Below are 72,089 nucleotides of genomic sequence, written 5' to 3'. Positions count from 1 at the left end.
TGATGGCAGGGTTACAAAGTTAAGGATGACAGCATTGGTGCTCTGGGGAGGCTGAGGGGCTGGGGAGGAGGTAGGCATGGAGAATGTGGCCAGTGCCTTGGTAGGGAGAGAAGATGCCAAATCCCATGGGAGCTTGAAGGAAACAGAAGGCTTCAGAGAGACTGTGACTGTGTTTTGTTTTCACTAGACTTTATTTTTTTTAGAATAGTTTTAGGCTGATAAAAAAATTAAGAAGACAGTACAGAGAATTCTCCCATACCTTCTTACCCAGGTTCCCCTATTACTAACATCTTAATGTGAATATGATACGTTTGTCACAATTAATGAACCAATATTAATACATTATTATTAACTAAAGTCAATGTTTCGTTCAGATTTCTTTAGTTTCTACCTGATGTTTTTTTCTGTTCTGGGATTCCATCCAGAATGCTGCAGTATATTTAGTTGTCGTGTCTCCTAAGGCTCCTCTTAGCTGTCACAGTTTCTCAGAACTTCTCTTGTTTTTGATGACTTTGACGGTTTTGAGGAGTACTGGTCAACTATTTTGTAGAATGTCCTTTTATCAGAATTTTTAAAATATTTTTCTCATGATTAGAGTGGAGTTGTCGGTTTTTAGGAGGAAGACCACAACAGGGAGTGCCTTTTTAATTATATTATATCAAGTGTACCATCAACATGGTTTATCACTGTTGATACTGACCTTAGTCACCTGTCTGAGGTAGTGTTTGTTAGGCTTCTCCAAGGTAAAGTTAATCTCCTTCCCCTTTTCAGACTGCATTCTTCAGAAGGAACTCAGTATGTACAGCCCACGTTTAAAAAGTGGAGAGTTATTTTTCCTCTTCTTGAGAGCTGAGTATGTATCTATGTGAATTATTTTGAATTCTTCTGCAAGAGGGATTTGTCTCTTCTCCATCATTTACTTATTTATTCAATCATTTATATTGGTATGGGTTCATGGATATTTACTTTATAGTTGGGTTACAATCTAATACTGCTTCATTTTATTGCTTTTATCACTCCAGCTTTGGTCATTAGAAGCTCTTTCAGTTGGCTTCTGTCTCTTTGACATACCCACTTCGATATATATTTTTAACTTCCTCACTTTTTTTTGGCATTTGACACTCATCTTGGACATTTCCTACCCCAATTTCTTTAAGGAGCTCTGGTTCCCTTGTTGGAGAATGGTATTAGAAACCAAGATCTGGGCACCAGGTGTGCTCGTTGCTACTGGGGTGTCATTGATTCTGGGCCTTTCAGCTAACAGAGCTAGAAAATGTATGTATGCATACTAACCCATGCATATACCATATTTGTAACTATTTCTATGGGTAACCATTTGTATCTACCTTAAACAAAGAATGGGTTCATAGGGATCTGTTATTCAGGTGGGTCATTCTGGCCTTCTCCCTTTGCTTATATGTAAATTTCCACACTAACAGTGAGAACCTTAGCTCCTAACACCCAACATATACTTAGGTGTTTGATTCCAGTATATGTTCATAGTGGTGTCTGAATTATTAACCTACAGTATCCGTATAGGAAATGGCTTTATCAAGTAGAGCACAGGTCTTATGTGAAGTTCTTCTTGCCTTTGGTCTTACAGACACCACTCATTTCCGAAGTTACTTAGGTCCCTGCTCTTCTCTGAGGTTGTTCCATACATTTGTAATACATGTAGACTCTCTTGTCACAATCTATATTCCTTCCTGTGATTCCCCCAACCTCCTAATTTTTAAAATTGTATACATTAAAGTTTACTCTTTGTGCTGTTCCCTTTTATGAGTTTTAACAAATGCATAATGCCATGTATCCACTGTTAAAGTATCATACAGAATACTTCCACTGCTCTAAAAATTCCCTGTGTTTTATATATTCATCCCTTTCCTCTACCCTCCCCCAACCCCTGGGAAAACACTGACCTTTATACTGTCTCTATAGTTCTGTCTTTTATAGAATATTGTATAAGTGCAACAATATAGCATGTAGCTTTCTCAACTGGCTTCTTTCACTTAGCAGTATGTATTTAAGGTTCCATGTCTTTTCATGCTTGACAGCTCATTTATTTCTATTGATGAATAATATTCCACTGTATGAATGTAGCAGTTTGTTTATTCATTCACCTATTGAAGAGCATCTTGGTTGCTTGTAGCTTTTGGAAATTATGAATAAAGATTCCATAAACATTGGCATGTGGGTTTTTGTGTGGACATACATTTTCAAATACTTAGGTATACCAAGTAGGACAATTGCTGGATCATATGGTAAGATCATGTTTGGTTTTGTCAGAAATTGCCAAGCTATCCTTCCAAAGTGGCTGCACCGCTTTGCATTTCTACTAGCAATGGATGAGAGTTCCTGTTGCTCTGCATCATGATGAGCATTTGGTATTGTTAATTTTTGTGGAGTTTAACCATTCTAATAGTTGTGTAATGGTACCCAATTATTGTTTAATATATAATTCAGTAATGGCAAATGAAGTTGATCAGTTTTTAATATGCTTATTGTCCATTTGTATGTTTTCTTTAGTGAGATATATGTTTAGATCATTTGCCTTTTTTAAAATTGGGCTATTCACTGCATTATTTTTGGGTTTGTAAGTTCTTTGTATATTTTGTATATTTTGGATGTCCTTTATTAGGTATGTGTTTTGAAAATATTTTCTTCTGATCCATGGCTTGTCTTTTTATTCTGCTCACAGTGTCTTCAGAAGAGAATAAGCTCTAAATTTTAATAAAGTCTAACATCAATTTTTTCTCACATGGGTTGTTCTTTGGGAGCTGTATTTAAAAACTTACCACCAAACCCATAGTCACTTAGGATTTCTCCCCATCAATTTTTAAAAGAAGTTTTACAGTTTTGCACTTTATATTTAGGTCTATGATCTATTTTTGGGTAGTTTTTGGAAAGGGTGCAAGGTCTCTATCTAGATCATATTTTCGCATCTGGGTGTCCAATTGTCCCAGGATTATTTGTTGAAAAGATGATTCTTTGTTGACTTGCCTTTGCTCCTTTGTCAAAGATTGATTTACTATATTTGTGTGGGTCTATTTTTGGGCTCTTTATTCTGTTCTACTAATCTATGTGTCCATTCTTTCAACAATACCACCTTGTCTTCATTATTTCAGCTTTATAGTAAGTCTTAAAGTTGGGTAGTGTCAGTTCTCCAACTTTGTTCTTCTTGTCAGTATTGTGTTGGCTGTTATGTGTCTTTTGCCTGTCCATATAGACTTTAGAAACATTTTGTCAATATCTACAAAATAGCTTGCTGAGATTGCATTGAATCTACAGATCAAGTTGGGAAGAATTAACATCTTAACAATACTGAGTGTTACAATCTATTTACATGGAATATTCCTTCGTGTATTTAGATTTTCTTGCTGTAATTAGTTTTGTAGTTTAATGCATATAAATACTATTCATATTTTTAGATGTATAGCTAAGTATATTTTTGAGTATTTTAAGTGGAATTGTGTTTTTAGAAATTTTTTTATTTTTATTTTTTTCAGAATTTTTAATTTAATTTTTTAAAAATTTACATCCAAATTAGTTAGCATATAGTGCAACAATGATTTCAGGAGTAGATTCCTTAATGCCCCTTACCCATTTAGCCCATCCCCCCTCCCACAACCCCTCCAGTAACCCTCAGTTTGTTCTCCATATTTAAGAGTCTCTTATGTTTTGTCCCCCTCCCTGGTTTTATATTATTTTTGTTTCCCTTCCCTTATGTTCATCTGTTTTGTCTCTTAAAGTCCTCATATGAATGAAGTCAGATGATATTTGTCTTTCTCTGACTGATTAATTCAGGTAAAGGGTTAGTATCCAAAATCTATAAAGAACTTATCAAACTCAACACCCCAAAACCAAATAATCCAGTGAAGAAATGGGCAAAAGACATGAATAAACACTTCTCCAAAGAAGACATCCAGATGGCCAACTGACACATGAAAAAATGCTCAACATCACTCATTATCAGGGAAATACAAATCAAAGCCACAATGAGATACCACCTTACACCTGTCAGAATGGCTAACATTAACAACTCAGGCAACAACAGATGTTGGCGAGGATGTGGAGAAAGAGGATCTCTTTTGCATTGCTAGTGGGAATGCAAGCTGGTGCAGCCACTCAGGAAAACAGTATGGAGGGTCCTCAAAAATTAAAAATAGAACTACCCTACAACCCAGCAATTGCACTACTAAGTATTTATCCAAGGGATACAGGTGTGCTGTTTCAAAGGGAAATATGCACCCCAAAGTTTATAGCCGCACTGTCAACAATAGCCAAAGTATGGAAAGAGCCCAAATGTCCATTGATGGATCAATGGATGAATGGATAAAGAAGATGTGATTATATCTTCTAAGCAGAATTGTGTTTTTAATTTTAAATTCCAATTGTTCATTGCTAGCATATAGAAAAGCAATTGATTTTTGAATATTAGTCTTGTAACCTGAAACTTTGCTCATGAGTTCCAAGAGTTTTTCTATTGATTCTTTGAAATTTCCTACATAAAAAATGATGTCATCTGCAAACAAAGACTGTCTTATTTCCTTTTTTCCAATCTGCAAAAATTTATTTCCTGTTCTTGTTTTATTTAATTAGCTAATACTTCCAACACAATGTTGAATAAGAGTAATGCAAAGATAATATAAAAACAGGAAGGGGGACAAAACATAAGAGACTCATAAATATGGAGAAAAAACAGAGGGTTACTGGAGGAGGTGGGGAATGGGGGATGGGCTAAATGAGTAGGGGGCACTAAGGAATCTACTCCTGAAATCATTGCTGCACTATATGTTAACTAATTTGGATGTAAATTTGAATAAATAAATAAATAAATAAATAAATAAATAAATAAATAAAGAGAGAGAGTGGTGAGAAGAAATATCCTTGCCTTGTTCCCAATCTTAGGGGGAAAGCATCCAGTTCTTTTACCACTGTGTATAATTTCAGCTGTAGGAGTTTTGTAAATGTCCTTTATCAAATTGAGAAAGTTCTCCTCTATTCCTAGATGTTGAGAGTTTTTATCCTGAATGGGTAATGGATTTTTTCAAATGCCTTTTCTTGATCAATTGGCATAATCATATGATTTTTTTTCTTCTTTAATCTATTGATGTGGCTCATAGAGAGGCTTGGGGATTCTAAAAATGAGAGGGATTATTTTGATTGATTTTTGAATGTTGATCAAAGCTTGCATACCTGGAATAAATGCCATTTGATTGTGGTCCATAAGTTTTTAATACATTGTTGGATTCAGTTTGCTAATATTTTATTGAGAATATTTATATCTATGCTCATGAGAGATATTGGTCTGTGGTCTTTCTTGTAATGTCCTTGTAGGGTTTTCATATTAGAATAATGCTGTTCTCATGGAGTGAGCTAAGAAGTGTTTTTCCTCTCCTTTTGTTTTCTGGAAGAGATTGTAGAGAATTGAAATTACTTTTTTTTCCCTCAAACATTTGGTAGAATTCACCAGTGGAACTATTTGGGCCTGGTGCTTTCTTTTGGAAAGGTTATTAATTATTTATCAAATTTCTTTGTTAGATGCAGATTATCTATTTAGATGATCTATTTGTCCTTGGGTGAGTTTTGATAGCTTGTGTCTTTCAAGGAGTTGGTCCGTTTCATCTAAGTTATCAAATTTATGGGCATACCTATTCTTCATGATTCTCCGTGATGTCCATGGAATCAGTAGTGATGGTCCCTTTTTATTTGTATTAGTAGTTTGTGTCTTCTCTCTTATTTCTTGGTAAGCCTGACTAGAGATTTATCAATTTGGTCAATCTTTTCAAAGAACCATATTTTGGTTTTGTTGATTTTTTCTATTGTTTCTTTTTTATTTACTTCTAATCTAATTTTTGTTATTTTTATGCTGCTTTCTTTGGTCTTAAATTGCTTTCTTTCTATAGTTTCCTAATGTGGAAGCTTAGATTATTGATTTTAGATATTTCTTCTTTTCTAATATATTCTACAATTTATTAAACTATAATGTTTTAAATTTCTCTCTAAATACTACTTTTGGTGCATTTCACACATTTTGATAAGTTGTATTTATACTTTAATTTAATTCAAAATGTATTTGAATTTCTCCTGAGACTAGTTTAGCCTATGTGTTATTTAGATGTGTGTTACTTCATGTCTAAATATTTTGGGATTTTTAAATTATCTGTTATTGACTTATAGCTTAATTTTATTGTTGTCTGAGGACATATTTTGTTTGATTTCTTTTTTCTTTGAAGTATAGTTGGCACACAATGTTACGTTAGTTTCAGGTGTACAATAGAATGATTCAATAAGTCTATATGTTATGCTTTGCTCACCACAAGTGTAGCCACCGTCTGTCACTATACAACACTATTTCAATACCAATGACTATATTCTCAATGCTGTACCTTTCATCCCTGTGACTTATTCTTTCCATAACTGGAAACCTGTACCTCTTGCTCCCATTTACTCATTTTGTCCAATCCCCCACCACCCTCCCCTCTGGCAACTACCAGCTTGTTTTCTGTATTTATGGGTCTGTGTCTGATTTTTGTTTGTTTTCTTCTTTAGAGTCCAGTGTAAGTGAAATCATATCGTATTTGTCTTTCTCTGGCTAATTAGCTCACTTAGCATAATATCTTTAGGTCCATCCATATTGTTGTAAGTGGCAAGATCTCATCTTTTTCATGTCTTAGGAATATTCCAGTGTGTGTATGTGTTGTGTGTGTGACATCTTTATCTACTCTTCTATCAATGGACACTGAGGTGGCTTCCATTTCTTGACTATTATAAGTAATGCTGCAATAAACATAGGGGTGCATATATCTTTCTGACTTAGTGTTTTCATTTTCTTTGTGTAGATACCCAGTAGTAGAATTACTGGATCATTATGGTAGCTTTATTTCTAATTTTTTTGAGGAACATTCTATTTTGCTTGATTTCTATTTTTAAAGTTTGTTAAGGAGTGTTTTATGGCCCAGAATATGGTGTATTTGGTGAATATTCCATGTGAACTTGAGAAGAATGTATAGTCTGCTGTTGGATAAAGTTCTATGAGGACAAACTGTCCCATCAAAGGCCAATCTCCTACTTCCATTTGCCCTGTAGGCCATGAGATGAAGTCCTGCTGGCTCAGTGCAGAAAAAGATGATGCTTAACCTATTTGCTTAATAGCATTTTCAACATTAGAACTTCTCTTGATCATTATTTGACTAAGACTACTATAATCCATTCAGAATGAAGAGAAATCACTGAGAATGGCTAAAAAGTGGTGTCATGGACGGAATTGTGTCCCCTCAAAATTCATATATCAAAGCCTTAACCCCCAAAGTGATTATGTTTGGAGACAGGGCCTTTAGAGAGCTAATTAAAGCTAAATGAGGTCATAAATGTAGGGCTCTAATCCAGTACGAGTGACGTCCTTATAAGAGGAGAGACGCTAGAGATGTATGCACACAGGGAAGACCACAGGAGGGTAGAGTGAGAAGGTGATCATCTGCAAGCCAAGGAGAGAGGCTACAGGAGATACCAAACCCACCAACACTTGATCTTGGATATCCAGCCTCCAGAACTGGGAGCAAATAAAGCTCTGTTGTTAAGCCACCAGTGTATGGTGTTTTGTTATGGTTCTGGTTGACTCCCTCAAAGGAAAAGCTGAAGGAGTAAGCTTAACCTCACATTAAATGGAGATCTGTGTCTGAAGAGGCTAAGGATATAAAATGATAGGGAAAGGCAGACTCATCTTCAAGGAAATACCTCAGCTGTCTCAAAATCCCATGCAGGAATGAATAGAATCCTGGGGAAACTGCCCAGTAAACTCTGCGTAAAGAGCAAATTAACAAAGAGATGAAAAGAATCCCAACATATGATACTTCAGCAAACAACTACTCACTCCAGTACCACAAAATAGGGAACAGTCACCCTGGGTGTGAGCATGTATTTGGCAGAACTTGAATTGTATCTCCCCTTATGACGTCTGAAATCCTCATAAAAGATGAAAAGGTCATCTCTTTAGGTAAGGCATTATTCTCTAGTATTAATATAGTTGATTGACTGTAGGTTTCTATATCACTTAAGACTTTGGTCGGCAACAAAAGTAAACCCAACCCACATGGCTTAAGCAAAAAAAAGGAAATCATGTAACCAAAAGATCCTGTAAGTGAAAAGTTTATAAACCTAAGCATTCTCAGGCACAGCTGGAAGAAAAAGCTTTAACAATATCATTAGGACAAGGTTTTCCTGTTTGCTCACATCTATCTTCCTCTATGTTAGTGTGGTTGTCATGAAGCTCCTCCCTTTTGATCCCATAATGCCTGCTCATAGCTACAACAATATATTTCCTTTCATATCCCATCGGCTCCAGGGGGATCACAGGAACAAATCACTATGTCCCAGGAAACTTATGACTCTGATCAGCCAGTTAAGAGTCACATGCCTGGAGGAAGTAGAGGAATCGGCTTTTCCCAAAGCACACATATTACTGCTGGAGGAAGGGGAGGGAAAAGATACACCTTTAACTGAGAAATGAGTGCTGTTACAAAAGACAGAGTGAATGGATGGTTGGGTGGTCAAAACACAATCAATGTACATTCTGACATGACTTCCTTTTGTAGGTAAATTTCTGGTGTTAAAAAAGGAGGAAAGGTAGAGGCATTGCCCAAAGAAGACAAATCTGGATGAGTCCATGTGCTCTCAGTTGCATGTAACCAATCACCTTGACTATTGGGGAAATAGTCCTTCAGGGTGCATATGAAAAGTCACCTGTTGGATCTCTGGTCTTAGTTATGCCATATAAGGAGCTTAGATGTCATCTTTCCCATCCTTACAACAAGAAAAATGCTAAACAAACTGAAAAATCAATATATTTTTTGAACCCATTAGAGATTTGGGATTATAGGGCAAACTGATGTCCTGAAATGTGGAGAGACAGTTAACTACAGAAAAACACAGCCAAAATCAGCTTACTTGGAGCAGAAGCTACTGGAGTCTTAATTCAATATGACAAATAAATGCAAATTTTGGTGAATTTCTGGAGGATGAATGTGGATGAATGTGGACTAGCTTGAGAGTGAGAAAATCATGGGGGCCACAGTCTTACATTTATCCTCACACTTTCATGGGTTTTAACTCCAGAAACCCCACCAGATCCCCATGGTGAACAGCCAGGACAAATCCCTCATATTTCTGACTAAGGGGGTGGGGGGAGTAACATTTTGAAATATGCCCAGTGCATTCTCCATAACAAAGGCTTATTCTCCAGTTAAAAGAATTTTACCAGAGCCTTATCTCAAATAAGCACAAAGTCACTTACCCAACAGCAGCCCCCTCTAGACTCCCTATCTCATCTAAAGAAAGGGAGAGAGAGAGAAAAGTAAGAAACTCTTGTGAAGGTCACAGCCTAGGGAAACTAAAACACTGGGATTGCATCATAAAATTATAGAATGCCTACACCTGCTCCACACCTTACACCACAATAACAGGTTTCTGATGTAATAATAGTGAATTTTAGCTGAAATAGATGCAAGTCCCAGATTCCACTTAAGAAGATTTTTGGAAAAACCATAGACAACAGGAAAGACAGAAACAAGGACACTAGAAGAATCTGAAGCCCATGACACTTATGCAAACATTAAACAAAAACCAACACCTAGATAGACTGAGATAGAACTTCACAGTAAAAGCCCATATACCTCAGTTCCTATTACCTAACATATCATGTCTGGCTTTCAAAAGATTACAAGACATCATGAAAGGAAAAATACAGTCTGAAGAGACAAAGCTAGCATCCTTACCAGACTCAGATGTGACACAGATTTGGGAGTCATTAGATTGGAAATTTAAAATGACTATAATTAATATGTTAAGCTCTCTAATGGAAAAAGTAAACAACATGCAAGAACAAGTGTGTAATATAAATAGTAAGATGGGAACTCTAAGAAAGAATCAAGAGGGGATGCTAGAAACCAGTGAAGAATGCCTTTGATGGGCTGATCAGTAGATTGGCCACAGATGAGGAAAAAAATGAGTGAACCTGAAGATATGTCAATAGAAACTTCCCAAACTATAATATAAAGAGGGAAAAAAAGAATGAAAAAAAATAAAAATCCATCTAACAGAATATCCAAGAACTGTGGGACAATTTCAAAAAATATAACATACATGTAATTTGAATACTAGAAGGTGCAAAAAGAGAGAATAGAGCAGAAAAATGCTTAAAGTAAAAATGGCTGAGAACTTTCCAAAATTAATGATAGGCATCAAAGTATAATCTGGCAAGCTCAGGGGCACACTAAGCATGATAAATACTCAAAAACTCTATGCCTCTGAGTATCATATTCAACCTTCAGAACACCAAACACAGAATCCTGAAAGAAACCAAAAAGGAATAAACATCTTACCTACAGAGAAGCAAGAATAAGAATTACAGTGGACTTCTCATCAGAAACCATGCAGGCAACAAAAGAGTGGAGTAAAATGTTTACTATGTTGGGGAAAAAAAATCTCACCAACTTAGAATTCTGTATCCTTCATCATCCCCTAAAAGGTAGTGGAAATGAAGACTTTCTCAGACAAACAAAAACTGAGAAAATTCATCACCAGCACATCTGCTCTGCAAAAAGTATTAAAAAAATTTATTCAGGAAAGCAGGAAAATAATATAGATTAGAAACTCAGATCCACATGATAACAGGAGAAGCACTGGAGAATGAATAAAGATAAAATCTTTTATTTTTCATATTCTTAATTGACCTAATGAATAAATGTTTTGGAAATAATACCAACAATGTAGTGTATGTTTATAGCATTTGGGTAAATAAAATCAATAATGGCACTTTTATAAGTGATTAGTGGGCAGAAGTTGGAATATTCTGCCAAAAGGTAACTGCACTACCTGGGAAGTGGTGTACAGTTGACCCTTGAACAACATGGTTTTCAACTGTAAGGGTCTATTTAGATGTGGTTTTTTTTCCAACAAATACAGTACAGTACTGTAAGTGCATTTTCTCTTCCTTATGATTTTCTTTCTTTTTTTCAATTTTTTATTTAAATTCTAGTTACTTAACATGTAATGTGATATTAGTTTCAGGAGTAGATTTGTCTAGTGATTCATCACTTACATGTAACACCCAGTGTTCATCACAAGTGTTCTCCTTAATACTCATCACCCATCTAGCTCATCCTCCACCCACCTCCCTCCATCAAACCCCAAAATTCTCTATCATTAAAAGTCTCTTATGGTTTGACTCCCTCTTTTTTTTTCCCTTCCCCTATGTTCATCTATTTTGTTTCTTAAATTCCATATATGAGTGAAATTATATGGTATATGTCTTTCTCTGACTGGCTTATTTCACTTAGCATAAGACAGACTAGCTCCATCCACATCATTGCAAATGACAAGATATATCTTACATCTTCTTTATCCATTCTCATCTTCCTTATGATTTTCTTAATAACATTTTCTTTTCCTAGCTTAGTTTATTATAAGAATACAGTATATAATCCATATAACATACAGAACGTTTGACTGTTGTAGTTGAGTTTTGGGAGACTCAAAAGTTACAGATTTTCAAGTCATGGGGGATTGACACCCTTAAGCCCCATGTTGTCAAAAGTCACAATGGTGTTATTTAACAGAAGACCATGGGGGAGGGGAAGGAAAAAGAAAAAGAGGTTAGAGAGAGAGGGAGCCAAAACATAAGAGACTCTTAAAAACTGAGAACAAAGAGGGTTGATTGGGGGTGGGAGGGAGGGGAGGGTGGGTGATGGGTATTGAGGAGGGCACCTGTTGGGATGAGCACTGGATGTTGTATGGAAACCAATTTGACAATAAATTTCATATTTAAAATAAATAAATGAATAAATAAATAAATAGATAGATAAATAAATAAATAAAATTTAAAAAATAAAAGTAGATCAATTGTAAATGTATATTGCAAACTCTAAGGAAACCACTAAAATTTTTTAAAAGAAGGATAACTGGGGTGGCTGGGTAGCTGGGTGTGTCAGTTGGTTAATAGGCCAACTTCAGCTCGGGTCATGATCTCATGATTTGTGGGTTCGATTGCCTCATCAGGCTCTGTGCTGAGAGCTGAGAGCCTCAAGCCTGCTTCAGATTCTGTGTCTCCCTGTCTCTCTGTCTTTCTGCTCATTCTTATCTCTCAAAAATAAATAAATATGCAAAAAATTAAAAAAATAAAAGTATAATTGATATGCAAAAAAGATGAGAAAATAAAATCATAAAAAATTCTCAAAACTCGAGAAGGCAGGTGTACCTGGATGGCTCAGTCAGTTAAGCGCCCCACTCTAGATTTTGGCTCAGGTCACCATCTCATGGTTCATGAGTTCGAGCCCTGCATCTCTGCACTGGCAGTGTGGAGCCTGCCTGAGATTCTCTCTCTCTCTCTCTCTCTCTCTCTCTCTCTCTCTCTCTCTCTCCCTCTCTGCCCCTTCCCAGCTCTCTCTCTCTCTCAAAGTAAATAAATAAGCTTTAAAAAAAAACTAGAGAAGTCAGGAAAAGAGAGGGGAGGGAAGACAAGTACAATGAATAGAAAACAGTTACACACAAGATAGATTGGTATCAAATACTTAAAGTGTGAGTGGTGTAAGTATACCAATTAAACAACAGGAGTGTCAGAGTGAATTAAAAAACAAGATCTGACTATATGTTGTCTAAAAAAAATTCACTCTAAAAATTTTTTTAATGTTTATTTATGAGAGACAAAGAGACAGAGCATGAGCAGGGGAAGGACATAGAGAGAGGGAGACACAGAATCTGAAGCAGGATCCAGGCTCTGAGCTGTCAGAACAGAGCCCCACACGGGGCTTGAACTCACAAACTGTGAAATCATAACCGGAGCCGAAGTTAGACAGTTAACCGACTGAGCCACCAGATGCCCCCAAAACTCACTCTAAATATAAAGACATAGATGGGTTAGTAGTAAAAGGGTTAAAAAGAGATATACCACACTAACACTCATCAAAAGAAAAGATAATGCACAATCCAGAACAAGAAAAATTACCAGAGATAAATAAGGGGATTATGTAATTATAAGGGGGTTATTTCTCCCAAATGATATGATCTTTAATGTTATGCACCTAACAACAGAGCATCAAAATACATGATGCTAAAATGGATAAAACTCCAAAGGGAAATAGATATATTCACTCTAATAGGAGAAGACTTTGACAATGCTCTTCAGTAATTGATAGATCACATTGGCAGAAACTCAGTAAGGATATAGTTGACCAGACAGTGTTATCAAGGAACTTGATCTAATTGACATTTTCTTCTTTTCTTTCAAGACCATCCACTCCTGTTTTCCTGTGACCATTTAATATCCCCCATCCAGGGTTCCTGCCCCCAGAAAATGCCCCCATGTTCTCAACTGATGCACACCTGTCACTTGAGCCTGCCCTTAACTATTTCTCCCTGGGAAAAGTGATCCTGTAAATTAGTCCACACAGAAAGGCTGGTGATGGATAACTGCTTAGGGAACTACCTCTCCCAGGGGCTCATATCAGGAGCCAAATGAACAAAACCCCAGTGGTGGAGTTGGAAGCATTGTAGAGAAGCTGGTCCAAGATCTTTTCATTGTCCTTCTTATTATACCAAGAAAGGTCACTCTTACTCACAGATTCTGGAAGGGGTAGCCACAGGACAGGTAGAGACAGCTGAATAAAAGGTCACCAATAAAGGCATAGGTTTTAATTTGGACATTGGCCCTGATGTGCTCTAAAATTTTGGGAAACCCTTTTTCCCTTTCCCAGCCTCAACTTCTCCACCTTCACAATGGAAAAAAAAAAATCCTGTCTGGCTCAACTCTCTCAGGACACCAAGAATGAATGCCATAACAGACAGAAAAGTGTTTTAGATGGAAAATGCCATAAAATAAATTCAAGGTGTTATTATTTTAAGGTGCAAAATCAGAACTTATAAAACGAGGCATAAAAATGTCTTGGTAGATATATTTTCATTCTGGAGAAAATTAATGGCTACATCTTGGGCTTGAATTTTCTATAGAACCAGTCCCAGAATATTGGACATGGAAACACTCTTAGCGATATTTAGTTTCTCTTCTTCAGATGAAGAGTCTAAAGCCTAGAGAGGGAAGGGACTTGCTCAGGGTCACATAGCAGGTTAGGGACACATTTGGGAGTGGGAACCTGTAGTTGTGACACCTTTCCTTGGTTTTATTCTTCATTTTCATGGGGAGGGCAGAGAGTGGCAGGGCTAAAACATATGAGCCATCTCTGGACAATACGTGAGAGTTTTAAGGCCTATTTCAGCATCTAAGTGTATTGTCTCTAATGGAGATCTCTGACTTCCAGGCCCAGTGGATGCTCAAGATGAAATTCCTGCCATAATTGCTGACTTCAGCTCCTCAGAGCTATAGACTGGCTTGACCCGGAAACTCTACTGTGGGTCACATCTTCTCCACTGGTCTGGCTCCTGTACAGTGTGGCTTGGTCTGGTTTGAGTGCAGAGGTAATTGCAATATATTGAGGTTTGGTATTGTAATAAAAATAGGGGCCATTACAGCTAGCATTTATGTCATTAGTATTTAGTGGTGGTGTGTTGCAGCTTTTTTAGTGCTCATAAAACTGTCGCTGCTTGCAGATATGTCACGGCGCTGATATAAATTTAAAGGGTTGGAAATCCATAAGTCATAAAAACTAGATAGTAAATAGCAACAGAACAGGGTGGACAAGAACTGTTGCATTAGGCATGCAAATGCTTATGGATTTGCATGTCTAGTGCTTGCATTAGCATAATGAGAAGCACATTTACATTACAGATGGACTTGATTAACTAGGCCCTTGTAAATAAAGTCCACTCAGACTAAATAGAGGATGTTTAGGCTCCAGAGAAGAGATGGTTATAGGAGCCAAAGGGCAAGCAGAGCCATTTCTTGCCCTCTTCTCTTCTGGCATTGACCATTGAAAAGTTTTCAGAATCACTGATAATGCCCAGATGGGAATGCTTTTGTACTTATTTGATGTAATAATAACAGCAAACATGCACTGAGTGCTTACTATGTATTGGCCACTATTTAAACATTTTATGCATAGTAGCTCACTTAATCCTCATAATAACCCTATGATTATAATAATACCCATTTTGCAGATGAAGAAGCTGAGATACAGAAAAGATAAGGGAATTTATCAGAGTCCAACTATTAGTAAGTGGCAGAACAAGGATACAAACCCAGGCAGTCTAGCTCAAAGCCTGTCTCTTAACCACTACACTAGCTGCCTCGTATCCACTGAATTCATACAGGTATGCAGCTAATGCTATTGAAACATCTGTTACATACCAGACTCCAGGATACTGCTAAAGATAACAGCAATAAGATAAATGCTTGCTATCTTCCTAAAAAGTTCATGTAGTCTAGAGAAATTTAGAAGAAAGCAAAAATTCTGACATTGTGCTCAAGGAGCTCATAGAAGGACACAGCCTCCAGGAAAGGTGGGTCAAAAAAGGCTGCAGAGAGGATACCTCTTGGACTGAGACTTGAAGTATGTGTAGGAGTCCAAAAGGTGAGGAGTGGAGGATTAGAGCACTTGCTTAGGGAACGGCAAGCGCGGAGCCACGGAAGTGGGCATATTCTCAGACCCTAAGTCAGTTCACATGAGAATGTAGGGAACATATGAACACAAGCCAAAAAAAGAAAAAAAAAAGCAGGGACTGGTCATGAGGACTTATGGGACATGATAAAACTTGGAGGGTCAATCAATCATCTGGGCCTATAGTGCTCTCCAAGTAGAAACCTGGCTCCAGGTTAGGCACTAGGATTTACAATTCAAATACGAACTCCCTATTTGGCTCCCCAATTCATGAAGTAAACCTTATTCCAAAGTCCTGTGTCTTTTCCATCATGTCATGGATTCATAAACTCACAGAGTTCGTTAGGACAACATGGCCATTCAGACCAGACTTTTCATGGTACATGAATCCTGCCACAAGCTCTTCATTTGCTTGTGAACATTTGCTTCATTTGCTTCTACCTGAACAGTTCCATCTGCAGTTGGACAGGTGAGGAATTTGAACCGGCTTATTTTGGGTAGCCCAGTTAAGTGAGAAGTCCAAGGGAGTACCTAATATTTTAGAGTGTTATCTATTAAAATTTAACTGTTCTATGAGCTCTTCTTATGGTAACAGCTCCTAAAAGTAAATATACTATTCATTCCAGGTACATTTGAATGGAAGCCTCCCATAAATGATTTTTATGATGGCAGCCAACTTGAGGAATTTTTGAGAGCTGAGAATGTTCTTTGAGTCATTCTGGGGAATCGTGATGGGATGCATTCTATCTTGTACCTCCAGGTAACGTGCAAAGTAGATTATTTTAGACTGAGTTTTCCAGTGGTCATTTTCTCCATGACCTGAAACCTTTTATTTGTCTTGATGGTGACTCTAGGGCCTTCATGAGCAGGTGGGAATTGCCATCTTGAAGTAGGCCATAGGTGTCCTGTGAGGATGCTGGTCACGGGTCTGTAACCTGTAAGTGAGGGGCGGAAAGAAGGCATGTGGGAACAGGAAGCCATGAGTGTTTTAGAATCAACAAAACCTCATGGAGAATTGTGGCAGAAATGCTCTAGGCAGAACCTCCTCAAAGGAGCAGTAGAGGCTATGTTGGAGATTCCATAGCATCATGACTCTCCCCAGTCATCTTTCACCCCTGCCCCTGACTCTGGTGAACTCTGGTGAACTCTGGCTAATGCCCATCTAGGTTTCCTCTTCTTCCAGCGAATCTGATCAGGCTGAAGTTACTCTTAGCTCGTTCTACTTTTGGTTGGCCAGGAGCTCCTCAGAAATTCCTTTTCATAGCTGGTGGGAAATCTGGGGTTGGGGCCCACAGGTCTAAGAAACAGAGTGCTCTTGCTTACTTTCTGACCAGGAGAGCCTGGTGTTCACTTCCATGGGTTCTCAGGGCTGGCAAATTTCTGAAAGCTGGACCTTCCTAGAGTCTGTGGGACAGTCTCCTCTGACCTGCCTCCGTCCTCCACTCTGAGTCCCTAGCACACCTACAAAGTTGGGTCTATGTAGTGTTGACTGAACTAGAACTGAGGGCTGAAGGCATGGTTTCCTAGGTTCTCTTTTCCTTAAAGTTGCTGGACACGTGGTCCAGTTCATGGATATACTCTTTGTGACAGTATAACCATGTGCCAAGTGACATTGTACCAGTATAGATACATATATCAATATTTTTCCTCTTGTGGGTGTATTTACATCAGTACATGTCTCTATGTGTACGTACATATATTATTCTGTGTGAGTGTATATATGTGCATGTTTATATGTATATTTCTCTCTGCAGATGTGTGTATAGGTGCTTATGTCTATGAACATGTATATGTGTACTTACACAAACCTGTGTGTACAGGTGCATCTGTGTATGTATACATCTGAAAATGCTAAAGAGTGTTAGACAGGTGCTTGGGGGCAAAGCTAAGAGATGACACTGTAATTTCTTCCCTGGAATTTTAGAGCCTCTAAGGACAAAATCCCCCTAGAGGAGGCAGCAGCCTGAGTTGCCAGCTGGGCTGTAAATCCCTTTTATGTTGCCCAAGGCCATTGTCTGAGGCACTATTCTTGGCCTGACACTCTAAGAGATGACAGGATCTCTAAGAAAGTATGGTAAGAACTAAGGGGGCTATTATCCACAGAACAGGGGAATAAAGTTTCCTCTCTCTGAACCTCCCATCCTCACTCACCATGAAATAGAAACACAGGGGCAGAGGGAAAATAATCGCAAACCTCACTGAGCCAAATTTTACATATATGGACTCATTTGACTCATGATGGCTCTATGAGGGCTATTGGTCCCAATTTCCAGATGAAGACATGAAAGCACAGTGAGTTTAAGAAACTCATCAGGATTGGATGTCAAGGCAATATGGCTCCAAATGTACAGGATGGCTTTTATACACCAAGTTCTGGGATGAACACAGAGCTGAGATTACTTGTTACCAGTGACCAGAGACCATTCTTGGCCAAAAGGACAACATAGTGAAGTTTTTATTTGTTTGAAATTTTTCCCTTCCTTCTTCATTCTTCTCTTTGCTTTGAAATGTCCACACCTTATGCTTCAATAGCCAGAGCTTATCACTGAAGTGCCATGCTAGAACCTGTTCTCCTAGAGCCACCTCATTCCCCAATTGCTTGACTTCAGCAAGATTGCCTGTCTTGGCAGTCACACTCTCACTGACCTGCTCTCTGCTTTTCAAGGTGTTTCCATATTGAGCAAACTAATCAGTGCTAAGGTGATTATGGCTACTAATGAAATTAAATGTCTTACTTCCCCCAGACAGAATGCACTGAAATGTGCTGAAAGTGCATTTCAAGTTCGTGAAATCCAATGTCCTTTCTTAGGCTCAGAGAAGCGACCTACCTAAGGGAACAACAGCTAGTAAGATTATGTCTTGGCCTTGAATTCAATTATTCTAGTTTTAAACCCAACACTTCTTTCACTTTACCAAATTCAGGGTTTACAGTTAATCCCAAGGAAATGTGGTGATGGTGGTGCTGCAGGCACTGAGATTAGTCAGTGATGGAGATGGTCTGGTTATAATATAGGTCTCTATCTCCATTCACTATAGGTGAATAAGCTGGCTTTCTCAAGGTGTTGAAATGGGACACTTCCATGACAACTTGCTTATACCTCTCCTGGGTACTTCTCTAAGATCATGAAAATCTCAACCTGAAATGTGACCTTTTGCACAAATTCAAGGTGATAACCAGTGTCAGTCATCCAAGCATCAACATTCTTTCAAGAATAAGATACAGGAAAAGAGGATAAAGAATAACTTTTATTGTGATATTTGGTCTAAATATTGGTACAGGACTCCTGTCTGGAAAAGTCAAGCGAGAGGGCAAGTCTGATAGAGAGAACATAAACAGCAGATAAGATTTCTATTGTATACAGGATATAACTATTATATATGATTATTGTGGCAGTTCCCACCTGCCACTGTGAAGCTCTTTAGTAGCTATCCTTGTAATGTTTTATGTAAACATGGGTGTCCAAATCACCTGGTTATAGTATCCTTGATTCATTTTCTGGGTGGAGCATCTCAAAATTCATGGCAGAAGTGTCAAGAATCTACAAATCCCAATCTCTTGGGGAGAGGAAGCTGGGGGCATCTCCCAATGGTGGGTTCTCTGCTTCTCCTGAACTAAGGGCCCAGGGTCCCTACCAGGGTTTAAGGGACTCAAGGATACCAGATATCCCACTGTACAACTGGCTTTAATTGGAGAGGGTTTTCCCCTCTCCAAGAAACTCATGAGCTGCTTAAAATGACTTTCCAAATGTGTGTTGAGGCTGGATTTACGTCTGGGTTGCTGCATATTAAATGCTGATTATTAAAAACATTTGCATGGTGCTTTAACAACGATAGATTATGTATCTGTTACCTAAGTCTCAGTGAAAGCTTTATTAATTCATTATTATTTTATCAACATACAATAAACTGTTCTATTAAATCTAAACTAGACAGATATTTGGGGAGGGATCATCTAAAAGGACCTCAGCTGAGACTATCCCCAGGGAAGGACTTAATGAAGTTTCAAACAGTTAATAACCCTCAGTTCATAAATAAACCATGGGTATTTAAAGACCTGCAAAATACTGAAATAAGATGTTGAGACTCAACAAAGGAGATATGAGAGAGCACCCTTGGAATTCCCCTTCCTTAAAACTCACAGATATAGCCTCTACCTCTTGACAATATTTATTGGGCGCCTGGGAATATTTGGCACCCCTGAGGATGTTCAGATTAACTCTGCTCTTGGTCCCAAATTTACTAAGAAAATGGGCAGAGGCAGCTTTGAAACAATATTCTCCTTCTCTCAAATAATCCACTTTTGGCTTTAAAAATATTTTGGTCTGAGAGGCGAGAGAGGAGAAAGAGATTCTGTCTTAATATGAGACATGATAGTTCCTTGACAATCCTGTATGGTAAATCAAAAGTCAAATCTCATGCCTGCATGCTCTGGAGAAAGGACCAGCCACACCATTTTCAGGGCCCAGCGCAAAGTGAAATGAAGATCTCCTTGTTCAAAAGATAATTAAGAATTTTAAGATGACAAGAGCAGAACATTAACTCAAGCACAGGGGCCCTTCTAAACGTGGGGCCCAGTGTGATGACACAAGCTGAATGACATAAGCTGGTCCTCTGTGGATGGCTTCTTGAACAGGGTAGATGGAGGTATAAGAAACAAAGTATCCAAGGTGGTGAAGTCTGGTGTTCCACTGGAACATAGGGAGTGCAGAGGTTTGAAACAACCATTGTAAGCAGAACAGTGAGCCTATAGCAATAAGTTGGAGGAATATTAAGAGGTTTAGGTGTTGGGTAAAAGGGGCAGGAAGCTATGAAAAGTTTTAGAGTGGAGGAAGATGACCTCAGAAGTTCAAGGTTACTGACGGTCAAAAGGCCAAGGACTGACTCAGTTGGGAAGGTTTCTTCACATTGCAGTGGTCTCTGCTTCCAAACTTTTCATTTTGGGGGCACTACTCAGAGCCAATACTTGGCTTTTTTTCTTTCAGTTTGTAGTTCCTTGAGTGGTGAACACTAAAGTAGGACTTAGCCCTTCTTAAAGTTGGTTTCCCTGAAAGAAGAGCCTGAGGCACAGAGTTGTGTGTAAGTAGTTGTTTAGTTGTGGGGTGATCCAAGTAAGTAGAGTGAGAAAGCAGGAAGAGAGAGAAGAAAAGCCGGTAGAAGATGTATTACTGAGTGACTTACCACAGTGGGTAATGGGGGTTCAATTTCACTTGGGGACTCTCTGAGGAATGGTGCAGAATGCACTGCAGAATTGTCACTCTGACAAATAGGAAGCTGAGGCATTTGTCCAGACTCTTATGCCACATAGGTTGAGGATGTCCTTTGGAGTTATTATCTAGCATATACTTCGGGGCTACACGTGTCAGTCGCTGAGGGATCTTCATGGATTTAGATAATATTTGAGGATAGAAAGAAATAGAGATTTGCTGAGACACAGTTGAGATAGGATGCTGGCTGTGTGCTCAGAGATGCTCCCACAGCTGCATGGAACTCAGGTGGGCCTAAGGCATTTGTCTGGGATACATAAAATATTTTTAATAAGTTCCTTAGCCACTGAAAAGTTTCTGAATGTCTTCATGGCCCCATCTACTCAGAACTCAGTCTCTGGGGACCCATAAATGAGTTTTTGGGGAGCAGTCGGTTGTCCTTTCTTATGCCAATTACATAGGCAGAGTCTGTGTCCTAGATGGTCACAACTTAAAACATAGGTAGACCAGAAAGCTTCCCTGGATGGTACATGGGCCTCTCCTTCCTTTGGATGTCTGGAATTCCACCTCTGACTTCTCTGTGAGAGGATTATCTTCTACCAAAACCTTTGGTGGGAATGGCAGCATATGAATGCTGGACTCCTGGCATAATGGGCTGGAAGGCAGACACATGAATTTCCCAATGACTAGCTCTGAGGCCAAAAATCATGACTTAAGAGTACAGGTTATGGAGAGGGGCAGACGTGGGTTTGAATCCTGGTCCTGTCACCTGTTAGCTGTGGAATTTTGGGCAAGCCAATCATTCATCTATGTAGCTCTTAATTAGTTAAGTAGTTACTGAACATTGACTCTATTCCAGGCATGGAACAAATCCACCTGGAGTTTCCAAGTTAGAGGAGGAAATAGACAATAAAAGATAGGAAAATAATGGATAAAAATGAATTGTTATAAGTCTATAAAGGTGAATCATGTGAAATGATAGGGTATGGCGGGGATGGAGAAGGTGAATAAACTATGAAGATAGTGTAATAAGGCTGGGTTTCTTTCTTTTTTTTAAATTTTTAATGTTTTTATTTTACTTTTGAGAGACAGAGAGAGAGAGAGAGAGAGGGAATGAGTGGGGGAGGGGCAGAGAGAGAGAGAGGGAGACACAGAATCTGAAGCAGGCTCCAGGCTCCTAGCTGTCAGCACAGACCCTGACGTGGGGCTCGAATTCATGGACTGTGAGATCATGACCTGAGCCAAAGTCAGACACTCAACTGACTGAGCCACCCAGGCACACCAAAGCTGGGTTTCTTAATGGAATAAAAGGAGACAACATGGGAAAAGCAGAGGTAAGAGCTTTCCAGGCAGATAGAACAACATGTGTTATGGCCAGGAGATAATAAAAAGCTTGCATATTTGCAGAGCCAAGAGGAATCCAGGTTGATGAGACCATAATAAATGAGGGGAGGACGGTCATTAGATAAAATTGCAGAGGGAGGGAGGGGATAGTTCATGTTGGGCATTGTAATCCAAGTAAAGGACTTTAGGTTTTATATTACAGATAAAGGGAAGTCACAGAAGTACTTAAATCAGAAGAATGATGTGATCCAATTTTTGGTTTAAAAAAGATCACTCTTAACATAGTGAAGTAACTAATTTGCTGGAAGGCCAAGAGTAGCCATGGTGAGACCAATTAAGAGGATTTCATGGTATTTAAGAGCTGACAATAGTAGTGAGGATGGAGGGAAGTAGGTAGAGTTGAGGAATATTTGGGAAGTAGAGTAAACCAGAGTTGCCAATGGGTTGGATGTCAGGGAAAGATAGAAGTTTCAGTGATGATTCCCTGGAGAAACAATGGTGTCATTTATTGAAGTGAGTAAAAATGAGATAAGAACATGTGTGAATATGTGTGTGGGAGATCAAACAGTTGGACATTTTGAGTCTGGGTTGTCTATATGGTGTGTAGGCTGAGATGGCAATTTGTTGTTGGCTCTTTGGGTCTAGACTTTGATGAAGACACTTTGATTGGAGACTAAACTTGAGAGTCATGGGCATACAGATGCTTTCTGAAAGCCTGAGAAAGATGTAATCTATAAAGTGGGGAAAGAAGATCTATCTGCAGTGGGGTGCCTGGATGGCTCAGTCAGCTGAGTGTCTGACTCTTGATTTTGGTTCAGGTCATGATCCAGGCTCTGAGTTGGGCTTCATGCTGAGCATGGAGCCTGCTTGGGATTCTCTCTCTCTCTCTCTCTCTCTCTCTCTCTCTCTACCTCTGCCTTTGCCCTTCCCCTGCTCACACACACACACACACACACTCTCTCTCTGAAATATATTTTTGTAAAAATGAAGATCTATCTGTAAAGTCAGACACTGCTCAAGAAGCACAATTACTTCTCCCCTCTCCCATGCCTGTTTTCCTTCCATCATGGGAGCTAGTTGGGTGGCCCCCTGGAGGCTTTCACAAAGGCCGGAGTGAGGGACACAGCCTCAGAGTCATGGAATAGAACAGTCTTGGCATAGCTCTAGTTACAAGCTAGCCTCACATAAGCCTCTTATTCCTGAGCAACATGATGCACTGGGTTGTGCTAGAAGACTCGTAAACAAGATAGACGTGAACCTTTGACACTGAACTCATTCTCAAGGTACAGGCCACATTGATCCATCTTTCTTTCAGTGCTGTGAGCTGAAGAGGAGAGGTGGGCCCTGGCGTCAGGAATCTGAGCCCTACACGCAAAGCAACTGCAAGCCCATTTGAAGTAGTTGTGACAAAAGGCCTTGGTTGCTAGGAAGAAGGCAGTGGAGAGGCTCACATAGGCTGTTTGCCAGGGTGGATTAAATACACATTGAAATATGAATCATTGGAGGCCTTTTAAAGACTGTCACCTGACATACAGAAATCGCATTTCTTTTCCAGTGGAAAATGGCAGCAAGCATCAATTGTTAGGGGATGCCACATGAATGACAGGCCTTGTACAGTGCTTTGTTCTGTGTGGAACATTTCTATTGCATAATGACAGTTTATGCACAATGTCGGCAAATATACACAGGCAAAACCACACACGTGCACGTGCGTGCGTGCGCGCGCGCGCGCGCACACACACACACTTTGGTTATTCAACTGTAGGTATTTTAGAGCTTCCTTTGAATTATTATTGAGAGGATTTACATGGCCTTAACTGCCTTTGCCTAGCTCTGCAAAGTGTTTCTAGGACTGAAGAGTTTTCGAGCAATCATATCAGCCTCAATCATAATATTCCTTTATGTTGGGTTAAGATTCCCAGTTCTGGTTTCCAATAGACTTGGGTCCAAATTTTGGCCTTGCCACTGTGATCATGAATGAATTACTCCCTCTTTCTAGGTGTCATACATTTCCTTATTTCTAAAATAAAATTATAATATGCTGTCAGAATGTACAGGATTAGTGGGAGTGGTAAGATGTTTAATGCCCAGAGAGCACTTAGCAAAGAGCCTGAAATATGATAGGTACTCTGTGAGTGCTGTCAACTTGTTTCCTAGACTCTGACTTGCAGATGAGATCATGGAGATCACTAAGGTTAAGTAAGTCACTGAAGGTCACACAGCTGTTCTGGTGTTAGAGACTGAATGTTTGTGTCCCCCACGCCCAAATTCATATGTTGAAGTCCTAACCCCCCAAGTGATGGCATTGGGAGACAGGGTCTTTGGGTGGTAAGATTAGGTTAGATCATGAGGGTGGGGTCCTCATGATGGGATTAGTGGTTTTTTAAAAAATTGTTTACATTTATTTTTGAGAGACAGAGCACAAGTGGGGAGGAGCAGAGAGAGAAGGAGACAGAATCCGAAGCAGGCTCCAGGCTCTGAGCTGTCAGCGCAGAGCCCAATGTGGGGCTCAAACTCACAAACGGTGAGATCATGACCTGCGCTGAAGTTGGACGTTCAACAAACTGAGCCACCCAGGTGCCTCGGGATTAGTGGTTTTACAAGAAGAGGAAGGAAGCAAGGGCTCTCTCTCTCTCTCTCCCAATCCGAGCACAGTATTGAAGAAAGGTCATGTGAGGACAGAGCAAGGAGTCAGCCATCTGCAAGCCAGGAAGAGAGACCTCACCACGAAATGAATCAGGCTGCACTTTGATCTTGGACTTTCCATCGTCCAGAACTGTGAAAAATAAATCTCTATTGTTTAAGCCACCCCATCTGTGGCATTTTGTTATGGTGGCCTGAGCAGATGAAGACATGTGGTAAATCCCAGCTGGAATTCATATTCTGGCTCCAAATCTAGGTACAAATCTCAGACAAGTCCTGGAAATGGGCTCAAAGCACCTGCATGCAGAAACGCAATTGGGAAGCAGGACTATGTTTTGCCTTATTCTGGGCTTTCTTCTTGCTTTCCCTGGGGTTCTGCATGGTAAGATGTATGGTTTCCTGACCCAATGTCAAAATGCCCAGATTATCAGGCTTGGATATAGCATTTTTACTCACTCAGCATTTACTTGATTCACATTTATTTTTCCATTCACTTATTCTTTTAGTACATTTTTCATTCAACCTTAAATCACTCAGCATTTATTGAGCACCAACTCGGTGCAGGATCTTTGCAAAATAAGTGAAATGTAATCTCCTTGCAAACTCTGTGTGTCAGATGGCTTTGGATGTCCTATGTAACATGTTCAGGGCATGAGGCATTTCCTCCCCATCTGCTCCCCTTCCAAAACCTTGCACCATATACACACCAGATCATGCCATGAATGCAACTTGCTTCCTTTCTGGCATCTGGCTCATTTCTGCAGCCTCTGGACTATGACTATACATACCAGTGCCTGCCCTTCTTGCCCAGCTTTGCCCAGATCCCTGTATTTGTTTCCTATCGCTGCTGTAACAAATTATCACAAACTCAGTGGCTTAAAACATCACAAATTTGTTGTTTTTCACTTCTAAAGATTAGCTGAAGTATGACAAAGATCTCACGGTGCTTAATTCAAGGTGTTGATAGGACTGTATTCCTTTTGGGAGTCTCCTGTGAATAATGCACTTCCTTGGCCTTTTCCAGCTCCTAGAGGCTACTCACATTCCTTAGCTCATGGCCCTGTCTCCCATCTCCAAAGACTTCAACATTGTCTCTCTCTGAGTCTTCTGTAGTCACATCATCAGGAAGGTTCTCTTCTTTTAAAGATTCATATAACTAGATTGGGCCATTGGATAAGGAGATAATCTCCTTTTGTCAAGATGTTTAACCTTAGTCCCATCTGCAAAGTCCTTCTTTGCCATGTAAGGTAACATATTCACAGGTGTCAGAGTTAAGGCATAGGCATCTTTGGGGGCACATTATTCTGCCTACCACATGCCTCAGCAGATCTCTCTGCGCAGGGCAAGCACTACCTGATGGGTTCAGAGCATCTGCCAGGCTCTGGCAGGCCTGCAGGAGGGTTTTATGTCCCAAGCTAAGAAGAGCAATAAGTGTTAAGTTCAGGTTCAGCGCAATGGATGGAGGCTCTCCAGTCAATCAAATTATAGTTCAATCAGTTCATTTTAATCACTCCTCTGGAGAGAAGTAAAACTCTGCATTGAGGAATACACAGCAATTTTATTGATGACAAGTTTAATTGTTTCATTTTTCCTTACTGTCTCTAACACAGCCGACTTTTAATCAGTGGGAGCTGAGATTCTAATGAAGTAAAGTCCACTTTTCCGCAGTTCACAACTAGCTGGAAATAATTGGGCTGAGACTCCCATCCAGACACTGCAGAGCCGCTGGCATTTTCCTGAAAACCAGGCTTAATTGCTTTGCTGATGTTGTTAAGTAGTCCTGAGGGGGTGGAAGTAGTAATGCTGCCCACATATGCTGGGAAACAATACCCCAAAATGTCTTAAAAGGGTCCACAAAGTCTGTCCAACTGGTAGCGAGGAAGAAAAAATGAACTGGAGTGTGTTTTCTGCAGGCAGGGGCCTGGGGGAGTATGTGGGAGCTGTGATGTGGATGGCTGCAATTTGACAAGATCAACAGCAACCGCCTTTTCCTTTCCTCTGAAAGCTAAGCAGGATTCTGAGTGCAGGGGTGTGTGTGTGTGTGTGTGTGTGTGTGTGTGCGCGTGTGTGCACATTTGGATTTGTGCGGTGTGGTTTCAAGGAGAGATCGAGATTTTAGGCTGCCTTTGGCCTCTGAAGGGGGCAGGGGGGGGGCGCGTAATGGAGGATTCTAGTGGATATTGTCTCAGCCCTGAGAGGTGGCAGGGAGATTGGCTAGTCTGGAGAAATTCTAGGATCACAGATACAAGGCTTGGAAGAGTCAGAGAGATTCCTTCCTTATCCCCCACAAAGGCCCACTATTTTACTTGATGGATGGTGATGATAATAGCAATAGCTGCTAGGTTTTTTTCGCTTACTATGTGGACAGAGATTTGGGTTATGCTCTCTTTTATTCCTCATAAAAACCAATAAATAAGGTGCTATTATTATCTCCTATATTCAAATAAAGAAATCAAAGCACAGAGAAGTCCCAAAGTTTGCCCAAAGCCATAGAGTTGTAGGATTTGAATCCAGATCTGCAAGACACTAGAATCAATTCTCTTAGCTCTTATATCACATTTTTTTCAGTCCTAACAACAACATTAAAAATAGATAATTTTTTATTGAACATTACATGTTCCTGGCCTAGTACTAAGCACTTTCTGTATCTTATCTCATATAATCCCAAAAGCAACCCTAGAAGGCATGTTCCCACTTAGAGAACAAGAATAAGGGAATTGAGGTCTGGAGTGAAGGACACTATCAAAGGCCACTCAACTGGGACTCAAACGTAGGTCTGTCTGCTTTGAGAGCTTGTGATTTTATAACACAGCACTTTGCTTGGGAAAGGGTCTAGGTACTGAATGAAGATTGATATTAGTGTTTTCTCAATCTATCCAAATAATTAATTCTATGGTTCTGGGTCTGGCTGAGATGGCTCAGGACTTGGGCATCTCTTTAGACATCTGAAGAAAGAGAGGGATGAAGCCCCAGAATCCTCACCTAATGATCACGGTTTTGGAAACCCAGGTTCAGTTACTGCTTCTGACACTAGACTTGGGAACATAATTTAACTTTGGTAAGCCTCCATTGTATTGTCTGTATTTTGTGAAGATTAAGTGAGATCATGTATTTATTCTTTTATTCCAGAAATTTTTATTGAGCTTCTTACTCCGTGCCAGGAACTGTTATAGCCCTAGGAATGCAACAAGAAACAAGGCAGGTAAAGTCCTTGCTTTAGTGGAACATAGATTCTCATTGAGAAGTCAGATAATGAATAAGTAAGCAAGTCAACAAAGAAGAGAATTCTTGCTTGTGACCAATTCTACAAAAAGTACTATAGCAGAGGGAACCCCTAGGAGTGGAGGAGTGGAGGTGGTCAGGGAAGGCCTCTGAAGAGATGATATGGGACCTGAATTACTTGCTGGAGTCAATCATGCAGACATCTTGGGGAATAGCCTTTCAGGCAAAGGTGATTAAATGTGCAAAGATCAGAGGCAGGAATAAGCTTGGTGAGCAGAAGAACAGAAAGAAGGCCAGAGTGGCGGGGGAGCAATAAATGAGAGAGAAAGAGGAGGACTATGAGGTTGAGAAAGAGGCAGTGAACAGATCATGCAGGACCTAAAGGAATGGGCCATGGAATTTGAAGTTAGCTTTAATGTCAGTTGGAATTCATTCCAGGGCTTTTAGTAGCAGTAGAGACAACCTCTGGTTTAATTTCTAAAAGGCATTTCAGTTGGCCTAAAGAGGCAAGTTTGGAAATAAGGAGATAAGTTAGGAAGCTTCCACTGTAGGACATCCTGACATCTCAACAAATGAGAGATTGTTATAATAATTACCACCCCAGAAAGCAGTTAGCACTTGAGGAGATACATGGTTAAGTGTATAGGTAGCAGGAGAAAAAAAGGTCTGGCCAGTCGAACCAGGTCTGTAAGATGAACATTTTGTAAGACAGGTATTCATGAATCTTTATGCTTTTTAATGAATTGAAAAATGGTGAGTATGGAAAACAGAATAAAAAGGAGCCCAGATGATAAGGACAAAACACAAGTGATTGATCAGCCAGTTTGTTTACAGCAATTATGACTGTGTGATTGCAGAGTCATTTCAACAATAAGCAACCAAAAGGGGCCCTTGAATGGGTGGATCTGGGAGAAGGCAAATATCAAATTCCCACTCTTCAGGCAGAATCTCTGCATTTGCCCACACTCCCCAAAACACATTGCTGGTGTCTTGGAGTCAGAAAAAAGCAGATAAATAAACTTGTGAAGAAGGTTATGTGAGGTGTGTGTGTGTGTGTGTGTGTGTGTGTGTGTGTGTGTGTCTGGGGAGGGGGGAGAGAGGGAAAGAGAGACTTCTTTGCCTCATCTCAAGTCATGGTGGTATTTTTATTTGAATTTTATTTTTCTGATGCTGTTAGATAACAAAGGGTAAATTAAAATACAATAAAAATTATAGAGGGAACATGGGAAAAGAAGAACGACATTCTCCTGGCATTTGTTTCAAGGCTGCAAAATGTAGAGTGTCTTGACAGCATAGAAAGAGATTTTTCTCCTTTAAACCAGGTGTTGGAAAATGTGCTTCATTTAAGCAAATCAATATCTTTAATTTCAGCCCGTTGCTCTGGATTTAGTGCCCGATTTCCAGGGAAATGTAGAAAGAGTCAAGCCTCATAACTTTCTGTAGTTCCTATGAAAAGAAAGCAGAAGACCAAAGGTGTCACAGTGGCTATTTTTAGAACTATTTTAACTTCTACTTCTTGGACTTCCTGTGAAGTCATAATGTGTTAAAGGAAAATAAGGTAAAGAAAGGGATAAGAAGTTCTGAGTATGGCCGGTGAAATTATAAATATTATGGTTTGAAAAGCCTCACTGATAAGGTGACATTTGAATAAAGACATGCAGGAGATGAGATGAGCCAGGTAGAAATCTAAGGGAAGAGAATTCAGGCAGAGAGGGGAAAGAACACAGTTATGTGATTGGAGCAGGCTTCAGGGTTTGGGGAGTTAGGAGCCATGTGTGGCTGGAGTGGAGAGAGCAGTGGTAGAGTTCAGAGATTTGAGTGGCTGGATCATGTGGGGCTTTGTGGTTCATTTGAAGAAATTTAGCTTTCATGCTGAGTGAGATGGGGAGCTCTCAGAAGGTTTGGAGCAGAAGAGTGACATGATCTACCTTACATATTGACAAGATTTCTCTGATGCTCTGTCAAACATTTCTCAAAGTGGAGCAAGCTAGAATCAGGGAGAATGGAGGGATCATGGTGGGATGGACCAGAATTTAAACCAGTGAGGGGCACCTGGGTGGCTCAGTCGGTTGAGCGCCCAACTTCGGCTCAGGTCATGATCTCACAGTTTGTGGGTTCAAGCCCCGCATCAGGCTCTGTGCTGACCGCTTGCTCAGAGCCTGGAGCCTGCTTCAGATTCTGTCTCTTTCTCTCTCTGCCCCTCCCCCACTCATGCTTTGTCTCACTCTGTTTCTCAAAAATAAAGAAATGTAAAAAAAAAAAATAAAAAAAGGTTTTGAACCAGTGTGAGTGGCAAGAAGTGTAAGATCTTGTTGTTTCGTTGAAGTACAATCAACAAAATTTGCTGATGGGCTGGATGAGGATATGGGAGCACCAAGCATGGGGAACAAGAGATTAGGAGTCTAGTCAGGACATACAGTTTGGAATATCTTTTATACATACAAGGGGAGATGTTGCAGAGGCAGTTTTATAGATAAGCCTAAAGTTCAGGATAGAGGTCCAGTCTGGAGATACAAATTTGGGGGTTGTCAACATTTAGGAAGTTATGAGACTGCATAAGCCCAGTAAAGCACTGAGGATATGTATTAAAGAGAACTTTAAAACAGGGTTTAGAGGTCTCTTTTTAATTTAATTGTCTTAATTATGGGAGAATTAAGGCAATTGAAGGAGATAAAGGAGTGATTGAAGGAAGAAACTGCTGATTCAAGCTCTCATGTTGGATTTACATTTCTGCAAGTGTTTCACTTTTTTTCATGCAGTAATGCCAGGGATCCACCCATCTGTCCATCCATCCATCCATCCATCCATCCATTCATCCATCCATTCTACCTTCCACCCGTCCATCTGTCCATGCATCTATACATCCACCCACCTGTCCATCCATCCATCCATCCACCCATCCATCCTACCTTCCTCCCGTCCATCTGTCCATGCATGCATGCATGCATCCATCCATCCATCCTACATTTTTCTTTCATGATATATGTGAAAAAGCACACAGCATTTTACAAAAGAGATTCGCAAATGAACTTTGTCTCTATTCACCTAGCCACCCAACTTCCTTGGTCTCAGTCTCCCCTTTAATCAACTGAGAGAATGGTCTAAAATGTTAGTTTTGGACATTGTAGAGATGTTAAAAAGCATGCCTACTCTGATGTTCTATGGTTTCAGGGCCATCAGAAAATTTGAGGGTCCTTTTCTGAGTTATCTAACACAGATCCAATTGGATAAATATGGCAAGAATTGCTCTTAACTTCTTACTACTTTATTTCTGGTTGTTCATGAAAGGGCACACATACAAAATAATACAAATCCTCTGAGTCCACTGCTTCAAGGTTCCCAAGTCCATTCTCATCCAAATTCCTTGAGCTTCTCTCTGCTCTGAGGATGACTTTGCTGTATTGAGGTGCTGACATGCAGATGTTGAAAGGTTTGCTGAACAGGCAGTTTGGGGAGCAGAGTGTCACATTGTCCAGGGGCAGAGCACAGGCAGTTCTCATTGGGACCACTTGCTGATGGATGCTCGCCAGTTGGCTCATCTCTTCTTGTGATATTGTTATTTTAGAGACAAGAAAAGGCCAGCAGGTTTAAAAAATATGTATCTTAGAAGTTGTCTTTGTCATCGGTCAAGTTGCGACAGCCCTTATCCATATGCATGGTAGAATACTAACTTGTCTCTAAGTTCAATCTCCTAGTGTCTCTTTTGGGCAACAGAAGTTCTTCCACAGACATAGACCAAAGACCCTTATCACTACCCTGCCCCAGATATTTGACCACATTTAAGGCTTAGAACTTGGATTTGGGTTTTTTTCTTGGGATCTTCTTATCCCAGGTTTACTCAGTGATAAGAATCATGTTATCTTTATGTGAACTTCTCTCTGCCCTTCAAGCCATCTGCTCATTGCTAGTACAAGTTATTAACATTGATGACCACACCCAACATCTGGATATATCAATCTTAGCTTGGGTCACCTTGATGGCTCCAGTTATTGGTAATGTGTTTGAAGCTTTGGCATGAACCAGGGAAGGCGTGCCTAAACATTGGCCATTGGCTTCCAGGCAGATACTGGGCCTCTGGCCATGAACATCTTTATTTATTATCTTCCTTTCAACTCTCTCAGGCAAAGCAGTTGTCATAATAGAGTAGGTGCAATTTATTTTGGTCTTGGCAAGGCACTGCCCCCCTTCCCCAGGCTTTCATCTTCTTCCTCCCTCTTTCTTTGACATTATTTGTCAAATGATCCAAAGGTAATTTTTAATACCTTTGCATCACATTGGAGCTAAGTTCTGCTGGATTATTAATGATTAAATATTTTCTAGTCATCCACCTGCACAGTCTGTAACAAATTATCCCAAAAAGCAGATTAATTCCATCACGATTTTGAATAAGAAAATGACAAGAGAATGCCCTGCAGTCTTTAGAACTGAACAGTTGCTCCAAAAATCTCTCATATATCTGGAAAGTTGTTGGTTTTATAAAAGACTTGAATCTGTCCTTCAGAGGTCATTTAGCAGGTATTTATTGAGGTCCTGTTGGATATTAGCCTGGTGTGGGGTACTGAAAAACCTGGTTAATTCTTAGAACCACATGGGGAACTTTGTAGAAATGTTCACCTCAGATTTACTGAATCAGGGTTTTCATAAGTGGAGCCCAGAAATAGGTATTTTTGGAAGGCTCTCCAAGTAATTCTGATGCAGCCAGTCTATAAAACTGTTTTGGAGTCTCTGCCATGGAGGATGTAAGAAGAAGGGAGGCAGACTTCTTACCTAAAGAGGGTTTATAATCTCATAGGGTTCTGGGATTTACCCAGGATGCATTATCAAGTAATGGAAGCCATTTATAGTTTAGGATGAATGAGTTTGCTTCTCAATAAGATAATAAAAATGTTTTGTAAACTGTGAGTCACTATTGGAAACAGTTCAGAAGAGAGAGAAGACTTGGGATGGTTTTATGAGGACATAGGTGAAAAATAAAACTGCCCATTGAACAGAAGTGGGGTGATAAGTAGATAAACTTTCGATTATCCAAGTGCATGAGGAATGGAGATTCTGATCAATTGATCTATATCTATCTATCTATCTATCTATCTATCTATCTATCTATCATCTGTTGGTTTTTATGTCAATCTAATCTAATCTATCTGGATTTGGTTATTAAATTGGTTTTGATTTTGTTACTAATGGACTTTCTTGCACACATGAGGTGAACAAAGGTCAGGCATCCTGTTTCAGTCCTAGCTCTGTTTTGCCTGCTTTCTGACTTTCTGAATAAGTCTTCCCATCCCTCTAGGTCTCAGTTTTCCCATCTGTGAAAGAGAAGATTAGATTTGATGACCTCTAAGGTCAATTCCCACCCTAACATTCTACGAAAATATGAGTCCACTTTCCTGCCTTAACAACAGTCCAGTGGCTGTAGTAGAATCTTTCTTTCATACCGACGGATCCAGCAGGACCTTAAGTTGTCATCCTGAATGTTAGCTCCCATTTATTGAGAATCAAGGTGGGAAATTGAGCACTGAACAATCTATGTAAGTTTATTTGTTCTAAAAAGACTAAATGTTAGCTCTGAACTCATTTGTATCATCTGCTTCTCTCTCTCAAGTGATAGAGGGAGCAAAAATACTAATATCTTGAGTAATTATAGTGAATGGATGTTATACTTAATTTGTAAGGCATTCTACTCATTATTATCCATAGTAATGGAGAGAGCACTCTCATTAACAAATAAGAGCTTCTTGAGCACCTATTATTGGGCAAGTCTCAGGCTAATTCATATTCATTTGTGTACACCAAATTGGAATGCTCTGGAAATTTTATTTGTTGCAATCTTGCTTTTGTCATTATGTCAAATAGACAAGTGGTAAGAACCAGCTGTGTTCCCTGAGCCACCCAGTATGATGGCTTTGGGTTTGTAGTGGTAAGGGAGCTTCAGGATGGGTATTGGGCCATTTTCTTTAATGTCTTCCATGTGGGCTATTCCCAGTAGCTCATTTATGCCTTTGGTCTAGCTACCCACACACTAGAAGGGATCCTTTTTGCCTGACCAAACCCAGTTACTCCTTATCACTTAAAATCTGTACCCTTTAAGAGTCTCCCTGGCTCATTTCATCCCCCTTGTCTCAGATCTCACTGTACTTTCTGCTATTTACTGAGCACTTAGTGGGTGCCAAACACTCATCTATATAATATTACTTTACCTCTAATGGAAGCAACGGGATGTTATTCACATTTTTCAGAAAAGAAAATTTAGAGACACTAATCCATTTTTATGGGATCCCATAGCTGTTAGGAGGTGGGGACGAGAATGAAATGCAAATCATTGTGAGTTTTGGCCCCTTCAGTCTCCTGCCACCTCTTAACTGGACCCTCATTTTCCCAATAACTTCAGGCATCTCGAGTTTATATTGAGCCTGATCCATAGGAGTTCGGCATACATGAGAGTCACCACTCATATTTGTCTGTCCTCCAGCTCTGAGTCAGTGTTGGTCCAGTACCTTTCTTAGCAGACACTTGTAGAGTTAAATGAAAGTAGTACATTTCACCCTTCCAGCTGGTGCCTTGCCTTAAGGGCTGGGACAGGAATGTGTGGAAGTCTTCTGAAGCCCATGCCCTGCCTCTCTCCTACCAGAATTATTGGGGAATTGGCCCCAGGCATCCATTGATGAGAAGCCTAGGAATGAAAGCACCAGCTCCTGAACACAGAGAAATTAAGGACCTGTCCCTTAATAGGAAGCAAATTATTGCTGTCTGTCTTTGTGTGCAATAAAGAGGGTGGGTGGGGAAGGGAGTGATCATTTCTTTGAGTAAGAAATAAGACATCAGAGCTTACCCAAAAAATTATCTCCTTTTTTCCTATAGAATTAATCTAATCATCTAAAGAAAATTTTACTTATTGGGGACAAATTATTCTAATGATTCAATAATGTCTCTTTTTCTATTTTTTTCCAGATAAAAGAAAGACAACCCTACTATGGAGAGGAAATTAGCTACAGATATTAAAAGCCCGAGTACAGCTTCTTTGAGCCATGAGCTTTCTAGCAGATATTTATGATTTGATCCTATGCAAATGTGAAACGTCTGTGGACAGGCTGCTTTAAAGATCACTACTAGCCCAGCAACTGCAAAAATGTTGAAAACAGCACTTTAAGTACTTTGTGTTTGATGTTAAGTTATTGCTAATTTTTTTGGATCTGGGGAAGTTCCATTTCCAGAAATCAGATACAGTATTATAAGAACACAAGGGAATCATTTCCAGCACTATTTATATAAATGTAAGGATTCAACACAAATGCAAATTAAAAACTGCCTCCTTAGAGTTTGCTTGATTGTGTTCACAGAGAAGCAACCACCTCAAACCTGCTAGGGTTTTTGCTTGTTTTGTGTTTGCCATAGAAATGAACGCTAGACCAATTGTGCATCAGCTGCCTGAAAAATGCACTGGGGCTTTATTTTGCATTCAAGACAAACGATGTCTCTTTTGTTTTGCATTTAAAATAGGAATGTTGCATCAATAACCCCAGACTAACCTCACCCAGTACCTGCAAGGAGAGAGGGGAAGGCCAGCATAATTGAGTATGTGGCTTCACCTCTAAACAAGGCACAAGGGCAAATGTAGTTTTACCCTTGTGAGGAGTTTCTGGAAGGAGATGGTATTTTTTTCCTTATGCGTGACTGCATTCCTTGGTTGAATTCTGTGGCTTCATGATGCGGGCCAACAATTTAGAAAGTGATCTTAAAGCCATGGTAACAGTGGAGAGGCTGTCAAGAGCCACAGAGAATCTTGACCTGGTATACAGTAAGACTGAGGGTGTTTCAACTGCATGGCATCTGGTTACAGATCATCTCTTTACATCCTGTGACAGCACTGTCTGCTAAGAAAAATAGCTTGGTATCTCCTTCCAGCAAGTGAGAACCAGGGGCCCAGAGAGGTGAAGAGACTGGCTTGCAGTTCACACAGCACATGTTGAGGGTCGTGGGGAAGGGGCTCTCTGAATTAGCACTGAGGTCATGTTGCTGGAGCCTCCACACCTCCGCTCCACTTTGCCTGGTGTATAAAGTAGTAGGCTTCCCTTTACCGTTATTTGCTTGGGGGTGTGTTTTTCACTCTTAAACTCAATGACCTTGAATCTCTAGAGCGTCCTGGATAAAACCTGATAAAAAGTGGGATCAAAGGGTGGTGATTGGGAGATATGGTGGATAGATTTTGGCTTTATGATCAGGGAGATTTGGGTTGCCTCTTGTACAACCTTTGGTAAGATATGTAACTTCTCTGATCTTGGCACTTTCATCATTTAAATGGAAACAATAAATGCGTATCTCAGAAGAAACAGAATTATATACATTAAATATACAGTAGTCAATCAATTCCATACTGTGATTTTCTTCAATGGCTTAATCCAAGGGACTTGGATGATGACAAAATTATAATCACCACAAAGGCAACTTTTGGGGTGTTATTGGATGCTCACATCCTATCTCATGGGTGGCTGCTTCTTTCCACCTCAGCTGAGGCATAAAAAAAGAATTTCACAATGGGGGAGACTGTTGGTGATCCTTGTTTAACCCAGCTTCAGTTTGTGTATGGGCTCATTGAAGGTCAGAGATAGGAAGGGAAACACAGAATATAAGTGAGGGGAGAAAGAAGGAGGAGGCAGATGTATGGGACAAGGTCCAGTTCTGCAGGGCACAGTGCATAGGTTGGTTCTGCACAGGAGCACTGGGATGAGGGGTGGACAGCACCTACCTCTTCGATGGCTGTGAGTGCCTGGATGATGCGTGTCTTGTTAATTGGCACAAAGGTGCCACATGAGCTGGCACAGCCCTGCAGAGTACCCTTCCTAGAGTCAGAAAATTTGGGTTGGGGGGGTCTATGCTCTGCTGGAGTGATAATATCCCCTCTTTGGGACTCAGTTTTCTTTTTTTGTAAAGTAGAGTGTGGTTTCCTCACAGTTCACAGGGCTGTTAGAGAATCAAATGAGTTACTGGATAGAAAAGATGCATGGCACATGGTAAAATGCTCAGGATGTCTACAGCCAGCCTTGGAGCCTTCTCTTCCTTTGGACTTCATTCTATCTTCCTTGAAACCTAACCAGCTTAAGCTCTTGTCCTGACCTGACTCAGTGATTCTGAAGTTGCCTTGCTTACATCTGATATCTTAGTATTCAAGTCTGTGCTTCCCACGTTTGGTGATTCCATTATTGAGGACTCTTTGGTTGCAAGTGACAGAAAACCAACTCAAGTTGACCTGAGTCAGGGGGAAATGGGAAAACAACCATTTATTCACAAACTGAGAATTTTGAGGTTCATGCTGGTTTAATTTCCATCCCTCAGCTTTACTTTCACCTTTTAAACTTCATTCTCAAGCAGGCTGTCACCGCTTTAGGTGGTGGCCAAGACATGTGCACGGTAGACTTGGGCTTGTGTTCTATCAGCTTGGCAACCTGTTTGGGAAGAAGAGAACCTCTTTTCCCAATAATTCAAGCAAAAGTGCCAGGATTGAATCTCATTGGGCCAGTATAGGTATTGCCTGTCTTTTGAAAGTTTGCATTACGCTACTTTACTTTTTATAAAACACCGAAAGAAATCCAAAGAAGAGTTTTGCTTTTATGAGAAAAGGCAAAAAGTGAAAATAGTGTTCAGCATTTGTTTTGCAGTAAGCTATTATAGAGACTGCACACATCCCAAGCAGCAAGAGCTGCACCACCAAGTTCCTTTCCAGGGAACTACACTCAGCCTCCAGTCACCATGGCTTTGAACTGTATCTATGAGCATCTGTGCTTTATCTCAGTTTATTTTGTGCATCTGTTAGCAAGACACGTCCTAAGGTTTCAGAGAAACCTATGGGACTTTTTTTGGGGGGGCATGGGAAGCTTCAAAAAGTTTTCCATATAAATTAATGGTAATTGGTTCTTGGCTTTACATCATTTCAGCTTTTGAAAGGTTTCATAGGAACATTCCACTTTTGGACAGTGGGGGAACCCGTACTGGTCACCTGTCTTGTCTGAACTAATCACTGTGGCCAGGAAAATGGAATATGCTTTTTGACTAGAGATGAGTGATATTTACCCCTCTGGAGCAGATTTAGGGTCATCTGCCCCTATACCACACGTACTGAGTAGTGTGTGTGTGAGAGAGAGAGACAGAATGACAGAGGAAGACAGAAAAAAATTCTTCTAAGGCTAGAAATTTCCTTAAAATACAAATGTCTTAAGTTTTAACGACCTGTAAGTCTCCAAAGGAAAATAAACTTATTGACTAGGTAAACCAATCAGAAGATAAAGGACCATCAAGCGTCTAATGAGGTTTTCTTCTCACAGATCGGCTTCACTCCTGCCATACTTAGAGCTCACTCCAGCACTTGTCTTTCTTCTTCCTCCTTTTATTTTGTTTAGAATTTTTTTTTTAATTTAATGTTTATTTATTTTGAGAGAGAGAGGGCAGAGAGGGAGACACAGAATCCAAAACAGGCTCCAGGCTCTGAGCTGTTGGCACATAGACTGATGCAGGTTTTTGAATCCAGGAACCGTGAAATCATGGCTTGAGCATAAGTTGGTTGCTTAACTGACTGAACCACCCAGGCACCCTCTTCTTCCTCCTTTTAAATTGCTCTCTTCCTGCTTCTTTGATCTCTCTCCGCCTCTCTCGATGTTCCTTCTCCTAAGGCTCCTGGGAGAAAGACTGCTACAGCAGGTACCCCAGCTCACTTGGTTCCCCACAGGGCTTCTCCCTCTCTCTGGGGGATACGAAGACCCCCATGAAAATCTCTGATGTCAGTCTGAGGAACAGTTTCCTGGCTTTCACCCACCCTCTCTCTGAGACTCTGACACTCCCTTTCTAACCCAGGGTCTTCCTGACCTCAACCTTAGAAACCTTTTCTTTGTTCATCACTTTCTCCCCAGTTACTATCTGAATAGTCTGTTCCCCTTGCAGAAAAAGTTTTCAAAGCAGTTATTCATAACTGCCATCATTTCTTTCCTACCTCCTATTCTTTCTTCAACCCATGAGTGCTCAAAATTCCACCCCTACCGTTCTATGGAAACAATTCTTGTCATGTTTTCTAAGCCAATGTTTCCCTCCTCATGACACCTAACCCAGCCTCTCTTTAAAATGCCATTGATGATTAGAGAGATACAGTTGACTTCTCTATCCTAGAGCACTTGGCTCCCTGGTGTGCCTTTGACCTTGCTTGCTATTTCCCCTTAGTCTATCTGGCTGGTGCTTTGCATTGGAAGACTCCAGAGATCAGGTCTTGACTGTCTTCTCTATGTAAATACATCTCCCTAGATGCTCTTATTAACAACTATATGCTATGGCTCCCAAATCTCTGTCTTAAACCTAGAATTCTCCCAATGTAATTCACGTTTGTATTTCTGAACACTTTATTTATATCTCTACATGAATGTCTAACAGCCATTCCCTGACTTACTTCTTCTGAGTCATCTCACATTAGTAAAGGCCATGGACATTCACCAACTTAATCCAGGCTCAAATCTGGATATCATTCAAAATTCTGCCCCCTCCCCCCCCGTTTTTGACAACCCCATGCACCAGCACACTGTAACAAATAACTTAAAAATGTGGAAGTGGCTTTGGAATTAAGTACTGGACAGAACCTGGAGAATTGTTAGGGTTTTCTTTTTCTGCATGTGGGTTTTTTCCCCCTAATTTTGTTGTTGTGGTAAAATATGCATCACATAAAATGTCCCATCTTAATATTTTGTAAGTGTACAATTCAGTGTTATTAAATACATTCATGTTGTGGAATCATCTCCAACATCCATTTTGTAAAATGGAAACTCTGTACCCGTTAAACAATAACTCCCCATTCCTCTTCCTCAACCCCCAGCCCCTGGAAGCCACCATTCTACCTATGTCAGTGACCTTGATGATTCTAACTACCTCAGATAAATGGAATCATATAGTATTTGCATTTTTTTGTGACTGGCTTGTTTCTCTTAGCATAACATCCTCAAAGTTCATCCATGTTGTAGCATGTATCAGAATTTCCTTCCTTTTTAAGATTGAATAATATTTCATTGTGTGTATATATCACATTTTGTTTATCCATTCATTAGTCAATGGACACCTGGGTTGCTTCCATGTTTTAGCTATTGTGAATAATGCTGCTATAAACATGGGTATACAATATCTCTTTGAGACTTAGCTTTCAAGTCTTTTGGGAATATACCTAGAAGTAGAATTGCTGGATCATACAGTAATTCTATTTTTATTTTTTTGAAGAACTGCCAAACTGTTTTCCACAGCAACTGCAATATTTTACATTTCTACCAACAGTGCACAAGGGTTCAGATTTGTCTACATCCTCACCAACATTTTTTTTATAAAAACCACCCTATTGTGAGGTGGTATCTCACTGTAGTTTTGATCTGTATCTCACTGATTAGTGATGTTGAACATCTTTTGTGTGCTTATTGGCCATTTGTGTATGTTTTCTGGAGAAATGTCTCTTTAAATCCTTTGCTCATTTTTTAGTTATTTTGTTGTTGCTTTTAGGGATCTTTTATATGTTTTGGATATTACTCCTTAATCAGGTATATTATCTGCAAGTATTTTTTCTCATCCTGTGGGCTACCTTTTTACTCTGTTGATAATGTCTTTTGTGCACAAAATTTTAAATTTTTCATGAAGTCCAATTTGTCTATTTTCTCTTTTGTTTTCTGTGCCTTTGGTATCAATCCAAGAAGTAATCACCAAATCCAATGTCATGAAGCTTTTTTCCATGTTTTCTTTTAAGAGTTTTATTTTAGGTCTTACATCCATTTTGAGATAATTTTTGTATATAGTGTTAGATAAGGGCCCAACTTCATTATTTTGCATGTGGATATCCATTTTTCCCAGCACCATCTGTTGAAAAGAACTTTTTTTCCCCTTGATTTAATGATTTTGGCATTCTTGTGAAAAACACTTGGTCATATATGCAAGGATCTCTTTCTGAGTTCTCTATTCTATTCTATTGATTCTATTGGTCTGTATGTCCTTTTTAATGCTCGTACACTCTTTTGATTACTGTAGCAGTGTAGTTAAGTTCTGAAATCAGCAAGTGTGAGTCCTCCAGCTTTGTTCTTCCTTTTTCAAGATTGTTTTCACTCTCTGGAGTCCTTTGAGATTTCATATGAATTTTGGGGTGGGTTTTTGTATTTCTGCAAAAAAAAAAAAGAGTCATTTGGATTTTAATAGGGATTATACTGAAGCTGTAGATCACTTTGAGTACTATTGACAATTTAATAATATTAAATCTTCAATCCATGAACATGGGATGTGTTTCCATTTATTTATTTCTTCTTATTTTTTTAAATGAAGCGTAATTGACATACAATGTTAGATTAATTTCAGGTGTACAGCAGAGTGATTCAAACTTTGTATATATTGCAAAAGGATCACCTCAATGAGCCTAGTTACCTCTAACACTATACATAGTTAATACAATATTATTTTTAAAATTTTTTAAAATGTTTATTTATTTTTGAGAGAGAGACAGAGTGTGAATGGGGGAGGGGCAGAGATAGAGGGAGACAGGAAATCTGAAGCAGGCTCCATGCACTGAGCTGTCAGCACAGAGCCCAAAGCAGGGCTTGAACCCACAAACTGTGAGATCATGACCTGAGCTGAAGTCAGACGTTCAACCAACTGAACCACTCAGGTACCCCCAATATTATTGACTATATTCCCTATGCTGTACATTATATCTCTATGACTTCTTTATGTTATAAGTGAACGTTTATATTTCTTGATCCCCTTCACCCATATCACCCCTTTCAACCTCCCTTCCCTCTGGTAACCACCAATCTGTTCTCTGTATCTATGAATCTTGATTTTGTTTTGCTTTTGTTTTTTTTTAGGTTCAAAATATAATTGATACATGGTATTTGTCTTTCTCAGCCTGAATTATTTCACTTAGCATAGTTCCCTCAAGATTCATTCATGTTGTTGCAAATAGCAAGATTTAATTCTCTTTTATGGTTCAGTGTTTAATTTTGTGTGTGTGTGTGTGTGTGTGTGTATCACATCTTTTTATCCATTCATCCATCAATGGACACTTAGGTTGTTTCCATTAGCTTGGCCATTGTAAATAATGATGCAATGAACATAGGAGTGCATATGTATTTTCAAATTAGTGTTTTCATATTTTTCACATAGAGACGCAGAAGCAGAATTGCTGGATCATATGGTAGTTCTATTTTTTATATTTTGAGGAACTTCCATACTGTTTTACATTGTAGTTATACCAATTTACCCTCCCTCTAACACTGCAAAGGGTTCCCTTCTCTCCACATCCTTGCCAACACTTGTTATTTCATGTTTTGTTGATATATTATCACCTGCATTCTGACAGGTTTAAGATATCTCATTGTGGTTTTGATATGTATTTCCCTGATACTTAGTAATATTGAACACATTTTCATGTGTCTGTTGGCCATTTACATGTCTTCTGTGCAAAAATGTTTATTGAGAATCTTTGCCCATTTTTGATTAGATTATTTCAGGGTTTTTTTTTTGTTGTTGTTGTTGTTTTGTTTTGTTTTGAGTTGTATGAGTTCTTTATGTATTTTGGATATTAACCCCAAATTGGATACATCATTTGCAAATATCAAATATTTAGTAGGTTGCCTCTTCATTTGTTGATAGTTTACTTCACTGTGCAGAAGCCTCTTAGATTGATGTACCCATTTGTTTCTTTTCGCATTTGTTGCCCTTGCCTTTGAAATCAGACCCAAAATCAACATTGCTGAGACATATTGTGAAGCTTAATGCTTATGTTTTGTTTTATGAATTTTATGGTCTCAGGTGTTGCACTCAGGTCTTTAATCCATTTTGAATTCATTTTTGTATGTTGTGTAAGTGGTCCGGTTTTATTCTTCTGCATGTAGCTATTTTCCCAATACCATTTGTTGAAGAGATTGTCTTTTCCCCATTTTATATTCTTGCCTCCTTTGTTAAATTAATTGACTATTTTTTGAGGGTTTATTCTGGGCTCTCTATCCTGTTCCTTGGATCTATGTGTCTGGGTCTATGTTAATACTGTTTTGATTAGTATAGTTTTGTAGTATAGTTTGAAATTGGGGAGCACAATGCTTCTGACTTTGTTCTTCTTTCTCAAGATTGCTATTGCTTTTCTGTGGTTCCATCCAAATTTCAGAAATATTCTAGTTCTGTGAAAAATGCCATTGGTATTTTGATAGGGATTGCGCTGAATCCATAGATTTCTTTGGGTAGTTTGGAGATTTTAATAATATTAATTTTTCCACTCCATGAGGACAGAATATTTTTCCATTTATTTGTGTCTTCTTCAATTTCTTTCATCAATGTCTTATAGTTTTTAGTGTACAAATCTTTCACCTTCTTGGTTAAATTTATTCCTAGGTATTTTATTCTTTTCGATACAATTATAAATGGCATTGTTTTCTTGATTTCTTTTTCTGACAATTGGTTGTTAGTGTACAGAAATGCAACAGATTTTTTATGTTGATTTTTTATCCGGCAACTTTACTTAATTCATTTATTAATTCTAACAGTTTGTTATTTGTGTGGATTCTTTAAAGTTTTCTTTATAAGTATCATGTCATCTTCAGATAGGGAGAGTTTTACTCTTCCTTTCCAATTTGAATGCCTTTTCTTTCTCTTCTTCACCTAATTATTCTGGCTAGAACTTCCAACACTATGTTGAATAGAACTCATGGGGCGCCTGGGTGGCTCAGTTGGTTAAGTGTCCAACTTCGTCTCAAGTCATGATCTCGCGGTCCGTGAGTTCAAGCCCCGCATCGGGCTCTGTGCTGACAGCTCAGAGTCTGTGGCCTGTTTCAGATTCTCTGTCTCCCTCTCTCTGACCCTCTCCTGTTTATGCTCTGTCTCTCTCTGTCTCAAAAATAAATAAACGTTAAAAAAATTAAAAAAAAAAAGAACTCATGAAAGTGGGCATCCTTGTCTTGTTCCTGATTAAGATCAGCTTTTAGGAAAATCTTTTAGTCTTTCACCATTGCATATGATGTTCACTGTGGATTTCTCATATACGGCTTTTATTATGTTGAGGTGTTTTCTCTATTTCTCATTTTTTAAGTGCTTTTATCGTGAACAGGTGTTGAATTTTGTCAAATGTTTTTTCTGCATTAATTGTGATGATCATATGTTCTTTTTGCTGCATTCTGTTAATGTGGTGTATTAAACTGATTTATTTTTGTATGTTGAACTATCTTTGCACTCCAGGAATAAATTTTACTTGATCATGGCGTATAATCCTTTTAATTTTTTGTTTAATTCAGTTTTCTGGTACCTGTATTTTGTTTAGGATTATTAAATGACTGTTTATAAGGCATATTGGTCTGTAGTTTTCTTTTCTTATAGTGTCTTTGTCTGGCTTTGGTTATCAGGGTAATGCTGGCCTCATAGACTGAGTTAGAGGTGTTCTCAAATTTTTCAAAAAATTTGAGAGGAATTGGTATACGTTCTTCTTTCAATGTTTGGTAGAATGTCTAGTGAAGCCATCAGATCCAGAGCTTTTCTTTGTCAGGAGATTTTTGATTACTGATTCTATCTCTTTCCTAGTTAGAAGTCATTTCCAATTTTCTATTGCTTCATGATTTAGTCTTGGTGGGTTCTGTGTTTCTAAGAATATGCCCATCTCATTAGGTTATCCAAATTGTTGGCATACAATTGTTCATAGTACTTTCATAATCCTTTCTATTTCTGTTGGTAGTAATGTTCCCACTTTTATTTCTGAGTTTATTGATTTGGGTCCTCTCTTTTGTTCTTAGTTCACCTACCTAAAAACTTGTCAATTTTGTTGAACTTTTCAAAGAAAAAATTTTTAGTTTCATTGATTTTATGCACCATTTTCCTATTTCCTAGTTCATTTATCTCTTCTCCATTCTTAACAATTTCCTTCCTTCTCATTGCTTTGAGTTTATTCTTCTTTTTTCTAGTTCCTTAAGTTGTAAAGCTAGGTTGCTTATTTGAGATCTTTCTTGTTTTTTAATGTAAGCATTTTTGGCTACACATTTCCCCCTTAGCAGCACTTTTGCTGTGTCCCATAAGTTTTGGTATATGGTGTTTTCATTTTCATTGCCTCTAAGTATTTTCTAATTTCCCTTGTGACTTAGTCTTTGATTTATTGCAGTACTGTCTTCTTTTGTGTTTAGTTAATTTTTTTTTGTAGTGAAATGCTTAAATTCATTTCTCATTTCCTTTGTGTATATTCTCTAGCTATTATTTTTGTGGTTATCATGGAGATTACATTTAACATACTACAGTTAAAACACTCTAATTTGAATTTATATCAGCTTAACTTCAATAGCATATATAAGCTCTGCTCCTTTACAGCTCCATTCCCACCTCTTGCAGTTGATAATGTCACAGAATTCCATCTTTATACATTGTGTGCCTAAAAAGTAAACTAATAATTCTTTTAAATGTATTAGTCAAGTCTCTTAAAATATGTAGGAACAAGATTTGGACGTGCAAACCAATGTTACAATAATACTAACTTTTAGATTAATAACTGTATTTTTTTTCTTTAACTGCATTAATCCCTTAAATCGTGTAGAAAGCAAAAACAGCAGTTACATCCCTTGGGTAAATTCCTAGCAGTGCTATTGCTGGGTCATAGTGTAGATCTATTTTTAATTTTTTGAGAAACCTCCACACTGTTTTCCAGAGTGGCTGCACCAGTTTGCATTTCCACCAACAATGCAAGAGGGTTCCCATTTCTCCACATCCTCGCCAGCATCTATAGTCTCCTGATTTGTTCATTTTAGCCACTCTGAATGGCATGAGGTGGTACCTCAGTGCGGTTTTGATTTGTATTTCTCTGATGAGGAGTGATGTTGAGAATCTTTTCATGTGCCTGTTGGCCATCTGGATGTCTTCTTTAGAAAAGTGTCTATTCATGTTTTCTGCCCATTTCTTCACTGGATTATTTGTTTTTCGGGTGTGGAGTTTGGGTACCCAAGGGATATAGGAGTGCTGATGCATAGGGGCACTTGTACCCCAATGTTTATAGCAGCACTTTCAACAATAGCCAAATCATGGAAAGAGTCTAAATATCCATCAACTGATGAATGGATAAAGAAATTGTGGTTTATATACACAATGGAATAATACTTGGCAAGGAGAAAGAATGAAATATGGCCTTTTGTAGCAACATGGATGGAACTGGATAGTGTTATGCTGAGTGAAATAAGTCATACAGAGAAAGACAGATATCATATGTTTTCACTCTTATATGGATCCTGAGAAACTTAACAGAAGACCATGGAGGAGGGGAAGGAAAAAAAAAGTTAGAGAGGGAGGGAGCCAAACCATAAGAGACTCTTAAAAACTGAGAACAAACTGAGGGTTGATGGGGGTGGGAGGGAGGGGAAGGTGGGTGATAGGCATTGAGGAGGGCACCTGTTGGGATGAGCACTGGGTGTTGTATGGAAACCAATTTGACAATAAATTTCATAATAAAAAAAAGAAAAATAAATTCTCCATCAGAGATATTACTTATCCCTGTTTTGCTTTAAAAAAAAGAGCAGTTACAAAGCATTCTTACAATAATACTAGTTTTTACAAGCCCATGTATTTAGTTTTACTGATATTTTTGTTTCTTCATCCAGCTTCAAGTTACTGTCTAGTGTTCTTTCATTTTACCTTGCAAAACTTCCTTGATCACTTCTTACAGGGAAGATCTAGTGGTGAGTCTCTCAGCTTTTGTTTATCTGAGAATGACTTAATTTACCCCTCACTTCTGAAGGACATTTTTGCTGGATAAAAGATTCTTGTTTGATAGTTTTTTCTTTTAGCACTTTAAATACATATGCCCACTGCCTTTGGGCCTCCAAAATTTCTGATGAGAAATCTGATGATATTCTTATTGAGGAATGCTTGTATGTGATGAACCTGTTCTTTCTTGCTGTTTTCAAGATGGTCAGTTGTCTTTGGCTTGGAAGTTTGATTATAATGTGTCTCAGTGTGGATTTGAGTTTATCTTACTCAGAGTTTATTGAGTTTCTTAGAAGTTTATGTTCATGGCTTTCCACAAGTTTGGCAAGTTTCCAGCCATCATTTCTTCAAATATTCTCTGTTCTTCTCTCTTTCTCTCCTTCTGGGATTCCCACAATGCATATGATGGTTCATTTGATGCAGTACCATGGGTTGCTTAGGTTTTGTTCACTTTTCTCCATTCCTTTTACTTTCTATTTCTTAGACTTGATATTTTCATTATTCTGCATTTAAGTTTGCTGACTCTTCTTCCTGCTCAAATCTGCTTTTGAAATTTTGCTAGTGAATTTTTCACTTCAGTTATTGTACTTTTCATTTCCAGAATTCTGTTTCCTTTTAGATTTCTATTTCCATTTTGTTAATCGATCACTTTCTTGACTTTCTGTATATCTTCCTTTAGTTCTTCGAGCATCTTTATGACTGCTGTTTTAAAATCTTTGTCTAGTATACCTGCCATACCAGGCCTTTTCCAGGGACAGTTTCTATTGCTTTCCCCCTTTTGAATGGACCATACTTTCCTGTTTCTTTGTATGCCTTGTGACTTTTTATTGAAAACTTGGCATTTGATTCCAATAATATGGCTTCTCTGGAAATAAGAATCTCCCCTGTCCTCTGCATTTGCATTTATTGATTGATTGATTGATTGTAAGAGAGAGAGCATGCACACATGAGCAGGCGAGGGGGAGAGAGAGAGGGAGAGGGAGAGGGAGAGAGAGAGAGAGAGAGAGAGAGAGAGAGAGAGAGAGAGAATCTTAAGCAGGCTCCATACCCACTGAGGCTCCATCTCACAATCATGAGATTATGACCTTAGCCAAAATCAAGAGTTGGACCCGTAATAAACTGAGCCACCCAGCTGTTTTTGTTTTGTTGTAGCTGTCTATATGTGAAGGCTCATCCTGGGGTGTAAACTTAAGGTCTTCTCGGGTCTTTTCTGAGCTTTTCCCTAGGCATGTGCAATCACTTTCTAATTTTCTCCATAAATGCAGTTGGTTTTGAGTGTCCTGGTCTTTGATGTCTGGCTCCTAAATGGAGGAAAAGAGAAAAATACAGGCAGTTAAAGGGCACCAGTCCTTTAAGTCACATGGAATTCAAGTCAACCAAATAGGGAGGGGTTTGATACAATGACAGGAGGTGCAATAACAATGGCCACCCTCTTCTTTGTCTGCACCTCTGTGATAAGCAGCAATAAGCCATCAGAGCATAGATCCCCAATATTGAGTAGATAGGGCTTTTTTTTCCTTTCATATCTACTCTGGCTTCCGCAAGCCGCTGGCAAGTTGCTCCAGGGACATGAGCTGCCTGTTATGGGCTAGGGGTGAGTGAAGGGTTGTGCTAAATGCTGAAATTGACTGAAATTAACTGCAATTGACTATTCAAGTCTTCCCTCTGGAAGCTGGAAGCCTTCAGTAGACTCCAGAATTGCAAAAGAGTGACATGAGACAGATTCTGCCATTTCAATTGTCATCTAGGTGGGGATTCAGATTCCTCATTCTTCTTATTTACCATCTTCCCAGAACCCTCTGAGGCTGGAAGAGTTTTGAGGTTCATGATAGAAACAGCCTAGACTGTCTTTAAGAGACTGTTGCTAGAAATATAAATGATCAAGTTGTTTCTGGTGAGGTCTCAGAGGGAAATGAGAAACATGTTATTGGAAACTGGAGGAAAAGTGATCTTTGTTATGAAGTGGCAGAGAGGTTGGCTGAATTGTGTTTTGCTGCTTTGAGAGAATTATAGCTTACAAGTGATGAACTCAAATATTAAGCTAAGGAGATTTTTAAGCAGTGTTGAAAGTGTGACCTGGTTTCTCCTTGCTGCTTACAGTAAACTGTGAGAGAAAAGAAACAAGTTGCAGAAGGAATTGTGAACCAATATTTGAAGATCTGGAAAATTCTCAGCCTTATCCATATTACAAAAACTGAGAATGTATGCTATGGAGAGAAAAAGAGTGTGACTGGACAACCACTGGCTAAATTATATGTGTGACTTGTAGATTCAATCAACCATCTCAGCAGAATTGCTGCCAGCTTGAACTGAAGAGGACAGAGATAGAATGAAATGTAGGAAGATAGTCCCACTTCCGCGATTCTATAGGTTATGCGTGGAAGTATTTTACTGACTTCACTTCCATGATATATCCCCAATCTGTTTACCTCTCCACTTCCACTGCTATTACTCTAGCCCTACCTAAAGTCGTCTTTTGCTGGAATGACTTTAACAGGCTCATAAATATACTTTATGCTTACACCTTGTCTCTCACCCATCTTGATCCATTCTTTTTTTTTAACGTTTATTTATTTATTTTGAGAGAGAGAGAGAGAGAGAGAGGGAGGGAGAGAATCCCAAACAGGCTCCTCATTGTCAGTGCAGAGCTCTGAACATGGGGCTCAATCTCATGAACATGACCTGAGCTGAAACGAAGAGCTGGATGCTTAACCAACTGAGCCACTCAGGTACCACTTGATCCATTCTTTATGCAGCAGCCAGGATACTCTTTTATGAATGTATATCATATCAATCATATCATGTCATATCAATCATATCATATCATTTTCCTGCCTGAAACACCTTGATGTCTTCCCATCATGTGTAGTATAAACCATGGCCTCTAAGGTTATATACGTGGGTGCCTCTTTGGCAAAATCTCTTACCATCTTTCCCACCTTGCCTCTGCCTCAGCCACACCAGCTTTTATCCTTGTGGTTGTTATTCTTCAAATAAGCCAGGCTTCCTTCTGCCTCAGGGCCTTTGCATTTTCTGTTTCCTCTGCCTGGAAAGTGCTTTCCCCAGAAGTTCATATCTAGATTTTTTTCTTCAAAATTAGTTCTTAGCCCAAATATCACTTCCTCAGAGAGGGCTTCCTGGACCATTAGGTATTTTTCATCTTATTTTACAGTTGGGAAGAGAAAGATTCAGGAAGTTGAACAGTATGTCTGGGGCCATGTTGCTAGAGAGTGTTGTGGAACTCCGGATGAGAGGCAGGGTTGTGGCCCCTGACTCCAGGCTCTCTCTGCTTAAATACATGGAGTAAAATACAGGCACCAGTTTCACTCATCCTGAGGAAGCGGTTGGGGGGAGGGGTACTTAAGCCTCTTCTCTTGCCTCTCACTAGGGAAGGCTGCCTGACTCTGAGCCAAGCCAGTGGGATATTGTTTGCATTCCTTCTCTACCTATCTTGGTTTGATTATTATGTGACAAGCAGCTGGCTCTTGGAAGATTAGAACTCATCTTGGGCAAGTGATATGCAGAGTGCAGTGGAGCATTCTGAGTATGAGCCAGACATTAAAAAAAGAAGAAAGAAAAAAAAAAACAGCCTCTGTAATTGAGGTGGCCCATGCCATTCTCTTTGTCATGAAGGCAGACACAACCCCAAACTCCAAAGGTGGCTTAGACACCACACAACTTGCTGGTCCACCTGAAAATCATCTTTCTCCACAGGGCACTAGCTGGTTCCTTGTGCTTCTAACATCAAAGCAGAAAATGCTCACAACATGCACCCCCCCCCCCCCATCCCATCACTCAGTCAAGCCTGGGCCAATCACCACACCAGTATAGGCCTGAGACCACTGCCTTGCTCCCCCTCCCCCCTGCTTCCACCTTCCGATCCCCACCTCTTCTGTAAAATACCATCCAAATACCACCTCCTCCAGAAAAATTCCCAGTGTGTTGGCCTTTAGCTTGGATTCTGATGTGATATGTTTTCTCACTCTGTTTCCCAGCCCCACGGGCTTCACCATGTGCTTGGGAGGTTCCCCACTCCCCAGTGCTAGAAACTGGCAGATTGTGACAGGTCTTAAAAACTCACAGGGGCCAGAAGATAAATGGGCAAAGCTGTTGGGATTTTGTCCACAAGGGTAAAAGTGCACAAGTAACAGAGCATTCCTCCACGGGAGGGAAAATCTCTGGCCCCGCAAAAGGGGATGAAATTGTGGAGCTTGCCTGCTTTGATGTCCTAAATCCTACTTCAGCTCAGGACTTGTCAGAAGCAGGATAGCTGCTGGCGGATTTTATCCAGCACATTTCTCCATTCCCCCATCATGAGTCACTGGTCTAGAATCAGCAGCCAGGAATGATAGAGCTGTTCAATATCATGGATTCAGGGGCCCTGATCTCGGCAATCATCTTCCGGCACATCTTCGGCTCATTTCAGGCCTCATTGAACTGAAGAAAAAAGAAAGGCCCTTCTGAGCACTGGTGAGGCCAGTACTGCTCTGCCTGACTACCCTGGGAAATCTCCAAGGGCATGGCCCCAGTGCCAAGACAGCCAACTACATCCAAGACATATGCTCCCATGAAGGAATTAACTCATACATCCACTCATTCATTCATTCAATCATTCATTTCTTTTTCATTCTTTTTTTAAGGGCCTGATGAGGGCTTGGCACTGATACAGGGATAAGCAAAAACCAGATTGTCTTCATGCTTTTATGGGACTTATTGATCAGTGGAGGAGATAGACAGTGATGAAATAATCACACTAATTAGTGTTTTATCAGGAACTGGAAAATCTCTGTGAAGGACAGGATACAGTCCTCTAACAGTACATTAACAAAGGACACTTGCTGGGAGGAAAGAGGGAATTTGGAGGCTTTTGCTAGGCTCAAGATGACCACTGAAGTTAAGAGGGGCTGACTCGGATAAGAGGGGAGAGTATAAGTGAAGAAGAGTAAAGTAGGTGGAAAGAATTGGCACTTTCCAGGAACTAAAGGAAGACTGTTGTGGCTGAAACAGAGGAGAGGGGAGATGGAACAGTGGGGTGTGACTCTCTAAGGCCTATAAATGGTGATTTCCTGGGGTCTGGGGTTACATCCTGGGCAGCAGACCAGGGGCCTCCCATACAACCACAGTCTTCATCATGGCAAATTAATACCCAGCAGTGGTCATTCTTGACTTACAACATCAACCCCAGCGCTGGTACAGTGCAGGAATTAATGATTGATTATGAGAGGGAAATACACCTCACCCACATGGGCTTGAGAGAATGAGCACAGAACACATCACTTCTGAGTGATGGGACACCTTGTTTCATGTATGCTGCTTCCTCGACACAATGCTACATTGAAGTCTGGAATTTTTGCATCCTTTACCAAAGGCCTAGAGGTGTGTTGGGCATATAGTAAGTACTCAGATGATACCCTTGTAGACTGACAGTCTCCCTCCCCTCGTTCTTGCCACTCCCTGTATAGACCTTGATGATAACTTCAGGGTGTGTGTGTGGCAGTCACCTGAATGCATCGGAGAATCCAGAAGACTCGGATCTAGAAGGTCATGAGGGCAGTTCCTCCACATCTATCCAGCACCTTCCAGCTGCCCTCATGGACTTCTGCTGTCTCTGTCATTCATCGGCCCATCTTGTGTATTCTTTTGGGGGGTAGTGTTTCTCCCCAGCAGGCTCGGGCACCCTCAGCTATTCTGCACAGCATCTTGGCTGTTTTAGGGGTCCCAAAGTAAAGCATGAATCCTGCCCTCCATTAGTTTCACTCTGTTTTCTCTGTACTGTAATAGTTCTCATGTCAGTTACCTGAAAATCACCATAGACTCTTTTTCCTTACTCAACTCCATTTCCACTGCAGCAACAAGTTCTGCCAGTTCTGCCTCCTAAATATGTTGTGAATTTGTCCCTTTCTTTCCATCCTCAAAGCCAGAGCTTCCTCCTTGTGTTCCAGGCTGTAGCCCCTGCTCAAATCCATTCTCAGCACAGGGACAGAGAGATTGTTGAAGCATGGAAAGCAGGCAATATCACTCCCTGGCTTAAAACTTTGATAGCTCCCTATCGAATTTAGGGTAATCTCTAGATTACTGCTCCCATCCCTGACTTACCCCATCCGCCTCCAACCTCCATCCACTTCAACCATGCAGGCCATTGAGAAGCTTGCCTTGCCTTTTTCATTCCTTCCTCTCTCCCTCCCATTCTTCCTTCCTTTCCTCCCTCCCCTCCTTCCTTCCTTCCTTTTTCTTTCTTTCTCTTTCTTCCTCTTTCTCTCTTTCTCTCTCCCCCTCCCTTCCTTTCTCTCACTTTTCATTGAGGTAACACTTAACATGAGGTCTACCCTCTTAACAAACCTTTAAGCCCGCCATACCATATTGTTACCTCTAGGCACAAGGTTTTATGGCAGACCTCTAGAACTCACCCATCTTTCATAAACTGAAAGTTTATAACCATTCTTGTCTCATGATTTTCACCCATGAAATTTCCCGTTCTACAATAGTTTTCTCTTCACTCTTACCTGATGATCCTTACACATCCTTTAGGGCTTGGTTTATATGGCATTTCTTTTTTCTTGTTTCTTGAGAGACAGCGAGAGCAAGAGTGACAATGTGCAAGTAGGGGAGGGGCAGAGAGGGAGAGAGAATCCCATGCAGGCTCCAAACCATCAGCACAGAGCCCAATATGGGGCTTGAACTAATGAACCGTGAGATTATGACCTAAGCTGAAACCAAGAGGCTTAACTGACAAGCCAGTCAGGTGCCCCACTATTTGTTGAGTGAATAATTCTTTCAATCAATAACTCGTGAATCCCATGCCTGGATGTATTTGCACCCTCTGCCCCTGGTGGTTTTTTTTCTTCACAGGCATATGCACAGCCACCCTTATTATTCCCACACTTACCTGTGTTCTTTTCCATGTCCCTGATGAGCCATATCTCTCTAAAAACAAGATAATTTCTTCTTCTAATAAATGTTTCTCAAGAGGGTAGTGTGGAAAATAAAACCATGCTGAGGGGAAAGAGCACAGGCTGGGATGATGGAGACCCCCACTTACCAGCTTGACAACTCATTTTTTCTCTCAGAACCTTGTTTTTCCCACTTATCAATAAAAATGTTTTTATTTTTAATCAATCCATTCATTCTTTCATTCATCCTTGAAAAAGCTAATGCATGCACATGATTTAAAAAGGAACAAAAGTATATAGAGCATAAAAAGTAAATCCACCTCCCAGAATAAATAGTAGTCTCACATCAAGAGTGGTAAGCTGGCAAAAAATTAGGGTCTTTTGAATTTTCACAAGTAACATAAATTTATTATAGAAAATATAGACATGTAATAATGGATCAAAACCACCTAGGTGGCTCAGTCAGTTAAGCATCTGACTCTTGATTTCAACCTAGGTCATGATCACATGGTTTGTGGGATCTGGGATCAAGCCCCACATTGGGCTCCGTGCTGACAGCATGGAGCCTGCTTGGGATTCTCTCTCGGCAACTGCCCCACTTATGCGTGTGCGCTCTCTTTCTCTCTCAAAATAAATAAATAAACTTAAAAAAACACCTAGAGAACGTCACTATTAAAATTTTCATGTATATTTTTCAAGAATTTTTAGTGTATTTTTATTTTTCAGAAAAGTTTTCTAAAATATTTATTGAGCATATATAATACACCAAACCCTGCAGTAGCTGGTTTAATACACATGATCTCAATCCTCATTAAATACCGTGAAGACAGCTTACTGCTGCCCAATCCTGTGTTATCAGTGGAGTGAACCCCAGCCCAGGGACATTCAGTCATCTAAGGATAGCAAGGGGCCGAGCCAGGATCCGCACAGCTGTGCTCCATTTCAGATCCACCAGCTTCCCAAGCTGTTCCTTAGATCTTCCTGGGATCCTTCTGGCCCCAGCTGGGTCCTAACTCTGCTCTTCCCTAAATTGTAAGTGGCCAAGAGAGTGGAGAGAATCACCTGGGATTGTGACTCTCCCTTCTGTTGTGGTCTGTGTGTGTGTTGGGTTGGGTTCAGGGAGAAATGTGTAGAACCGGTGTCTCATTTGGGGGGACCACTTCCTATTCTGGTCAAGGGTACACAGTGCTTAATCATGTTCCTGCAGTCAGGACTTGGGCATTTAGCACAGTAGTCAAGCTCACACCCCAGGCTGTACATTAAGATTTAATGGGCCTTCCTTATTTACACCTAAATGAGCTTTTTAACGGTTTAATTAGCAAAATATATCAGTTTGCTTCTTTAAACCTTGCCTCTCCAAGGTAGCACTTTTCAGCCACTGGTTAATAAAAGATGAAAACCTTCATTTTTCCTACCTAAGGAGGACTGCGACTGCCTCCACCTTACTTGGTCAGTCTTGGCGGTGCCTTGCAGGAGTCAAAATCAGAAAGTCAATCAATGAAGATGTTACCAACCTGGCCAGTGAGAGCGCTGTTATCTGGGACTTTTTGCTATCAGCTTCTCCATGCTCCTTTGAATCCAAATCAGATGGCTAAAATGTAAGCCTTACAGATGAAACCACAGTTCTTGAGGGGCTTTTCCTCTAATTTGGAAAATCCTGTAGAAATTCAGACAGAGGATAAGCACAGGGAGTATTAGCCTTGCCATTCAGAACTGCTTATGCACACCCTACTCAGGCGCTCTGAGCAACAGTGCTCTATGCAGTGTACCTGAAATATCTTTTTATTTTCTGAACATATCCAGAATTTTGGGGAAGTTTTACTTTTAATGACTTTAGGCACTGCCATATGTTATTCCTGTGTTATAATATTGCAAAAATTGCCACAGTTTAAGACAAAAAGTTCCCGCAATTCTATTACCTAATCAATGCTTTTCTTTCTTAGTTTATGACCTTTGTCCGCATGGTTACTTAACTTATAAACATTTGCAGTGATGTTTTAGATCATATTTTACATCTTGCATTTTTACTAATTATGCTAAATTCTTCCAGTTTGTAATGAACCTTTTTCTTTCTCTTTCTTTCTTTCTTTCTTTCTTTCTTTCTTTCTTTCTTTCTTTCTTTCATACTTTCTCCTCTTGCCTCCTTTCCCCAAGCCTCCCCCTACTCCGTGAAGGAGGTAATCAATGCTAACTGCCCATAGTCTGTGCTCCCAGGTTTTTCTCCAAGCCTGGACAGATAATTACAGACACGTATACTCTTAGGTGAGGTTTTTCTTTTTTGCATTTTTCCCCCAAGTGGGACTTTACCATCCAGATTTCTCTGCAGTTTGCTTTTCCCTCCACTTAATACATTGTGGACAATAGCTATGGTTGTATTGTTAGTATTTGTTTGTCTTTCTACATTTAAGTTGTCAGTCTGCCTGGCGTTTCTTGTGGTAAATAATGTCAGACAGAAGTCTCACTTTGCTTTCTTCCAGGCATATAGTCAATCATGCCAGCTGCCTTTATTAATCAGAACACTCCAATCATTCTCTCAGCTGCCTAAACCTGCTTGGGTATTTCTAAACACAGTGCTTCAGTTAGACCCTGTGGAGCCAGGAGAAAGCTCCCCAGTTTGTGGTCTCATCAGCCTCTGGAGTCCCAAACCATCAGAGGGCATCTGGTCTGGTATGGGTATCTTGCAGATGACACACTGAAGCAGAGAAGCCAACAGAGTGGAGAGGTCAGAGTGATGTTGTAGGAAAAACCCAGGGCTTGGGGTCAGCCAGATGTGACTATAAATTCCAGTTCTGATGCCTCTTAGCTCTGGGACTTTGGGTAAATTACTTAAGCTCCTGGACACCCAATTTTCTCACCTGAGAAATGAATATTCTAATACCTACCTCATATGAGGACTGGAGGAGACATCTATACAATGCCTGACACACAGTCAGCTCTCAACAAATGGCCATAATTTTTAGAGCAGCCCAAGGACATACACCAGCTATTTTTATTTTTAGTCTAGTTCTCTTTCCATTGGACTGATGTTCCCCAAAATGTCATACAAGTGATTCCAGGAGGACATGGAGATTGGTATTTTTATTTTCATGCAGTTTATTTAATGTAGTTGTTTGACAGTGATCTTCTATTAGTGGTGAATGATACTGTCTTTTCATTTACAGGGGAGTTATAAATTTCATTTTCAAAAACAAATGCATTTAGGGTCAAAAGATTGTTGATTTACAAAAATTATTAAGTACATAGTGATAGAGGTGGTAAAGGAATATGGCAAATACTGTGCAGATGGCTTGTAAAATAGCTGAGTTTTTTGCATACCATACTTCTTCATGCCATTTCTCCTGTGTGATTGGGTAGCACCTTCTCCGCAGTGTGGGGGGGGGGGGTCCAGTCTCAGCTGTAGGTAAGCACATCAGCACCTCCTGTCCGCTGCTTCTCCATGGGGTTCACACTATTCATCTTCACAAAATAACAGACCTCCAATGGCTTTTATTCTCACTGTTAAAAAGGAACACAAAAAGTTCTCAGCTCCACTAGCTCTTGGTGTGTGTGTGTGTGTGTGTGTGTGTTTCCTGAGTAAGCCAGAAGCTCCTGGAGGGCAGAGACCAGCCTCTTGCCTGTCTTTGTAGAGAGCTGGGCACACAGTTGATTCTCAGTCTATACTTACTGCATCAATTGAGGGATTCTTCCCTTCAAGTATTATTTGGCTGTTTGGGGGAAAACTTAGTGTTTTACAGACTTCTGTCAACATTTATAGAGTATTTATGATGGGAATGATAGAAATATGGCATGCACGCTTTTGCCTTCCCTCTATCACTACCCCATAGCCATGGCAGACATCATAAGTTGATGACAGAAGCTTTTCTGACTGGGTCAGCCTCAGAACCCTTCCTAAAGCCTCTTTGAATTAGTGGAGCTGACATATGAGATGAAACCTTTTGGCCATCCCTGACCTACAGTGTGCTAGGGCAAGGATGTGGGGACCACAGCATAGTTTTTGACTTTGCCTAAATGTCTAGGACAGTGTCTCCTTGCATGACCTCCCCCTCCTCACATGACGCTGTGTTCGAGGGGTATATTCGGCCTGGGGCAGGGGGGCTTCTTGGAGAGGCAGCAGAGATGCAAACCTGCCTGCTAGGCTGTTGGCTTTCTCCCCATTTCATCACTCCGTGGGAGTCCAAAAGTGCCTCTGCCTGAGTGCAGTCACAGCAGGGGAAGAGGGGTGTCCATCTCACTTGCTAGGACATTGCCCCTACCCCACAGGGTGTAAGTTGTGACTGCTGTGTCAGCAAAACCTGCCAGACTGTTAATATTCAGATAACAAATGGCAAATGGTGAGGTGTGAGCCCAAGAGCACTGGAAACCCTGTAGTGACAGTTGTGAGGCAGTGTGACAATTTACTTACTCTGGGGAGGCAATGGGGTGGGTGGGGGGCATCAGCATTCATGGGTAGAAACCCCAGTTCTATTCAATTTTGTTTAGGTCAAGAGACATTCACTCAGCATGGGTGGTGCCAAATGTTGTCCAGGGCACTGGGGGGACCGTTCATTCATTCTATTAAACTCTATACCAAGCACCTACTGTGTGGCAAATAGTGTGTTAATCACTTATGATACAGAAGGGACAGAGGAGCCAAGACCCAACACATATGGGACTGACATTCTGTTGGCAAAGAAACACAAATACATATTGCAGCAGGCCAGATAGCTGAGGTTATGTCTCAACAGCAAACCAAAGATCTCAGTGACTTAACATGACAGAAGTTTATTTCTTGCTCACTCAAGCTTACTGCAGGTCCAGGTGACTCTTGAGGACAGCTGTCCCCCATGTGTTGGTTGCTCTGATATTGTGGCATCTCCATGTCAACACACGCTCCCTGGTGGCCATGGCAGAGGAAGAGAGATCAGAGAGAACTGGGCTTGACCTCTTAACTGCTGTCACTCAGAAGTGACACATGTCACTTCTGCTTATGTTACCTTGGCAAAAGTAAGTCACATAAACACTCCTAACCACCAGGAGCTGGGAAATCTGATCCTCCCATGTTTCAAGATGATGGAGGACCAGAAATACTGGTGAGCAGCAGCGATGTCTACCACGTCAGATGTGTATTTACAGGGTGGGGTGAACCTATAAAGGAAAAGAACAGAATTCCATAACATAGTGTGTATTAGCCAGCTCAGGCTGCCATAACAGAATACCACAAGCTGGGTGGCTCAGATCACACACATTTTTCTCACAGTTCTTGAGGCTGGAAGTCTAAGATCAAGATGTTGGAAGGCTTGGTTTCTTCTAAGGTTTCTCTCCATGACTAGCTTCTCACTGTGTCTTCACATGATTTGTTTTTGGTTTTATTTTTTTTCTTTGCACATGCATCTCTGGTGTTTCTTGTCTTATAAGGACACCAGATTGGATTAGGGCCCATGCTAAAGGTCTCATTTTAACTTAACCACCTCTTTAAAGGCCCTGTCTTCAAATACAGCCATATTCTGAGGTAGTGGGGGTCAGGGCTTCCACATACAAAATTTGAGGAGACACAATTCAGCACATAACATAGTGTAACCAAAGAACTGAATCTTGATGAGAAGCTTGGCAAAGTGAGGTATGATGAAGGATGAGCAGGAGTTGGTAAAATGACAAGTGGGTAAAGTGTAATCAGGGAAAAGGAACAGTAAGTGCAAAGATCCTATGGCCTGGAGACTGTGCTAGGAGACCCCACAGTCTAAAGGGGAAGATGACCCTAGGATAAGACAATTTTACTCCCTGGGTGTGCGAGTATGGGGTGGAGAGGGTGGTGCTGAAGGTCAGGCAGCAGTTTGGGTTGGTAGAGAAGGTGCTTGAGCTGGATCTTGAAGAAAGAGTGAGCATCACCTGGTGAGGCAGCTGAGGTAGAACCTTCATGGGCAAAGGGATTGTCAACAAGGGGGAAATGGCCTGAAAAGTTTTAATCTCCACAACAGGTGGGGGTTCCCTGGAGGGAAAATTACAAAGTGAGAGGAGAGCAGAGGAGGCTGCAGGTGTGAGGAACCACTCCCTCCCTACCTCCCTCCCCACCCCCACCGAGGATTTGCTATGGATGGTGGGATGCTCACTGTAGGCTACCACACTCTCTGACTTCCCTCCAGGAGCTGTGGTACCTACTCAGCATGTGGGTGCAGTGGAGTGAAAGCCTCATGGGGGAGGGAGAACTGAGGAGAGGAGATTAATGGTAGTGGGCAGTGGGTAAAAGACAAGGGATTTGTTAGCTAGGAGTACATGTAAACCAGCAGAGATGGGGGGGGGGGCTCCCTGTGGGTACCCAGTGTGAGCAGGTGGGATTTTTGGAACGTGGCCTCCTTGAATGCAGCACCTGTTAGGCAGACCCCTGCCAGGGGATCACAGTAGTGGCCTGACAGCTGGGCTCAGCCAGAAGTGAAACCAAACTTGGGTCTGGGGTGCTGGGCCCAGAAAGGGAGTAAAAAGGAAAGATTATCAGACATTTCCTCCTTCTCAGTTCTGCTCTGAGACAGAGCTAGCATATAACTTGACTCTTGGATGTTTGTGAAATTTCCTTCTTCAAGGCTCTTTCCATCCAGTGTACATTTCTTCTATTTTGGGGCTAGGATGAGGGCTAACATATATTGAGGATTTACTATCTTCCAGATATTATTTTAAATGTGTTGTACAGATTAACTCATTTACTCCTGGCAGAAACCCCAAGAGGGTAGGGATTCTCATTCTCTTTATATATACTTTCCATGCAATGAACCTTAGGCACAGAGAGGTTAAGTAACTTGCCCATGAACACCCAGCTAGTGAGAGAGAGGGCTGAGGTCTGAGCCTATACAGCCTGGCTCTAGATTCTCCGGAGCTTTGCCAGAGCCACAGTCTCTGGCTGGAGTTAAGGATGAGTTTGGCCTGGCAGTTGTTGAGGGTTCAAAGAAGCCCAGACAGTTCACTGTTCCATCTCCTGCTGCTTCAGAGTCAGCAAAGGACTAATTGTCTGCTGTGCTGTGACACATTGAGGTCCCTTCCTGCAAATGATGCATTGCTTCTTTGCTCAGGTGAAAGTAAGTTAAGATTCTGGTATCCATTTCAATGTGTGTGTGCGTGTACATGTGTGCATGTGTGTGTGTGTGTGTGTGTGTCCCTGAACCACTGAGAAATTCTCCAACACCAGCTAGGTGTCCTACCATTCAACTCAATTCTGATGCTACCTGCCCAGAGATGGCGTCAGATTCCCTAGGTCAAGGGCTCAGTCCCACAAGACTTCCCTCTGCTTCAAATGCCAATGGCAAGTCCAGACTGTCACCTGTGCTTCTGACCAACCGGCTATAAATCAGCGGTGCCATGCCCCCCTCCTTGGATTGGATTAATTTGCAAGATCGGCTCAAAGAACTCTGAGGAACCCTCTACTTACTCGATCACCGTTTTGTTATAAAACGATATAACTCAGGGACAGCCAGATGGAAGAGACACATGGGGCAAGGTCTGCGGGAAGGGGCGTGGAGCTTCTATTCCCTCTCCAGGCACACCACTCTCCGCGAACACCCACGTGTTCACCAGCCTGGAAGCTCTCCAGACCCCGTGCGTTTGGACTTTTTATGGAGGCTACATTATGGAGGCATGGTTGATTAAATCACTGACCGCCTGCGTGTGAACTCCGTCTCCAGCCCCTCTTCCCTCCCCCGAGGTCAGCGTGGGTGGGACTGAAAGGGCCAACCTTCTAATCACGTGGTTGCCTAGGCGGTCCACCACCCCCAGCCTTAGGTGCTTTCAAAAGTCACTCATTAACATGACAAAAGACGCCATTCCTGCTTTCAGTACTCAGAAAATTCCAAGGGTTTTAGGAGCTCTGTGCCAGAAACTGGGACAGAAATGTTTCTTACTATAAATCACAGGACACAACAGTGCTTCTGGGAAAGGGCTTTCACTGTCGCTTCGTTATCAGCAGTTAATATTTAAGGCCAAGCTCTGCCCCCGCCCCGCCCAGGACTCCAGTTACAGCGAGCATAGCCCAGGCCAGCTGATCCACGGGTCTGCACGCTGGCCTCGCTGAGGGCGGAAGATGCGCAAGCGCAGGACAGCGGGAAGGGCTTCAATGGGAAGGTAACAGGGCATCTCCACAGCCTAGTGTTCACGGAGGAGCAGACCCCGGAGAACTCATGCAGAAAAGGAAAGTGCAAGTCAGTGTAAAACTTGGGTTCAGGGCACACAATAGGATAGCTTTTAGTGCAGGGCGTTGTGCACGCATTTGATACATACGTACTGGGCGTCTGCTGTACCAGGGGCACTGTTCTATGCCCCAGCGAGTTTCCAAGGACAGGGCTTGTGTTCCAGTGTGGAAGACGGGGTTAACAATTGAATAAAAAGGTGAAAACAGACCACGAGAAAGGGTTTGAAGGAAATGAAGCACATGGAAGTCATGACTGGGCTGTGCTGAGGGAGCTGCTTTGGACAGGGCAGTCAGAAGTGGCTTCCTTCGGGAGGGACATTGAAGAATCAGCCATGAGAAGACAGTTCTAGAATGTTCCAGGAGGGGCAAGGGCAGTGTCCTTGAAGCTGAACCAGGCCAGAGGTGTGGAGTCCAGGCCGCCTGGGAGGAGCAGTAGGGGATGGGGATGGGAGGTGGGTGGAGCCAGACCTCCTGAGGCCTGGGCTGGGGCCCGTGGGGGTGGGGGTGGGGGGAGTAGGGCAAGTGCTCTGGGATCCATTGCAGGACTGTCAGAGGAACACAGTCAACTCTGCTTGGTGATTATAAAAGTTCCCAGAGCCTGCTGGATGGACTGTGGGGAGGAGAGAGTGGCAGAGGGTGGGGTCAGTGGTGGTAGTGTTACAATCACCCAAGGGGGGTTGCTGTTGGGAGCTGGACATTGATTTGCAGTCCCCCTGGTCACTGGTGCCTTGCTGTTCCCATGCCATGGCTGCCTCCTGGAAGTCATGAACCAGGGCACTAGTCAGCCAAGAGTGGTCAGTGCTATGGCAGGGGCTGGGGGCACAGGGAAGGCCTGGGCAGGGTGGGGGAGCCTCCTAGGGGAGCTACCAGGACTAGATGTTTCTAAGAAGTCAGGAAGGGGGCAACTAGTACCTCTGTAGCTGTACGTGACATGCTGGGTTGGGATGAAGGAAAGGCTTCTCTTCAGATAGGTTGGGGCCCCCCACAGATGCTGCCATGGACACAGATTCCTGGGACCCTCTGCTGCACGGCATCAGGGATGCTGGCGTCAGCACGCTCAGCCAGCTGGCAAAGCGCTGCCTGCACGTTCCTTACATTGGCCATTTCCCAGCTGCGAGAAATGGAGAAACAGTTGGGTTGAGCAGCAGGAGACAGAAGATGCCTGTTATCCACTTTCCTGTAATGTGGCTTTCAACCTTTACTTAGTAAAGTGAAGAGGGGGTGAACAGGGTGGAAATATTCTCAGTGTCATTATTTTATTATTACTACAATTCATATTTTGAGCACTTACTGTTAGCAACCATGGTAAACATTTTACATAAATTATCTCGGTTTTACAACAATCTGTAGTATGTACTATCATTACCCCACCCCCATTTTACACATGTGGAAATAGAGTCCAGGGTCATAGCACTAGTCAGTGTGTGAACCAGTCTCAGACCCCAGGTGGTTTGGCTGTAGGGCTCACAGACTTAGCCACACCCTTCCACAGGTTTTAGCCTGGGGTGGGATGGGACACTTAGGGCATGCTATTTGGAGACATTGCCCCAGCTGAACTGGCATCAGATTAATGGGGGATGACAGAGGTTGAGATGACTCAAGAATATGGAGAGCCAGGGAGGGTTCCGTCAGAGAACAGCACAAAACAGCCAGGAGCCCTGTGCTGTCTGGACACAGCAGGTGCAGTCAGATGCTGTGGGGGACATCAGGTGTCTTTGCCTGCCTAGCACTAATCCTCCTTCTTCATTTTTCATTTAGGGACCTGACTCCTCACTTTTATCCATTAGGTATGATATGACTCCATCCCCAACTCAAGGGTGGGCACATGGTCCAGGTGTGGTCCATGTTGGTGATAGGACTTTTGTGGAACCTTCAAGAAATAAATGTTCTTTTTCTTCCAGGGGTCTAGGTTGGTAGGGTGTGAGCCTGAAGATGTTGTTGGCCAGAGAATCAAGCCTAATTCTCTTTTTCCAAAACAGGGAAAGACACAAAAATAAAAGCAGAGCCAAGATACAAGGAGAAACAGATTCCTGATAAGGAATCAGCACTCCTGTATGTTTAGGTTATGGTAAAATGGTAGAATTATTCCCTGTACTGCTTGAACCTGTTAGAATTGGATTACTGATTTGTAGATACAAGGCACAGGTGCATCTCTCCAAAACTAGAACTAGTCTGTCCCATTCCAATGGGAACCTAGAGTGTGACTTCTCCATCCTGCCTACCCCTCCTCACGGACTCTCTAGTCAAGAGCTGTGTGTGTGTGTCTGTGTCCATGTGGGTATTTCTGTGTGTGTGTGTGTGTGTGTGTGTGTGTTCGTGTATGTCTCTATGTATATGTGTCTATGTATATGTCCCTGTGTTTGTGTCTATGTGTGTGTCTGTATATATGTCTGTGTATGTGTCTGTGTCCATGTGTGTGTCTGTGTGTGTGTGTGTGTGTGTGTGTGTGTGTGCATGCAGATGATGGTTGTGCTTAGATGGGCCTGCCCTGCACTGGGTGGGGGGTGGGGGGGTGGCTCTGGACTCTGGGCTCTAGAGCTGTGGCAAGGCCTGATTTATGGTAGAGGTGACAGTGTTGGTTCTTGACTCTTTTTTTTCCCCATTTTCCCAGTGGCTGAGTCCAAGGCTCAGGGCCAGATCTGCCCTGTGGTGTAGGTGAGCAATGAAGGGATTTCCTACTCAGAATCATGAGACTAGTATAAATAGCCCTGGGCCAACATTTCCACACACCATCAGGACTTAACTGCTTTTATGTCATTTTAATAAATTTTTTAATGTTTATTTATTTTTGAGAGAGAGAGACAGTGTGAGAGGGAGAGGGGCAGAGAGAGAGGGAAACACAGAATCTAAGGCAGGCTCCAGGCTCAGGAGCACAAAGCCCGATGGTGGGGCTTGAAATCAAGAACCTCAAGATCATGACCTGAGCTGAAGTCGGATGCTGAAACAACTGAGCCACCCAGGCACCCCCCTGCCTTTATGTCTTTTTTAAGAAAAATACTTCTCAGCCTCCTTTAATGATCTAGACCAGTGGCTTCTAAGTCAGGGTCCACTGGTCACTTTTTTTTAAATGTTTGTTTATTTTTGAGAGAGAGAGAATGCAAGTGGGGGGGCAGAGAAAGAGGGGGACAGAGGATCCAAAGCAGGATGTGTACTGACAGCAGAGAGCCCAATTCGGGGCTTGAGATTATGACCTGAGCAGAAGTCAGACTCTTAACTGACTGAGCCACCCAGGCACCCCAAGAGTTCACTAGTCAAATTGAGCCCAAATTGTTTGGCTTGAAGTATTGTTAAAAATTGTTTAAAAATAAGTTTCCAACTTTGAAGAATCAGGGAATTTTGTCTACAAAAAACAGTCCTATTTCTGCATTCTCTTGGAAAAAAAAAAGAGATCTAAGAAGACCAGGCATGTATCACCAAGTACCAATGGCGAGCTAGAGCTGAGGAGTGGCATGTGTGTTCTTTTGGTTTTATCATGGACCCCTTCATCATTCACTGGCTTTGTACACTCACATCTAGAGCTGGCCAGCTTCTCTCATTGATCTCTCTGCCTGGTGCCTGGAGGCCTTTGATTTATAGACCTTGGCTCTAGTTACAGAGAATCCTAAATATCAGAGCTGAAAAGGACCCAAGCAATAACCATATTCACACAGAGAATTGAAGATAATGGTGAGGGGATCCTGGATTCCTGAGCATCTTCCCAGAAAACGATCAAAATCACTATCATCAGTCAAGTGATTATCATGGACTCAGCATACAAAGTATGACATGTCAGTGAATGATCACATCTCACTATGTGTAGGTGGTAGGTGTCACAGAGGAGAAAACAGAGGTCAGAGAAGTTATATAACCTAAATAAGGTCATAGAGAAGGCAGCAGAAATTGGATTTGGGTCTTGGTCAGAAAGATTCCATCAGATGGCAGGTTAGACCAGCTATATTTGGGAGGCTTCTGTCTCTACACTCCTGTGGGTCTTGATCTTTCTTAACCATTTCTCCACTTTCCCTCCTCTCCCTTGGACTGGGGCAGGACCACACTCCTTTGCTGTGGAAATGTCCCTGAGATGAGCCTGAACACTTTTGCCACTCTTGGAAATTTTCAGAATCGTCCAGTCCAACTCCAAATTGAGAGTGGTCAGAGGAAATTAGCTATAGAAACCACTGCCAGCAAGGACAGGTGCAATTTAACCTCAATTAATGGTCTCTCTATGCACAATTATAATTTAGTGTAAGAAGTCAAAGTAGCAAAGAAGCTGTATTAAGATTCCTAGTGGGTTGACAGTAATTACCAAATAATCATTATGGGAATGAATGGGCCTGGTCATTAGGGAAGGGTTTTATTAATTTTTCAAAAATCTTTGGGAATGAAGATCATGGTCTTTTATCCATCGATAAAATCCCTGAAAGCCACGGATCCACAAGGCATTGGAGCAGGGACTCTGGAGATTAGCTGAGTCTAACCTATGCCCACAGGGGAGAGCAATGAGCTACCCCAAGCACAAATGAAAGATGGTGACTCAGGCTCTGCTTGTCCCCCATCCCCACCCCTGGCACTGAGAGGCTCAGACCTTGAGTTGTAGACTAATCCATCATTTCTAGATGGCTCTTTGGTGTTAAGAGCATGGGCTGTGGACTCAGACTCTCTGGATTCCAATCCTGACTCTACCACTAGCCTGAGCTTTTTCTCAAATCTCTCAGTGCTTTGGTTTTCCCATCTATCAAATAGGAGTAATTGTGGTACTTACACATCAGTTCGTTGTAAACACTCTCTATATACGCAAAGTGCCAAGCCAGCAGAAGCACCCAGCGAATGTTAAATGTGATTGTTGTTATTTTTATTACAATTGTTATTATACCCTTAAGGTGAGGTCTGTCTCACTCTATGATGCTTGGAATCACAGAGACTTTTCTGTGAAAGTCAGCAGTGACTCCTGGGGTCCTCGCCTTTACCCCATCTTCTACCAGAGCAGCCTCAGTTTTATCTGTGTCATACTTTTGGTTTCTACAGATTCTTTAATTTTGAAGGAAACTTCTGTAGCTAAATCTCTTTGGCAGAATTGATCCATTTTGCAGATGAGGACTCTGAAGAGCAGAGAGGGAAAGGCACTTACATTCCAAGATGGATTTAGCCATAAACATACAGGATGCCCAGTTACAATGTTGAATGTTGAATGTCAGATATGCAAATAATTTTTTGTGTAAGTACATCTCAAATATTGCATATGGGATATACTTACTTGCCTGTAATTCCAATTCTCTCTGTGTGTGTGTGTTTTAAATGGTTATTTATTTATTTTTGAGACAGAGAGACAGAGTGAGCAGGAGAGGAGCAGAGAGAGAGGAAGAGAAAGAGAATCCCAAGGAGGCTCCGTTCTGTCAATGCAGAGCCCGATGCAGGGCTTGAACTCATGAATCATGAGATCATGACCTGAGCCTAAACCAAGAGTCGGACGCTTAACTGACTGAGCCACCCAGGTGTGCCCCCTATTTCTGTGTTTTATCTAGCAACCCTATCTCCAGGTCACATGACAAAGAAATTCCAGAGATCGGGACCCATCTCACTTTGCTCTTTTCATTGGACCAGGGGTTTCAAACACGTGGTCAGTGTGCTTCCAGTTCTTTCTTCCTGTGCCCAGGGCAGACTGTGTTCAGGAATGGTGGAGTGCTTTCCTCCTGGGCCCCACCTCGGCCTTAGGACTGTTTGCAGGCAGCCACAACTACTTATTCAGGGCTGGCCTTTGATGTGAGGTCCAGGTGCCATCCTGGAACCTGACAATGCTGTTGAGTCCTCAGGAACCCCATGGAATCAGTCAGTCCCCATCTCCCCAGTCTTGTCCAGTGGTCATACATGTGTATGACCCTTTCTCCAGTGAGCCCTACACCTGAGTTACCTGAGTCTTAGAATGGATATCCTTAAAGCTTTGCCAAATGAGCAACCCCAGGCCCTGGTTGGACATCTGGACAAGAAAGCATTTCTGAGGCTTTTTTCCCAAATGAGAGCCAAGCATATGAAACCAGGAAGAACCAAGTTCAGACCTGGGCTGAGCAGGGGGAGGTGTTTCCATGTTTGAGGTCAATTTGGGGCTACTTATTCCATGTGGGCACAAGCTCATGTAACTGTAGGTCCAGGCAGGTGTACAGGTGCAGTGGGCCAGGTGGGGGTGAGGACAAATAGCCAGTGTATGCCCCCAGCACCAGCCCCTGGGCATGTGAGCCCGGGGTGAGATTGCTAGATCTTCCTATTTGTCTAAAGAAGCCCAAATCCAGATTTTATTAAATTTCTTAAAAATATTTTTTAATGTTTATTTATTTTTGAGAGAGGGAGAGAGAGAGAGCAAGTGAGGGAGGGACCGAGAGAGAGAGAGAGAGAGGGAGACACAGAATCTGAAGCAGGCTCCAGGCTCTGAGCTGTCAGCACAGAGCCTGGCATGGGGCTCGAACTCATGAACTGTGAGATCATGACCTGAGCTAAAGTCAAATGCTTAACCAACTGAGTCACCCAGACGCCCGTGGATTTTTTTTTTTTTTAAAGAAATCTCCTGTTTTGTAAATAATGATTTCACATTTTCCCAAGGAGCTCATCTAGGCCAACAAAACACTGCAGTGTTCAGTCATGGTAGCAGGGGGAAGGGGGTGGGGTAGGGCGTAGGGGCATGGGGAAGGCAGGCCACCATGCGTCTTTAGCATTACCATGGAGAATTCAGGGGCCATCCAGTTCTAAGTCATCCCAGGCTGGCCCACCCGGAAGCCTTACTTACAGATCCCTGTGCAGAGACACCAGGATAAGGTGGCCCCCACCTCACTCAAAGAGACAAAACGGAGAGATTAATAAAGATTCCAGCCCTGCTGATCTATCATCTTCTGGCACCAAATTACACACGTATCCCATTATCATTACAGAGCTTTTGGGTTAATTGCAAATCAGGGAGTTAAGATTATTAATGTGAGTGGAAGCTTATGGGGGGTGAGGGGAGAGCTCAGATCCAGCTGGCTTCTGTCCTGCCCTGGCTTCAGGGCCCTCTTGCCACCTGCTGACCTCCTACTCTCTCCCTCATCGACGATGTTCCCGAGCTCCCCCCTGTCGGCTTGTACACGTGCCTTCAAACCATTTCCCGAGAACTCTTTGTAGCAGGAGCATTAAAAGCAAATGTGCTCATTACACCTGATGGCGTACAATCCATGCAGAGGAAATTAGTAATGATTAGGGCGTCATTAGAGGGAGATGTCTCTCTTCACCCAAAATATTGACGGCAAAAAAACCCAGCCGTGCAGATAACAAATGGATGAGGCTCAGACACACAAAGCACTGTTGTGATGATCAATGTTGTCCCGAATATACCCCAGACGTCTCCAAAACAGAACAGTTAGCAGCTGTTCCAGGTCTTTTCAGCTGTTCCAAAAAGGTATTTGGATGTCCTGATACATTCTTTCCATCCAGTGTTTAACCAAACATGTCCTTAGGGCATGACATGGATCGTAATATGTGAATGATACGGGTTTTTATTTTACAGAGGTCACAAACTGCTTGCCTCAGCTACCTTCAGATATTATTCATTTAGGTTGCATAATGCTTCTGGAAAAAAAATCAGAAGAGACTGCCTATGTGTCTATAAACATGCAGATCCCTAGCTTCTCTAGCAAAACTGGACTGTGGAGTAACACTGGCCCCATATCTCTGCATGACAATAGCCAGCTGGAGTTGAGTATTGACAGCCCCATTGAATGTACCACCAGTTTACCACTCTCCACCACTCCCTACTGCCCCAACGGTATGATGGAGTTTCCATCTGTCATGGCACTTACAATATCACCTGGCCCTCTTCCCTTACTGAATGACTAACTCTAGGCATTTGAGTTTATAATTCATATTTGGGTTTATCCTTTACCTTAAGACAATCAGATTGATATTTCTTGAAAACAAATTGGATTGTATTGCCCATTTCCTTCCCCCCATCACGCACCATCATCACCAAGTGCCTATAGGAGAAAGGCCACACACCCATTCAAAGCCTTTTGTGACCTTCCCACCTCTTACAGAGTTCCATGCACTTGTTGGCTCTCCAGCCAGTCTTAGGACTTTGCTGCGATGATCTCTCCAGTCTGGAAAGCTTTCATCCCTCATCACTTCCCAGGGAACTTGTACTCCACCCTACTGGACCATCTCCCACTTTCCTTTCTGGACCTCAAATCAGAATGGCTATCCAGAGCAACCTATGCACCTCTCCCCACTGTTTCTCAGTTATCCACAGGCCTTCTACAGGCCTCCCTCTCCCACTGTATCATGAGCACCTGGAGGGCAGTTTCTTTCCTTCCCATTGCCACTACCCCCACAGATCCAGCTGGCTTTATTCTTAGCAAGTACTCGATAGAGCTCTATTGAATGGATTCACTGGGCACCAGATGAATTTCTTTTTCCTCATGCAGTGTGTGATCTCTAATTGAGTTCCCAGACTTTGCTAGTGTTCTGGAAGAGCATTAATATCTGCCAAGTGCTTTAATTAGACCTGGTGATCCTGTCCAGGGCCTGCTAGCCATCAGAGGTAGAGGTCTCTTACTTCTTGCTCTAATCTAGCTGTCTGCTTTCAGATGGCTTCTTCCCGAAGCCCCCATCCTGCTGAGGTGTCTTCTATCTTCTCAGATTAATCAGTTTAATACAAGATGTGTTTATCAGCAATAGTTTGTGAGAAGAGAACAGATTTCGCCTAAATTGATCACTCAGAATGTATTGAGCAACTGCTAAGCTGGGTGTTGCAAGGTTTCAGAAAAGGACTCAGACATTGGTCTTCCATACAGAAAAGTGCACATACCCTGAGGGTACAGTGCAGTAAAATTTCAAACTACACACACCTGTGTAACAGTACCCAGATCAAGAATCAGAACACAACAGCACCCTGGAATCCCCACAGGCTCCCTCCCCTAAAAGTAATGGCAATATTGACTTCTAATGGGATAGAATAGTCTTCCCTGTTTTTATAACTTTATATGAATGGAATCATAGTGTGCGCGATGTTTTGTTTCTTTCACTCAATACTATGCTCATAAGTCTCATGCATGTTTTATTTAAGTATTCTTTTTCTTAAGGTTTATTTATTTTTGAGAGAGAGAGAGACAGACAGAGTGTGAGTAGGGGGTGGGGGCAGAGAGAGAGGGAGACACAGAATCCAAAGCAGGCTTCAGGCTCTGAGCTGTCAGTATAGAGCTTGATGTGGGGCTCAAACCCACAAATTATGAGATCATGACCTGAGCCAAAATTGGACGCTTAACCAACTGAGCCACCCAGGCACCCCTCATCCATGTTTTTGTATGTAATCTTATCATCCATTCTCATTGCATCAGACTAGTATTCAATTGTGTGAGTATACTATTTATTTATCCAGTCTGCTATTTAATTTTTTTAAACATTTATTTATTATTGAGAGACAGAGAGACACAGAGCATGAGCAGGGGAGGGGCAGAGAGAGGGGGAGACACAGAATCCGAAATAGGCTCCAGGCTTGAGCTGTCAGCACAGAGCCCGATGCGGGGCTTGAACTCACAAACTGCGAGGTCATGACCTGAGCCAAAGTCGGACGTCTAACCATCTGAGCCACCCAGGTGCCCCTATCCAGGCTGCTATTAATGGACATTTGTTTCATCCCTCCAGTTTTTGGCTGTTATGAACATTCTAGTCCATGTCTTATAGCAAACACACATATGCATTTCTGCTGGATATATTCCTAGGAGTGGAATTGCTGGGTCATGAATTAGTGCATATTCAGTTTCAGTACATAGTGCCAAAAAGTTTTCCAAAGTGGTTGTTACTCATTAATTTTTAAGATTTATTCCTTCTTTAATTAATTCATTCAATAATGACTTAACACCTGCTTTGTGCAAGCCATTGTGCTAATTGCTGGAGAAAATATAAAGATGGATAAGAACTAGTCATGACATTCACTTATTTTAAAACTGTCAGTGGATATTCATTGCCTGTTGGATAAAATCTAAATGCTTGGCACAAAAAACACTCACCAATCCAGAGTCAAGTTATTTCCAGGCCAGAGGTCTGAAACTCAAATGCCTTCCAGGGCCAGTCAGGTCATCTGAATGAATACAGAGCTGGGTGGGAACTGTGGAGGAATAAAGTTCACTTATCCCATCTACATAGGGCAGTAATTGTGAATTTCACTCGATTACTGGCAAGAAAGAATTTGGACCTACAATGCCACATCTAATGTTTTAGGAGAAGCTGAATATCTGGGTTTGATGTAAAATTGTTACTTTTTAAAAGTTGAAAACTGTTGGGGCACCTGGGTGGCTCAGTTGGTTAAGCATCTGAAGTCAGCTCAGGTCATGATCTTGCAATTCCTGAGTACAGGCTCTGCGTAGGGCTCTGTGGTAAC

At 41.2% G+C, this 72,089-nt stretch overlaps 1 long non-coding RNA gene across 2 annotated transcripts; it reads left to right on the top strand.

The window, feature by feature from the left end:
• Nucleotides 1-14,314: 14,314 nt before the first annotated feature.
• On the top strand, nucleotides 14,315-35,273 carry LOC109271016 (uncharacterized). 2 transcript variants are annotated; one of them, XR_002081801.2, is made up of 4 exons: nucleotides 14,315-14,466; nucleotides 16,172-16,305; nucleotides 27,866-27,938; nucleotides 34,907-35,273. It is a non-coding gene; the product is annotated as an uncharacterized LOC109271016 (long non-coding RNA). The 2 variants fall into 2 exon arrangements; XR_002081800.2 differs by lacking the exon at nucleotides 27,866-27,938.
• The last annotated feature ends 36,816 nt before the right edge of the window (nucleotides 35,274-72,089 follow it).

The sequence above is a fragment of the Panthera pardus genome, unplaced genomic scaffold (assembly GCF_024362965.1).
Source record: "Panthera pardus isolate Hobbes unplaced genomic scaffold, ASM2436296v1 HiC_scaffold_18, whole genome shotgun sequence".
Taxonomy (NCBI): Eukaryota; Metazoa; Chordata; class Mammalia; order Carnivora; family Felidae; genus Panthera; species Panthera pardus.
This window is presented reverse-complemented; position numbering and strand designations above follow the sequence as displayed.